Source organism: Rattus rattus, chromosome 10, assembly GCF_011064425.1.
Source record: "Rattus rattus isolate New Zealand chromosome 10, Rrattus_CSIRO_v1, whole genome shotgun sequence".
Classification (NCBI taxonomy): domain Eukaryota; kingdom Metazoa; phylum Chordata; class Mammalia; order Rodentia; family Muridae; genus Rattus; species Rattus rattus.
Genome location: NC_046163.1, coordinates 31,187,983 through 31,260,071, shown reverse-complemented (window position 1 = coordinate 31,260,071; position 72,089 = coordinate 31,187,983). Strand labels below are relative to the sequence as shown.

Here is a 72,089-nt window from a genome sequence, read left to right as displayed (position 1 = left end):
AGTCGCTGCCTTTAACTCCCGTCCGTCTTTGCTGTGTGCGGCTCTGGCCAATTTTGAGCTTTCTCTGGTTTTGGAGACTGTGCAATGAAACTCACTCATCGGGCTAGGGTTCAACACCCCGAACACAGGCCACCCTTTGGCGGGCGGGGCGTCTCCTCTAGATGGAGAATTCTGCTTTGCTCATCTGTACAATATGGAGAAGCAGCAACGTTAGGTACTGCCTTGGAGAGCTAACTAGTTAGCATCCTTGTTTGCCTAGCTCATCCTGGACTCTCAGGATGACAGCCTCAGCGAGGAAGGACGCCTGCTATCCTGAGGATTGGCCCGCCTCAGAATGTACCTTGTTTTATGCTGCGATTCAATTCCTTACTGCAGTCTCCCACTACTTCCTCAAAGTCTGGCTTCTGAAAGTTCCTCGTTGTTTCAAGGGATCGTCCTCTGTGCTTTTATGAGAGTTTACGATGCTGATGCTGGTTTCAACTGGGGGATTCTCTCCCCGCCTCTCTACTTGATCCTGTTAGAAGTCAAGAAATTTATCACTTTGCCTAAGGCCACTGGTGATGGCATTGGACACTTAGGACTTTATAGTTGAAGCTCTTCTGCAGGGAGGAGGTACAGAGGGTGGGCGGAGAAGGCTCCCTTGCACCCGGGGCTTTACTCTACTGGGTTCGCAGTGAGCTAACAGCTTGAAAACCGCCATGCTTTGAAAGAGGTCCATCTTCACAGGTGATGAAGCCGAGAGCCTCAGTTTAAGGTAAGTTAGTTAGAAGCTGGATGGGGATTCTTACTCAGAATTCTGGGGCCTGAGGTAGACTTCTGACTTCTAGTTTACATGTAATGAAGATGAAGAAAATCTCAAAGACCTCGCCCCACAGCAAGTCCCCTTGGTGCAACACTGGGACTCTCCAAGACACCTCTACCTCTCTCTAATACCCGCCAGAGGACTATGTCCACCAGCGAGCGAAACAGACCATATGACACTTGTCAGCTCTCAAATCACTGCTCTGAAGATAAGTTTAAGAACACGCAGCCAAATGCATTTGGTTTTTTAAAAGAGTTGTGCTTTAAAGGTTATTCTACACTTAATATTACTAAGACATGTTTTCTTTTACAGAGGGTCACATGGAGCTAGAGAGATTGCTCCCCTGGCAAAATGTTGGCCACTGCAAATACACAGACCTAAATTTGACCTCCAGCAACCATGCAAAAGCCAAGTGTGATGGTGCATGCAGTTGGGATCTCAGAGATGGGGAGGCAGAGGCAGGAGGATTTCTGGGGCTGGCTGGTGAGCCAGTCTTGTCAAATCAGCCAGCTTCCAGGTTCAGTGACCGATCCCATCTCTGACAGGCCCCGTGCCCAAGAGGAGCTGGCCAAAGCAAACTCACTGGTTTTCTCGTAGACTTTTTATTAGCTTTGTTTTGTGGGAGGGAGGTTTTTTGTTTTGTTTGGTTTGGTTTGCTTGCTTGTTGTTGTTTCTTGTGTGTGTGTGTGTGTGTGTGTGTGTGTGAGAGAGAGAGAGAGAGAGAGAGAGACAGAGAGAGAGAGAGACAGAGAGAGAGACAGAGAGACAGAGAGAGAGAGAGACAGAGAAAGAAAGACAGAGAGAGAGAGAGAGAGAGAGAGAGAGAGAGAGAGAGAGATCTGGAAGGAATTGGAGGAGGAAAAAGGTGATCAGGATATGCTGTAAGAGATTTTTTAAATAAAACATTGAGAGAGATGAAAAAACCTAAGGTGGGGTAGTTGGCATTAGAACCCCAGCTATTAGCACTCTACTTTTTCCATTGGTAAAATAGGAATAACAAAGGCATGTCTTATACATAGCCCATAGATGACTGCCATCATTATAAGACAATAGGGAGCTTCACAGAGATACACATCGGGAGCCTAGGATTGCAGGTCAGTGATAGAGTGAAGGAGCTGTAGTCACCTCCGGCACACACACGCACACACGCACACGCACACGCACGCACGCACACACACGCACACGCACGCACGCACGCACACACGCACGCACGCACACATACGCACGTATACACGCACGCGCGCACGCGCTTACTCACAGGGTAGAGGAATTATTATTCCTTCCTGCATCAGTTTTCTATGATATCCACAGTTTCAAATTTAGAAATGCCAGATTCAGTGTTTTGGGTCTAAAGAGAACCGGTTCTGCCATCACCAAAGCTTGGAAGCCCCTGAGCTTAAGACCCACCCAGCTAAGACTCTGAATCGCTCTTTCCACTGAACTCTGCCCACACATGAGCTAATTGGGATGAGAGACAGTACAAGAAAGCACAGAATGTATTTTTTCATGAATGGATTTATTCATCAGGGAAAGAAGAACAGCTACTTCCAGTTAGGAGAGCCAGTTTCTAGGGAATTAAAAGACATTTTTGTTCAAGTGTGCCGTAAGTTAAATAATGAGCAACTCGGCGTTGCAGCAGTGGAGCTCCGTCTGCACCAGCTTTGCAGGGGAGCTTTGAAGCTGGTAACGGTCTCACTAGCTGGATGATAACTTGCAGAGGAGGGATGAGTGAGCAGAGTCTGCCAAGTGAACCCAGGACCCCGAGGCGCATGCGCAGAGCCTTCTGGCTGCAGAAAGCTTAGAAGGTTCCACATGGGTGTGGTCCTGAGGATATCGCTTCCCACATCTGGCCTCTGTTGTCAGCCCATTGAAGAGAATGGACTATAGCATGTTCTCAAGAACCTTTTGGCTCTGAAATCTCAAGGCTCCCATGTGGGCTATGTTCTCTTCTGGGTCTACTTCAAAAAGATCACAAATGCTTCTTCAGCGTTATCTTGACGAAAAGCTGTTGCATCATTTCTTTGACATTTCCCAGGGCTTTCAAGCCCTTGCTGCTCCTTCAGAATAAGTGTGACCTGGGAAGAAGCTAGCCACTCCCACATTCCAGATTACGCACTCCGTTTAGTTCACCCAAGGCTAGTGACTGTCCTAGGTCCCCCACACTGACCCAGATGAAAGCCAGGTGGCCACTTTTCCTTTCACTCCAGGGGCTCCCAGTCTAGTGACAGGTCAGGGAAACTGACTGCCAGTGGGATTTATTTATAATTTATAGATGTCTCTCAGGTCTGGCGGTGTGGACTGCATTTGACAAACGAGCCGAAGATCAGTGAGACTGCGGTTTCCTTGGAAACGAGGAGAGCTAGCTCGCTTGTCTGCCATTTTGAAGGGGCTGATAAATATCCCCAGCCTCAGAAAGCAGAGGCCCAAGTCAGTAAACAGTCCATTTCCCCATTCCACCCTTCTGGCAAGGGTGAGGGCTTCATTTCCCAGACTCCCTCGGTAGCTGGCAAGTTGGCCACAAAGGCCATTTGTGTGCATCTCTGTAAACTACAGTCACAAAGCTACCACTCGGAGAATCACCCACTCAGTATGCGAGGGTGCCTGCTAAAGGTAGTACTTTTTACTCTCAGGGCTCTGAGGAGGCCATTATTCACCATGTTGGATTAGTGTTTGCCTGTTCCGCCCTCTCTGAGAACTTGCTAGGACTGGAAGGAACCACTTTTGGGTGGGAACAGAAAACTGTAAATGTATCCACCTGGGTCTGGAGCTTTCGTGAGGCTGCTGGAGACTGGGAGCCCCGGGAAGTGCAGAAGGAAGACGTGGGGTGAAACTAAGTCAGCAGCTTTTCAGGACTACCTGGTAAAGGCAAGATCTGAACCCAGTTTGGGAGAGACATTCCATTGCTTCAGGTCCGTTGCTTCTCTGGTTGACAGGAACCTGTGGGAAGATGACAGGCAGGGGCAATGTCCACTGACCTACCGGACTGCACGCAATCACCAACGGAGAGGGCGGGAACATCTCAACACTTGAAGGGAGCCTTTGGGGTATAAAGTTGATCATGAACTGAAGGAAGGTCGATGGTTAACGGTCCTCTAACCATGAAGAGGACTCTTCCTTCCATGCAAACATGGAGTGACACTCTGACAGGTTAAAGGCTGCAGTCTGGAAACCTTTTTTTTTTTTTTTTTTTTTTTTTCTGTCACACACATTGTGTGGCTTGAATACCATTACATTTTTGTTCTTAGTTTGGATCTAAATTGTCCCTGCCCTAAAGTGCTGTAGGCTTGGCCAATGGAAACAGTGCTCAGAGGCAGGCTTTGTGTCGAGGTCATTGGATTGCAAGGGCTTCATGAATGGGCTGGTGAATTTCTAACTTGATGGCATTATTGGGAGGTAATGAGAACATTAATCTAATTGGAGAAAAGCAGTCCCTGGGGCTTAGCACTGAGGAATGTCCTGTTCCCCCTCCCTTCCCCTCAATGCTCTGCTTTCCAATCACCTTGAGGTGGGCAGCAACATCGACCGAATGCCCTAGCTAGGATGATTCTCTGCCTCACCACAGCTATGGCAATGGAGTAAGACGACCAACGACTGAGCCCTTGAAAATTGTGAACCAAAATGCATCATCCCTCCCTCCTTTAATCTGTTTCTCTTGGATGATTTTCACTTTGAAAACATCTATCACATTAAATACCACCAGGGGCTTACATGCTACTGCGTAGGTGTCTAGCCTGTGACACTTTAGGGGGTGGGGCATAGTGGAACCTTTAGGAGCTGGGACTCAGTGGAAGGAAGTTATATCACTGGGAGTATGTCCTTGAAGGACTTATTGGGACCCTGCTCTCTTTCTTTCTCTTTCTGCTCTTTGTTTACCACGAAGACAGACGTTTTGGGACTTGCACCTTACTCAATGGTCTACTCAACCACAGAGCCAAGAACTACAGCACCAAATAACCAGCAACCAAAATCCCTCAACTATGGGGCAGACCAACCTCGACTTCTCTTAAGTTGGCTTCTGTCTTAGCAATAGAAAGCAATAGAAAAATCGTTTCAAAATGAGAAGATTCACCTGGGTGTCTGGCTTTTCTCAAAGGGTATCCACTGTATATACTCTGTATCTGTTAGCTGCCTGACAGTCACTTAGTATCTGTATCCACTGTTGGATGGATGGATACTGTGTAACAGTGCTTGTGTTTAAGCCTTAATAACACTGGGTCACAGTGCCTGCCTCATCGTCCACCTCACCCTCACTTCATGTCTCCTGTGGGCGTTACATCACCTCAGGTCTGAGAATGGTGTGTGCAGGACAGAAGTAGTAGAGACTACTACATTCAAAAAGGAAGAGCAGTTGCCTATTATCCAGAGGTAAGGTCAGATATTTTCTTGATATTTATTTCTTGTGATCTGTTATTTAAAATAGAATCCCAGCCCCTATTGATTCCCACCATGCTCTATGGACTTAACATACCTTTTCCCATAAACTGTTTGCTTTCTTTCTTTCTTTCTTTTTTTCTTTCTTTCTTTCTGTTTATTTATTTATTTACTTATTTATTTAATGTACCCTCTATAGCCTTTCCATTCACTGTTAGACTCCCTGGTTTTGAATGTCCTGACACATAGGAGGTACTCAGTGTTTGTTGATAATGAGACAAGGGCATGGCTATCCGTGTGTGTGTGTGTGTTGTATGTGTGTATGTGTGTGTTTAATTATCAGAACTACAGTCATATAATAGGTAATTCTAGATTTTCATGATTTAGTCTTACATTTCAGCAAGCCACTGACTTATTTAAAATCCTTCAGCGATTTCTCATTACCCTTAGAACAAAATTCAAAATCATTATATATCAAAAACCCTTTAGCTTTCCCTTTGGAAAGACCTACAGTCCTAACCTTTGGGGTGAAGACATCTCAGAAACCTTAGCACCCACTACAACACAGCTTCCCACGGGGCTGAATTCTGTGTCATAGATTCCCAGAGTAGATTGTCTGTTTTCTAAAGCACATCGCTTTCATATTTCTTATTCAGTGCCTTCTGGATTTGACAGTAAAGTCTTTATAAAATCAGATCTGGAATGGTCTTGAGCATCACGCTAGGATTCCTACAGCCTAGTTCAATGTCTGGAGAACAGCAAAGGCACCATTAATAGCTTCATTAATCAACACTGGAGAACACTTAGACACTCCACACTCCAAGTGTACATTATTCCCATTGCTCTGCCTTGACCTATCCGAGTGCTACCAACATTCACCTGCAGGCATTTACATGTGTCCAATTTCTCACCTCCCCCCTCCCATATTTGGAGAGAGATGTGTGAGTTTCTTGTTAGTTATCTTTTTAGGTCCTGGAGCAGATGAGGGAGTTAGAAAAGAAGCAACCAGACTTTGTTGTGTATTGCTACATCCAAAAAGTCTGTCTCCATTTCTGTCTCTCCCTCTCTTCTGGGTCCTGCTTGTGCTTTCACTAGCAGTAGGAATACAACAAAAATAAGACAAAGAGCCGCTCGATTTCATTGAATGAGTGAGGTGTCGTACTATGACTCAACAGCTAGCATTTCTGTTCCTGTGGCTCAGGGATGGAGGCCGTGTGAGGCTCCTGATGCCGACAGAAAGGGATTTCGGCAGTGGGCCAGAGTTCCTTCACTCAGGCTCAAATGCAGTCTAATGGTCTGATTTGTCTTCCCATTTCTCAGTACACCTGGTTCATTTGAGGTTCCAACTCCCTAGTGTGAGGGTAGAAGAGCCCTTGGATTCCTTGGGGAGATGTCTGTGTACACAAGTGCTCATAAGCTGCTGAATGTTGAATCCTCATTTGCGTCTGTTTTCTTTGATGATGAGTGTGGGAGATTTGGGAAGAAACGATGAAACCTATTCCAAGTTGCAAACATCTATCAGAGAACGGTGGCTAGAATCTGAGGCAGTGCTAAATCTCACCTGAGATGCTCGGCCATGATTTTAGGCGAGGCTGCTCAGCTGTGGGATTTGATTTCATCCAGTTCCCAAAGCTATTCATGCATACATGTTCAATCAGTGTGCAGCTGGACTTAATATTTAAAGCTTTGCCAATGTAGTTCAACAGAAGAAAGAATGTTTAAGTACTGGGTGAGATGGGAAGGTAGCCAACGGTTGATTCTGGGAAATTTGGTGGTCCTGGTGCTATTCAATCCCGTGAACAAAGGTTACAGACTGAGATCACATCACTTAAAGAAACAGATGGCTTTAGTTGTGCAGTAAAATGACACAATGAATGTGCGTCTTGATCAGGGAAAGCCAAAGTCACAGCCAAGACATACAAGAGTGGATTTCTGTTGCCTGAAGGCACGAGAACACAGACTGCAGTTCCCCCAACAGCAAGTCTCCCATGACAAAGGTCAGACAGGGAATTTACTCATCTGGAAAAAGCACTTCTGGGTGGGTATGCGGCTAGTTTAGGATGGACGCGCCTGGGCATGTTTAGTTAAGGGCATGCTCAAAAAGGAAAGATGTCAGACAGCAATGTCCTCTCCAAGATGGCTGGAAGATTGAGATGCTCACCTTCCCACAGATGTTAAGTGGGAAATCACAGGCAAATCTAGTTTGTGTCATCATGATCACTGGAATCACAGTGACTTGAGGTTGGAGGGTTAGGGTTAGGGTTTGGCCAGCTAGGCAATAGCCAAAGGCAGTCAAGAACCAGATTGGGGCACAGATCTCCCACACCCCGCCCAGAAACTCCCACAGTTGAAATCCTCCCTCTTTGTTGAAATCACTTCCTCCCTGAAAGCTGTCCTGCCCACCAAGAGTTGGGTGTGTGGGGTAGCCTGGACTTTTTGCCTCCTAGACCTGCTCCAGACTCAGAAAACCTTTCCCCAGATTTCCAGGCAAAGGGTCCTTTTGAGAGCAGGCTAAGAGGGATCTGGAAACTGTCTATCACCGTGGCTGCTAACAAGAAGACAGGCTAGAATTGATTCAGTTTAATAGTTCTAAGGTAGGGCAGATGAGAATTGATTCAGTTTAATAGTTCTAAGGTAGGGCAGATGAGTAAGGCTTACCATTTCTAGTTGTAGCAGCTGTCAGGACCCATTTGTGGCGGGAAGTTTTGACTAGTCTACAGACGAAGAGGCTGAAAGAGAGTGAGCAGACAAAGTGGGGGAAGGCTGCTGGAGATGTCAGAGTGACTCCTGTGGAAGCAGCTAGCCCTCCAGAATGACGGTTCTCTAACTTTGGTCTATTTCCTTTTTGGTTCTCTCATCAGCCATGTGAGGAAACTGACTCTGAGAAGTCACATGCTATTATAAATCCTAACATTACCTCAGCATCACCTGCTGCTGTAAGACAGAGCTGGTGGTCAAAGTCCCTGCCCTTCAGAGCACCGCAGGATTTCTAAAGGAACGTTCCCCCTTAACCTAGACTAGCCTTCTTTTACAGAGCGAGTCTTCAAGAGGTCCGTCAATGGCACTGCCTTTGACGAGAGCACATAGTAATTGATTAGCCCAACACAAGCTCAGGCTAACAAGTGAGGTCTAAGTGCCCAGGCTGTATTTATTAACAGGTAGGTAGTTACTCTTCTCCATTAGCCTTCAAAGGACTCACCTCTAAGTAGATGGACCTCTGAGGTTCTGTAGCCTCACAGTCTTGCTGTGGTACTTTCATTGTCCTGCAAGAGCTGGGCAGATAGTGAGGCTGGACCAATCGCCCAGACAACCGCAGACCAGATATCTCTTAACTTTCAGTCTCAGATGGGAGATGAGCTAAGTAGGAAGGGAGTGCGGCTGAGCAAAGGTCAGCAGAAATGAGGTGAATCAGGCCTGAGGAAGAGGGTGACCACTGGGACGAGCTCGGGTTCGCCTCTGGAGTTAAACCAGAGCCCCCCCTCCAGTGCACGGTCACTAAATTTGGTATTTGACTAAGATGCCTGGAACTGACAATGAACCACATGATCTCACTGTGTCTGCTCAGAGACCCTGGGCGAGCAAGCGTTCAGAGCCATCGGAGGGTGTGACTGAAATGTGGCGACTTCTTGGGGACGAACAGAAAAGGGCCAAGGCCAGTGTGCTGGTTTTAATGAGGCATGCCGTCACTACCCTCCTGCCGCCATAGGCTCTGGCGTGTAATGATCTGATCCCCAGTCTGTGAGGAGTTTGATCCCCAGTTTGAGGAGGTTTAGAGGCGTGGCCTTGCTTCTGCCACCACAATTTGCTGATTCCTGCTTATGGTGCTAGGTAGGAATTCTCAGGCGTTATGCTACCAAGTCTGCTGGCTGCCATTCCCTGCCATGATGACGATGGACTTTTGTACCCTTGGGAACCATAAACCCAAAGCTGCTTTTGGTCATGGTCTTCAATACCGGAATAAAAAGTAACTAATGAACCTACTTTTGATGATAATGTTAAAAGAGGGCAAGTAATTTTATTAAATATAAGTAAATTCAAGACACAAATGTTACCAACAGTGACACAAAATTACTACTGTTTTTAAACTCGTTTGTACTGGGTGCTATCTGAGTTTTAGAAGTGATGCTTGCATTGGTTTCTCTACCCCAAAACGCCTGCGGATTCACTGCCCTGGGGTAAAGAGAGACAAAGGAAAACAGAGATACCAAATTCTAGATATTTGTACAATGATTCTAAAAATCTGAAATTTAAAACTAGACCAGAATATTTACATGTTTTATTAAATTTACAATCAGTAATATAATCAAATACACAATTATATACAAGGATTATATACATTTTGCCCAGACTTTTACATCACAGTACATAGTTTCCATTAGAAATATTGTTTACATTTATCACCAAACAATAAAACCCAACAACAGTAGTGTTACAGCACCTGTTAGTACAGACAGCTTTTTCATAAATTACATCATAAGAAAATATACGGCTGTAAATTGGGCTTTTAAAAATGTCTTTTTATAAAATCTGAACATACAATGTTTCATTCACAGAATGTTTTTTTTTTTCTATGTTCTGACTGTAGCCTTGTGCATAAAACAACCAGCTGGAATATTTAGTAAATGCTACCCTCCCTCTAAAACTATAAGCACTGTTTGAATTACTTAGGCTGAGCTTTCTTTATGATGAGTCTGGCATGGAGTTTGGTGAGAAAACAAACGCTGGCTTTGCTATAAGAAAGGTTTATACGATGGTAATTTAAATCTAAAAGAATTCCCGAGAAAATAATTACATTAGTGAAATTGAAGTCAGAGAGTGCATAATTTTTCATTTAAAAATACCTAACACTGTAAAGAAAAGGGGAAAGGAAAACGACAAAGTAATTTGTTCTAAAACAGTTATACTCTTTTTGGAAGCTCATTACACAGGTTAGAAGGAAAAAGAAAACCTATTAACAAAATATCCCACCCCAAACATATCTAGTAAATTACTATTCTTTCACATTTAATTTTTTATGGGGAAAATATTGCAAATTAGGGCATATAATTTCAATGGAGTTTTTATGTGAGAAAAAACACCTAATTTTACTAGGTAAACAAGTTTTAAGACTTGAAAATACCTGAATTAAATACTTGCTCTAACCCTAATCTTTAGCTTTCAGGTAATCTGACTTGATTCCAGGCTTGTAAACATTATATAAATCTTTCTTAGTCAAACCATTTTATGGCTGTGGTGATCATTTCAGCTCTATTTCTAAGCAGTCAACATTTAACTGAGGTAGACCAGATGTTTCTAAACTCAGGGTCTCAGAATTCCCTGAATCTTCAGCAAGTAAATAAAATATCTATGAAAGGTTTTTAACAAACAACATCAACAACAATGAAAAGAAAACATTAAAAAAAAATCTATGCTGTTGGAATTTTCTAGTGAACTCAAAGACTACTGTGGCAGTATGTGAAATGCGAAAATGAATGGAGAGTCGGTTAGAATGTTGTGTTCTGAAGGGGAACATATTCCTCCTTTCTTAAGTAGGGGAAACGGAGTTTATTCCTTCTAGATAGTAAGTAAAATGTCTTAAAGAATTTGGTTTTTCTAAACAAATCAATAGGTACATCTAGACCTCAATGAAGGGCAACAGCACCTCCTAGTGGCCAGAGGAATGGTAAGTGGCAGTAAGCTGGCTTTCCTAGTGTCATGGGCTCCCCTTTATGCCCTAAGTTCTCAAGGGAAAAAAATACATAGCTTTGATAACTTAGCAGAGTTTGATTTGGACAACAATGGCTTTGAGCTACAAATACAAAACCAATCCACACAAGGCTTCTGTAATCAAAGTCTCAGAGGAACATCTGTTCCGTTTCTCCCGCTCCAGTCCTATCAATCAAGTCAAATAATTAAGCTTCAGCTGTTTGCCAGCTTTGCAGAGAAATGAAACAAAGCACATCTACCTCCCATGACTCCGGACTGCAGGTCTGTCTGCTCGCACCAAACCACATGCAGGGAGACTAAATACCCACTTTGCTGTCAGGTTTAAGTTAATAAAGGCTGTGCCATCCTACCCCACCCTCAGGAATTCCCTAAGACTTATTACTCACTGACCAGTTTGGTTTAGTTGGACCTTTTGAGAACAGGTATTTATGCCCATAGAAAAGGGCCGGTTTACCTGGGACCTAAGTCATACTGTGTATGTATACACACACACACACACACACACACACACACACACACACACACTGCACAGCACTGCTGCCTTTCATATCCATATGTAGGCTAAGTAATTCAGTACCTCAAAACCATGTTTTAGAGGGAAGTTATTGTGTGATGCCATGGTAAAAATTAAGTCCCTCAAATACTCCTTTAGAAGCAATTAAAACAAGCTTAAAAATAAATAAAATGAATAAAATCATGATTTCAATGTAGAACTATCAATAAGCAAAACCAAAAATAATTAAATGTGACAAGCTCCAGACTGCCACACCCAAAAAATAATCATCTTGTTCTTTTACTTATATGGCTATTTAGTTTTTACACAGGTCACCAGAGACTAAGTTTCAAGTCCACATCAGAAGGAGTATTTGTTAAAACAAAACTAAACCCATGATTTAACAGAAAATGTGACAGACTCCAGCTTCAAAGGAGAAAGACAGTAGTCACCCCGGGAATACAGACTACTACCATGGTTTCTCATGGCTCTGTAAGATAGGGAAATGGGACAGGGCTTGGAGATGAGCCTTCGGTCTCAAACTGCATACTAAACATGGGATGGAGTAAGGCTGATGGCTAGATAACCACCTTAGAGAAATGAACTAGAAAAGACTTCTAATCTACCCACAAGCAGCTAATGCTGACTTCCATTTAGAGTAGTCATTGCTTCCCCCATGGCGGCCCATTGGGAAGCTGATATTGCAACATTACAGTTTCTCCTTCTCTTTATCCCGAGCATTAAGCAACCAACTTCCACAATATCTCTAGGACCCTCTTCCTGGCCCCACAGTGGGTCTTTATGGAGACCTATGGAAAAAGTATACTTGCTTCACCTTTGGTTTAAATGCTAAGGTCGTTGTTGGGAGAGGAAAAGCAATCAAGTCGACTGTCTTGGCCATGGTCACTGACTGAAGCAGGTAAGAGCGATGAGCAGAGCTGTTGTTACCGTGAATGCATCTGCTTCATGACCGTGGGTCACTTAGTGCTCCTGTGAAGGCAGCAAGGCCAATGCCACACACTCACTCACATCTTCCCCAAGGGCCTCCGACCCCAACCCTAAGGCAGTGAAACTCCCTTCGGTTAGAAAGCTGCACTGACTCTTGTTCCCACTTCCCATGGCCGACTTCGTTTCTTGTTTCCCCAGGAATGGCCAGTCATCTTTCCCTGGCCAGGGAGCTGCAGGTTATGCGTACCACCATTTGAGGGGTTGTGAGTTTCCACTTTGGATGGGACCGTTTCAGTGAGGTCAGCTCTAACACAGCATGCTCCAGATTCCTATGGTAACTACTTACCCCAGTCAGAACGTGCTCGAGCAATGCTCAGAGCCTCCCAGGAGAGCCTGCTTGGTACAGGGTGTTGAAAACCAGTTTACCTCTTCTTTTTAAATATCTACCACCAGAGACTTTACAGAGAGTCATAGTTCGTCCTTCTCCATCATTTCGAATGCTTCTATGTCTTCATTCCAGTCTGCTAGTATGGAGTCCATAGGCTGGGCCTTCGTACCCCAGCTGACGTTAGGACTGGGATCTTCCTCGGTTTCGGGTTGATCTTGAAGCTGGTTATCTAAGTCTGTGCACTCACCATCAAGGCCTGCCGTCTCCTGGGTCTCTGTGGGGCTAGAGATCTGTTCAGAAGGCGCAAAGCCGGCAGCCTCTTCACTGTCTGCTGGCGATGGTGGCTCTGAGGGAGACTCCAGAGGGTTTCCAGGGCTCTCCTGATCAGCCAAGCCGACTGTCTGAGGAAGTGGCAGCATCTGCTCTGCACTTTGATTCTGAGAGTCGTTTTCAGAAGACGGCTGGTCTTCATTTTCCACCTCAGGATCTGCACAGGAAAGAAACAACACATAACTCTCAGGCACCACACTCACAAAGTCACCTGGTTTCTGCAATAAAATAAAGAAATGAAGCAGCTGTATCATTGCAGAGCAGGAAACAGTGGCACTGACATCAAGGTCTTACGATCACATTTTCTGTGTAGCTATGAGTAGAATGGCTGACAGTGAAAATAAATGTCACTCCAAATGGAAAGGAATAACAATAATTAATAGATAATCCTGATTTGGATGAGGATTAATAAGTAATAAAAGCACTAAACAAAAATGTTAAAATGCATATAAAATTTCAACATCATAACTAGAGATGGCTCAGTGGCTAAGTGTGCTTACTGGACAATGATTAGGACGGGACTGGATCTCAGCACCCATGGAACAAGCTGGCGTCTCACAGATACCTGTAACTTCAGTTCCAAAGGATCCTACAGCCCCACACACACACACACACACACACACACACACACACACACACACACACACACACCCCTACTCATACAATCAGGCACACACATACAATTCATTAACACCTAACTTCAAGAAAGCTTGCACACAAGAACATCCTAAATGTAATAAATTTAAATTTTTAATAGCATGTATCGTAGCTTGAAACTATTTGTTGGAAAAGTGAAATTTCCACTCAGTGATCCACTTAAATTCAAACAGAAAAACCTGATGGTTACAGGTGTGAATATGACTCATCAAAATATTTTCATAAAGACAAGAACTGAGATTGTTAATAAAACTATTACTGCGTATCTATGAACTTTAAAGTTATTCTAAAATTCACTAGGAGCCTGAGCAGGTAGTTTTTGTAATGAACATAAAATATAAAAGCCCTGGAAGTACTCTGAGTTCCTACAATACAGTATCTAATCGGCCTTGTCACCCATTGGCCACATCTTGCTGCGCCTCTTTCTGGAATGCAGCCAAGAGAACTCTCCCAGCTCCTGGTGCCAGAGAGAAAATGAGGAGTGAAAGCTAAGACTATGTCTGTCTTTAAGCACCTCACAGCCCAACAAGAAAACAATATTTACAAAAACTGGATGTGTACACATGAGTGAAAAACCCCACTTTTAATCCAGGAGATTGGCATGTGCTACAAGAAAAGCTGCGGTAACAGCATCTGAGGGCTCCTTCGGAACGTAAGCAGAGCTTGGGGTCAGAGAGGGAAGAAATGGACCTACTATGAAACCAAACCAACCCTGGAGGACATGTGGACAGGCAGGCACATACAGGTGAGGACGAAGTCTCCCCTCAGCTAGGATGGCCCTATTAGGGGAGTTTCTGCACACACATGCGCACACACGCTCACTCTCTCCAGTTCAGGTCCTGAGTCTTTGGATGACGTGATGGTTTAAATAAGAACGGTCTGTCACCCACAGACTTGAGTGCTGACACTTGGTCCCCAGTTGCCCTAGGTGGTGCTATTTGGGAAAGTTTAGGAGGTAGAGTCTTCTTGGAGGAAGTGTGTTTGTTCAGGATGAACTTTGGGGCTTTGATAGCCTAGACCTACTTCCATTCATTCTCTGTTCTCTGGTTGACATTAAGACATGATCTCTCTTCAGCAGGATTCTAACACTGTGGAAAGAAATGTCATCCACACATATATATCCACATATACCTGTAGACTGAAACTAAAACACGGTGGTCTGAATGAAAACGGCCCCAAGAGGCCCATAGAGAGCTGCACTGTCAGGAGGTGTGGCTCTGAAGTTTCAAATGCTCAAGTCAGGCCCAGTCACTTTCTCTTCCTGCTGCCTGTGGACATAGAACTCTTAGCTACCTCTCCAGCACCAGATCTGCCTATGCTGCTATGCTTCCTGCCATGAGGATAATGGACTCGACCTCTGAAACTGTAAGCCAGCCCCAATTACATGCCTGCCTTTATAAGAGTTGCCATGCTCATGTTGTCTCTTCACAGCAACAGACACGGACTAAGACATTAACCAAATCTGATTTTAAGAACACTACCAAAGTTAATAAAGAATTGTAAAGAAAACTGAGTGCAGGCATCATTAACTCCTCAATAGAAACGCCTGCAGCTAAAAGTGAAATTGTACATTCTTTCCTAATTAAAAGAAAAAAACCACAAAACAAATTTATGACAGGTTTACAGCTCTTAGTGCTTAAAATATACAATTATAATAACAGTAAAAATAAGAGCTGATTAAATTTATAGATATGTTCCAGAACAAGACACTGTCACATTTAACAGTTTTCTATTCTCTATAAAAATATGCAAATACATGATTTCAAAAATAAATCTCATTTCTACTTCTTTTAGTTTTTTAACTAAAACTGAAATTCTGAACAGATTCAGTAAGGGAAGAGCTACCATATGAATGTATTCAAATCAAAGCTTGAGTTCCTTGCATAAGAATAAACAAATGGGTTAGAAGAACAGAAGTGTGAGTGTTGCCTATTTGGTGTAGAAGACTGTGGATCCACAGAACAAGAACCAGCAGGAGCAGCAGCCATGCCAGCCTGGGCTCTGAGAGGCTGAGTCAGCCCTGTTACACCTAAGGTACCTGTCACCCGTCTAAAGGGTGTAATGTCAATGCAGAAATGGCATATCAGAAAGCCAAGAAACAAAGAACATTAGTGGGTCTTACTGATAAAAGGGGAAGATAATGGTGAAAACCTAAGAGTTTGAATGTTCTACAATCATTCTCTCACCAGCACATTCTATGAACTAAAAGCAAAGCTCACACAGTTAAGAAGAGCTATATATTAAACATCGTGCAGTACAATCTTTGAACGGCACACAGAAGGTGCCATTTGATCTGGGAATAGAGTGGCTGAACTTCTCACAGAGGAAAAGAGCCACAGGGATACGAAAAACCGACAGGTGACTCCACACAGACATGGCCTGTTAGAGAAGGGAGGGCAGGCAGGCGAGCTTGGCTTTCTGACCGTAACGCTGAGCTGCTCCTCTCCAGGCAGAGAGCCATCTGCTCATGTCTGAGGCTACCCTTGCGGGACTCAGACTTTACCACTGCTCTTGCACCGTCCAGCGCCCGGGCAGCCACACTGAAGCCTACTTTGGATGGGTTATTTGAGGACTGAGACTGCTTGGCTTAAATTTGGGACAGTTTGTACAACAGGACTCTTTTAATCGCTCTTCCATTTTCTGTCTGACTTTATCCGACACACACAAACACAATAGTTGCCTGGAAAGCATTTGTCTCTAGCCTCCGGGGCACAGAGGCCTGCCTGTTCTGTAGGCTGGAAGCATGAGAACATCTGGATCTGTAAATGCTGGTGTTTTCCTCCATAGTCGAAGGAGAGGGAAAACTGCTCTAAGTGTTAACTACATTAATTTAAAGGTAACCAACACATTTTTGTTTGTGAGACAGGGCTGGAATCATTAAATATCTTTTAAAATTCAAAATCTGAAGCAATGAGAAAGAACTAAGAGACACAGTGTTAAAACTGTGTGATGATAACTTAACTTTAGAAGTGTTAACAGTTTCCCTAAGGAAGCAAGGTTTCTACTTGATAAACGTGTAGTGTTTTTGCTCCTGAAGAATGTGTAATGTCTGGAAGCTGTTGCCAGCAGGTAGAAGGATGGCATCAGATACACCCATCCTAACAGTCAAACCTATCAGAAAAAGGTGGGCATAGGAGGGAGCGTCTGGGGCTTCTATTTCCTGTATTATAAGTGCAAAGGACTTCTCATCCACAAGGAATGCGACTTCATCTTGGAAGGATGATCTGAAGACATTTTGCTGCTTACATTAGGTACTTATTACTTGAGGGTCCTATATAATTCTAACTAGAACTCGTGATGCAGAACCAAGAGACAGAAAGGTCTTCTGGGTGTCGTTCCACGTCCTTCAAATTGCAGGTGAAGAACTACTGTACTACGGTTGTCTGCTGAGTATGTCCACATGGAGAATCAGAGTCTCACTCGGCACAGTGGAGAACGCAGGAGTTTCCACCTCCACCAAGCACATCAGCCGACACTGATGCTGGCAAAGCACAAGATGTGGTGAAGGTGTGAGACCACACAGAATCTAACGTCTTAGAATATTGTCCTAAGTGAATGGAGTGGTTGGCCCTATAGAATTAGTATCGCTGATTTATCTTACAACGATGAATATTAATAATTATAACTTGTTGGTTTGGCTAACAGTTATACATTTCTGAAAGACTATTATATACACAAATCTTAAAACCTTTATCAAACGAGCACTATAAGATTAACAGTTCAATAAAGTCATGGACTATCAAAGTGCTCTAAAGCATCACTTCCATAATGCCTTCTTAACTGTAGTTTTTAAGGGACTACTACGCCTTAGCAAGTTTTGTCTAGTAAGATGGCCATCTTCTTCCTTACACTCTCCCTGGTCTGTGGGACACCTGTTCACCATAATCACAGTCTTAACAGATCTGTGCCTCTCGCCTCCACAGGAGCTTGTAAACAAGCCAATACTGTAAATATTTTACTTTCTACGTAAATGAAAAATGATCCAAAGTAATCCTTTCTTATATAACAATGCTGCTCTTAGGGTGACTCGTGTGTGGGCGTGGATCAGTGGATTCAGCTAGAGTGTGGAATATATAATTAATAGAATTGATTATGGAAGGATCAATAAAGAATTATTATTAGTGGATAACTGACTAGAGATGGAAGTTACAAATTACATTAAGTCATATATTATGGTACTCAGTGAAACAAAATTATATATATAATAATTGGTTTATTAAAACAAAATTATATATGCATGTGTGTGTAGTACAGACACACGCATATATAATTGGTTTTTAAGTGCGAGATACTTACTACTGTTAATAATGTAGCTTGGAATCCTTTTACCTTTTAATATGGCTGCTGAAATTCCCACGGCAGCACAAGAGAGGGAAAGCAAAGGTTACAGAGTTACAGAGCAATACTAACCGCCTGCGTCCGATGCGCAGCAGAGTAGAAGGGAGGGGGTTTTGAAAAGGGCCCCGGAAAGAGAAAATCAAGTACACAGGAGGGTTTGAGAAGATCGGGATGTTTGTCTTCTGTCTCCATGTACACATCCTTACATAGCCCATTCATTCACTCCACTGCTCTGAAGTAACTGACAAGTCAAAGACTCTCAAAGAACCAAGCTGTACAAGAAGACAAAACACTGACCAGGACAGCACTGTCCTGTCAGCATTTAAAAAGGATGTCTCATCTGGAAGTCACAGTGAATTAGTTGGTTCCAAGTATCTCCCGGCTATTAACAGCCCCTTATGTACCACATAGCACCATTCACTTAAGGAAGATGGGGAGGACAGTTCCCTCTACAACGCGGCCTAGAATGACTGCTACCAGGAGCAGAGTCATAGCCTGCACCTGACATCCTGCTTCCCCTCAGCTCCCCTATCTCCTCAGGTGTGAAAACTGCGGACTTTACAGAGGTTTCGAAGAACTTTGAGATCCCTAACAGCATGTGTAACTCCATGTATTTATACCCGTGAGACAAATCAATGCAGATGGCAGCGGGAGGGGCTGCTGCGTTTAACGCTTTTATCAAGGCTGCACATGACAGTCCAGGTTGCTGGTCAGACCACTGCTATCATACACCCTGCATGTAAAACTGTAATTCTAATAGCATTCCAATTCAGCCAGCAAAACAAATGCTTTACTATTTATAATAACAATCAATTACTATTAGTAATCCTTAATACTAATAGTAAATTATTAAAAACAACTTATTATTTAGAATTTAATCTGTATTATATATAATTAAAAATAATAAATGCTAATGATATTAATAAAGTAAAAACAATAAATTACTAATGTTTCCAAAAGAAAAGTTATAAACCACCATCTAAACGCGTTACGTGTTTTAGCAGTGAACTAGAACTAACGAAGCAAGCCTACGTGACTTCCGTCAGCAGTTCTGCTGGGCTCAACAGGACCAGCACACTAGCCCTGGCTGTTACCTCGGTCCCTCGCTTTGTCAGAAAGGAGCACCTCCACCTGCTCGTGCTCGCGGATGGCGTCCAAGATGATGCTGCCTTCCTTGCTGAATAGGAACAGCATGGGGATCTTGATGTCGTCTGTGTCTTTCCCGTCGCCAGCCATCTGGAACAGGGGGGCTGTGTCACTGCTGCTCCCCTCATTGTCATCTGCCCAGAAAACAAAGAGGGAGTCACTGCTTGTGACCTGCTGATGAAGATGCTCTTGTGTACCAAAAAAATGAGTATAACCTTTACATGAACTCATTTTATTATGATTTATCCTAAGGAATAATTGAAATCAGCAAAAACTCTAACCTCAAAGAAATTTACTGGACTGCACAGTTCTAAACCACTCTCAATAAATTATGATCAATTTCCTGACACGGAAAACAGTGTGTGAACTGCACGGCACACATTTCCTGACTGTGCTATTTTCATATGTGTAAGGAAAAGCCTACACATGAACGATGTGAATGACCAGGATCACACAGATATAACTGTGAATGACCAGGATCACACAGATATAACTGTGAACGGCCAGGATCACACAGATATAACTGTGAACGGCCAGGATCACACAGATATAACTGTGAATGGCCAGGATCACACAGATATAACTGTGAACGGCCAGGATCACACAGATATAACTGTGAACGGCCAGGATCACACAGATATAACTGTGAACGGCCAGGATCACACAGATATAACTGTGAACGGCCAGGATCACACAGATATAACTGTGAACGGCCAGGATCACACAGATATAACTGTGAACGGCCAGGATCACACAGATATAACTGTGAATGGCCAGGATCACACAGATATAACTGTGAATGGCCAGGATCACACAGATATAACTGTGAATGAACTTTTAGATTTCCTCTAATGGTTTTATTACAGTTTGAACATTTCTAATTCAAAATTTTAAAATGCTCCCAAGCCATGAATTTGGACCAGGGATTGAACTGGTAATAAGCTGAATTGAACAGTATTATTAAAGTTACTGCACACTGGTTAAGTGACAGTGAAATCCTCTGACAATGTCAATGTCAATCACACCCACTTGCCGTGTCATACATCAGCGTCCCTGAGTAAAGGACAGCCCCATCGCTCATGTTTGCTTCACAGGCCCAATCTTCCTCTGAGTAACGGCTGATCCGACAAAGGACGGCTGTCTGACCCCTGACCTGCTCTGATCCTAACTGCCACACAGACATACTGTTTTTGCAGTAACCATCCATTAAGTGACTCACACTGCGTGTCTGGCTGCCTTTTGGGAACTGTGAACAGAGAGGGAGAGGGACCAGGTGTGGGAGGAGACGCAGCTGTAAGACCCAAAGCTGAGACAGCGCGGATGGAAGGAAAGGTGGAACCTGTCAGCACAGCAACGCCAGCTCAGTTCCTCAGGTTTGCCAGCTGTATGTCCTACTTTTGGGCTGAATGAAAATCATTCCTTTCCATATAATAAACGACCTCTCTTCTTAAAATAACAAGTAAATTATTACTTCCTGCAGTCAAATGATTTCTAAGGTAATTTGTATTTTCAGTCCTCATAATAAAAAAAAATTTACCAAAAGAAAAAAAATGCTTTATAGGAAAAAAAATTTAGGGGAAAGAAGTCACACATTAAATTTATTGTTTTTAATTAAAATTTCTGAGAACAATACCCAAAAAAATCTCATTTCTTGTTCCATAGAACCCAGTGTAGGATTTTGCACCAATAGCTACTAAAAAAAATGTCTGACCTGACAGTCTTTATACATCAGAGAACATCATGAAGACTGTGCCCAGAAACTAGGAGACTCTTATACACGGAAAGATATTTTTTAAAAGATTGACATACACATCCTACGCTATGTCTTACACTTTAAATTTCTGTTAAGTCTTGGTAAGTAAGACATGCTCACAATCATAGTGACAATAAGATCCTAAGTTCCTCAGTAAGAGTGAGTATCCTTAATGGGAAGTAGCCAAGGACAAACAGGGTGACTGAGGGTCTGGGAAGGGGCTCGTTGGTACAGTACCCACCACACAAGCACGGAGACACAAATGTGGATCCAAGTACCCACATAAAAGCTGGCTAGTGTGACACACATCTGAACCCTCGCACTGGGAGTTAGGGCGACAGGCAGACAGTTCACTGGCCAGTCAATGTAGCGAATTCATGAGCTCTGGGCTCTGTGAAAGACTACAGCTGGGAAGACACTGACCCTACCTCTGGCCTCCATGCACATGTGCATGCACACACAAACCTGTACATACGCACGCTCAAGAGATTTATGTGAGGAGTCAGAAAAACTTCCTGTAACTGGCCACACAGTGAACGCTGCTGGCACTGCCCCTGTACAATTCAAAGCACTGAGACAGTACGCACACGCATCGCTTTGCCTGGGTCTCAGTAACAAACTGAGACACAAGCTAGAGGAGGCCCACAGGCAATGTGGGTTTAATTATTAAACACACTTTCTCCTAAAACTTTAATAAAATTTATTCACTTAAACCATCATTTTAGTACCCATATAGAATAAACAAAGGGAATAGTAAAAAATTTTTGCTAAACATTATTAAATGTTCACAGTTTGTTTATGAGTCAAAAGCAGGGTCACCCCTGCTACACACATCCAATCTGCCCTTTAAATGTCTTACGTACTCTCAATGAAAAAATGGATGCTAATTAAGGAAAATAAAAAATGCAAAATGAACTTTCTCAGTCAATTCACAGCTGATGTAGGATTCCAGTCTTCCACTTCTTTGTAAATGCAAATGCCTTTTTACCTTGAACATCCAAAATTTCATACTGCTGCTGATAATCATGGCTTGTTGGGGAAGTGGGAGGGAAAGAAGAGCAAACCCGCAGGTTGAAACACGTGGGTGAGGCAAGCTAAGACTGTCCATGTCTAAGTTCAGCGGAGACGTCCACAGGGAGACAACGTCCTAGCACTAGTGCTTATGTGCTTCTCGGAATTGTGTAGCTCAAAGGAAGACTTTTCAGAAAGAAAGGACAATAACTGAAGCTGGGCCAACATGGCATTGCCAGTTCCAAAGCCTGCCACCCTGTGGAGGGAGGGACAGAAGTCTCTAAAGGCTGCCCACTGCAGGTGGCTGGGTGCAGCTCTTACCTGGCGTCTTTCTGAGGACAGTTTCTTTTCCAGAGCGTGGGTATTTTCACAGCACTCTGACTCCACCCTCGCACCTCACCCTAAATATTTTTGCTGACAAACTCGTTTCTGGATTGTCAAGAAATGATCATGTCCCTGAATCATCTATCCTTTATGTTGATAAAATATAAATAAGCTAACATCCTTTTGACAAGATTTAAAAACAAACAAAAGGAAAAGGCCCCAGTCACCTCACTCACCAATCACAATGCCACCGATGGCGCCAGCATTCTGGATGTTGCGAGCCTTTTCTGCAAACATGCACTGTCCTCTTTGTATCAAGGCAATTTTTCCCATCACTGCCTCAGGGTTCGTGAGCTCCGAACAGCCATTATATGGTTTACTGCTTGCAACAAATCCTCTTGTCTGTCAGAAATAAAGGCAACCTAAATCATCTTCTTCAATTTTAACCTAGTTTCATTTTAGTATCGTAAGCTTTAAGGGAAGGGCCCTCTTTCCCTCCCTCCCTCCCTCTCCCGAGTGTGTGTACACAAACAAAAGCCACAGATCAATCATCAGTCTCATCCACCATCAAGAGCCATTCACCTCAACTTTTGAGACTGGGTTTCTCACAGACCTTGGGGCTCACAGGCTGGCCAAAGGATCCTCAGAAATTCTCTTGTCTGTGCCCGGGCTGTGACTAAACGAGGGCGCTAATGTGCCTGGCTTTAATGCGGGTGCTTGGGGATGAGTGTGTGCACAGCAAGCACTCTAATGACCACAGCCACTCAGCCAGAGAGCCACTTAAGAACCCTAAAGAACCCAAATGCAGGAGGCTGGATGCTCAGGTGTGCTGTGCTGTGCTATGCTGGGGACTGAAGCTAGGGCCTCGCCCAGCTGAGCATGTGTCTCCACCACTGAGTCCCCCAGCTTCTACACGGAAAGCTACAACATAAGAGACAAAGAAGTCAAATACTTACTAGTTAAACTCCAATACGCTTACTGGAGTGCACATACCTCTTTGTGTTTAGACAGATCCAGCCCAAACTGAGCTGGTCCAGCAGTTAAGACTACCCTGCCAAAAAATGGGTGGGAGATAATCTGTACAGCTCGAGGAGGCAGCTGCTGCTCCTTCTGTTGCTGACTGGACAGCTCTATCATCTCCTGCATGAACCGCAACCCGTCCTCAGCATCGACTGAACTCGCAGCCTGCGAAGGAGACAGATTCAGGGAGCTTAGCTGTCCTCCTGCAAACTTTCCCATCTTCTGACTTTCTAAATTACAGACTTGTGCGTGGAATTTCTCTCCTCTTAGTTCAGGTTCCTACTAAATATCTGCGATCTGACCTGACCCGATACACTACTTTCATCAATGGAATGTTCTGAAAGCAACAGTCTGTAATTTTTCTCCGTGTCTCTTTCCTACTGTACACGCCAGCTCTGGGGTAGACCCGAAACTGTCCTGTATCAAATGCCCCAGCACCCTCCTTTACCTCTACTGGTTTTCCCTTTGAAGGAAAAGAAAGCTTCTGCTTTCAGAGAAAAGAGATTTCAGAGAAAGAAGATACAATTCAAGTTAGGGCGGATACAGGCTGAGAGGTAGAAAGCATCTGTAGGGAGCAGAGGTATAAACCGTGGGTTTGGGGTAAAGTTCAGAATGAGTGCTATATGCACATGTCCAAGACATCAACCATTCAAAGCTAACAGCGGAAACAGGGTACTGTTGAAGAAGAGAGAAAAGAATGCCACCTAGAGTCTGAGCTGGGTCTCCACTGAGCGGGCGATGTACCAGGAAGCAGCTACAAGGGAATGTACACGGCAAAGAGTGAGAACTGGAAAGGAACTGTGCTGCTGGGACACCCTGGGAGCCGAAAGGAAGACAGTCTTAGGAGAAGGAGAATCATCCGTTAAGCAAAGGGAAACTGTACTAATGACTAAGAGGCCACGGGTGGCCACTACTTCAATGGTGGCCTAAGTAAAAGCATTAGAAATGCCACACTCACAATAAGGACCACAAGGACAGAGGAAGAGTCTTAAACGAAGAACGGAGGTGACAAGAACACAGATGAGCATGTGAGGGAAGGCGAGGTCGTGGGAAAGCTGGTCTGAGTAAAGGCTGTCTGTGTGAGTGTGCTTCCAGCTTAGAACCACTCAGAAGACTATGCTGTTCAGAATCAACTGCTAATAACCCAAGTAACTTAAAGGGTTAAGAGGCTTAAAAACTTTAAAGTAACAACCAATAAAAATTTATCTAAAAAGTATGTTATGTTGTTCAGGAACAAATGTATGCAAAGCTTGGTTTCTATGATGACTGAACTACCAAGATTCAATACTTTTGGGAAACTAAAACAGTGTGAAATATTATTGCATAAGTATTAAAATTAACCTCTAACTCAAAATAAAACAATGGAGAGACAATGAACTGAGAAAGACAATTTAGATTTACACCCTACTTTTGACTGTAGTGACATAAACAAATTATCCCAATTGATCCCACAGACTTTGGATCTTTCCAAAAGACTCCATGTGCTTCCTCCTCATGCTTCCACCAGTCCAATGCCTTCACCTTATTCAAGCTAACGACCAAAGAGACAGTACCGAGCCCACACAGCAATGTCTTACTTGGATTGCATGTTGGACCAGCTGGACTCGCCCATCTTTGAGGTGAATCAAACTCACCCCCATCTTCTTCAGGATTTCTAAATGTTCAGGGTTAGTGGCCATAAAATCTCTGGCTCTCAGAGGAGGCTTAGCTCCACTTCTGAAACTCTCCTCTCTGCTGAAAGGAATCAGAAGCAAGGCTTACAACTACACATTACAAGTAGTGAAATATCAAAGTAAAATAAGAATAATCTCAGTAGATATTTGCAAAACACCTAATTTTAGATCTGGCAGAGCTGTAGCAATTCATTTTCCCATGCATAATTCTGATTATTAACAAACTGTGCCACTTTTACCTGTGTGTATGCATTTGTGTGTGTGTTTCAGTAAAGTAGACCATGTATGCTGCCTTTCTCTAAAAACTTATATTTCTCACAATTTTTTCCAGTTTTAATTTTTAAAAACTGTCTGCATGTATGTCTGTGCACCATGTGCATGCAGTGCCCTTCAAAGCCAGAGGCGGATGTCACATCCCTGGGACTACAGTTACAGTTGTGAACTGCCCTGTGGGCACAAAGAATGGAATCTGGGTCCTTGGAAAGGCGGCCTCAGCAGCCCTTACAATATTTTAAAAGCAAAACAATACTTTCAATAATGCCTACTTCACCCTTTTAGTTCCCTGTGGTCAACAGCCTTTATAAGAACTATCTAGACAGAAGAAAGTGAGTTTGTTTATATGCCTCCCAAGTAAGTTTAGCTACAATCCAGAAGGAATTCTTAAAAAATAAATAAATAAATAAAACACAAAGCAATATAAAACCTGTCTTCCCACTATGCAGAAACTACAGGGAAAACATCAAGACACTGAATTAACTAATGAATCGCGTGTCAAAAACAAGCCAGATAAATTTAAAAACTGTTGTATACTATCTATTATTAAACAAAAATGCAAAAAAGTTCACATAATTTTTCTTCAATAAAAACTACATATCTCAGTGTCTTTGGTCTCATGGAAAGTCTTTTTAACTACGGTTATAGCTCCTTAAGCACAGTTATTTATTATGAATTAATTGGCATTAACTCTATTATTAAATATGATGGTATTTATTATAAAATAACTATGGTATTAAATATAAAACAATACATACACTCTGATGATGCCTCTTGGACAGCTCTTATCCACCACGTTTTTCAAGGGTTCACGGATGCTCTGAGCATACAATGGATCATTAGGGAAAAGAATCTGTGTGTTTGGACAGGTCCAATCAAAGTTACTATCATCCAGTTCTGTGTATTCTGAGGTCTAGAACATAAAAAAAATGTAACAAATAATAGTGATAACTTAATATTATGGATAAAAAGGAAATATTTTTATTAAACAAGATGCCCTAAAAGAAAATGAGACAATATTGTAAGTAGGTCCCTCCTACTATACATATATTATCTGAGTTCTAATTATAGGTTACTTCTAACTTAGAGAAAGGAAACAAATATATAAAAGTGAAAGGTGATGAAGACATTTAACTTAAAACTCACTGTGTTCTTCTTCGAGATGCTTCGGTTTGTGGTAGAAAGCCAAAGAGGTAACAGATGAGCCTCTGTTGTAAAGATATAGTCTTCTATGTCAAAAATAATGTCTTCTTTATCAGCAAATAACAGGTACAGATATTTAAACATTTCAGCCAAGAAGAACGAATCCATTCTAAATTGAAGTTACAAATAAATATTTAAAAATCCAAATAGCAGTGTTAGAGTCGATATAATTCTAAGTGTTTCAACCCTCCATTGTCAAAATAACCTGAACCCGAGTATAATGCAGTACACAAAAGACCAGAGGAGCTGCCTACCACTACCATCAATCTTAGCAAAAATACACAAAAAGAAACCTGCAAAAATTCCCACACAAACACACAAAATCCACACCACTCTATTTTTTGTTTGTTTTTTTGAGACAGGGAGCTTTGGCTATCCTGGAACTGGAACTCTCTGTAGACCAGGCTATCCTTGAACTCACAGAGAATGGCTTTCCTCTGCCTTCTGAGTGCTGGGATTAAGGCCTAAGACATAACTGCTTGTTCTGTTTTGTTTTAATTAATTAATTTATGCTTTGACTTGTTTAAATGTAGGTGTGCTTATTCTGCATTCACCCCCATATATCAGAAGAGGGCATCTGACCCCTTTATAGGTCATGTGGTTGCTAGGACTTGAACTCAGGACCTCTGAGCCATCTCACCAGCCCCCACACTACTCATCTGACAGGTTCTCTAATGTCCCATAAAGGAATCTTCAAGTCATGTTAACAGATGGATAAGACACGTCACTTTGATGACATTTGTTATGGGGGTATTTACGTAATGAGAAGTTTTAAAGGTATCATTATAAAAAGTTCCACAGAAGTAAACACAAAGCCCCAGGACTGTAGGCACAGCTTTGTACGACACTTATGTCCCGGGGCTGTGAGGTTTATCTATTTGGTTACGATACAGTTGAGGAGGGAAGTGTGGACATGCCTTCACAAATAGTTTGATGTTACAACATTTTAAAGAGAATGGTTTAATGTTATTTCATTTTAAAGTGAAATAAAATAACACATCAGGAAAAGAGTATCTAGGGAGTAGATGGAATGTCAGCATCAAAGTTAAGGATTCTTACTCCCTCCCACAGCAAGGCCTTGAAAGTGACAGATGCCTATGGTTTGTTTAATAGGTTGCATCTGACCACACTTCTAGCCAAGCTGAGCTCTTGACCCACTGTAGGCCCTCAGTGACGCTTACTAAACTGAGTGCAAATTGAAAGGGCATGACTAAGAATGATGGGACTGGTGAAGAACTGGGCTTTAAAAATGAAGCTCTTCTGCTAAGGAGCTCGCTGACCACTGGGACATTACCTAAAGACTGTGACTTCTGTTTCCTGCTCCGCAAAGGGAACAAAACAGCAGGTTTATGTTTGAGAGTGAAACCACAACTCTACTCTTTCCTGTGTTTGAACGTGTGTGTGGTGAGTATGAGGAAGTCAGAGGCTGACATGTATGTGAACGGCTGTGTAGTGAGTATGGGCAGGTCAGAGGCTGGCATGTATGTGAACGGCTGTGTAGTGAGTATGGGCAGGTCAGAGGCTGGCATGTATGTGAACGGCTGTGTAGTGAGTATGGGCAGGTCAGAGGCTGACATGGGTGTGTTCTATCACTCTCCACCTTACGATTTGAGACAGAGTTTTCCACCAGGCCTGGAACTAGTCAGCTGGTTAGACCAGGTAGCCAGTGGGCTCTGAGCATCCTGTTTCTGCCCCTGCAACTCTGGGGCTTACGGACACATGTGGCCAGACCTGGCTCTTTACGTGGGTGCTGGGGTCACACTCCCCATGCCATGCAGCAGACATTTTACTCACTGAGCCATGTCCTGGTTATAATATCTTACAACCTTGTGATCGTAGCTCCGCCTTTCTCAATGCTACTTTGAGAACTACAGACTGAGGGGTAGATTAATGAGGAAGAACAGTGAGATTGAACAAATCTGTGAACTGATTGTAAAACATGTTTTGTAAACATTTAGAAAAGAGTGTGACATAGGCGGATCCCTCATCTCTAAGTTCCAGATGATCTGGTTTGTCTAAAGGCAGAAACACATGCAAACAAACACAAATGCAGGGCAGTCCCATGTCTGACGGGACCACCACACTGCAGCACCCATGTCTGACGGGACCACCACACAGGAGCACCCATGTCTGACGGACGGGACCACCACACTGCAGCACCCATGTCTGACGGGACCACCACACAGCAGCACCCATGTCTGACGGACGGGACCACCACACTGCAGCACCCATGTCTGACTGACGGGACCACCACACTGCACATTACTGCAAGGTCTTCAAAGATTTCATTTTCATTTTCCTTGTCAGTTAGATTACTTTTAGTAATCACATATTACTAGAAAAATGCAAATATTTTCTTCTTGAAAAGTGTGTGTGTGTGTGTGTGTGTGTGTGTGTGTGTGTGTGTGTGTGTGTGTGTGTGTGTGTTTTGCATGGGGATGCCTGTGACTTACTCCTATCAGTAGATCTGTAGGGGAATATGTACCCAAAACCAACAGCCTGTCACTAAAAGTTCTTGTAGGGGGACTGGTCATAATCCCAATCCAAAGTCTTCCTCCTCAATTAGAGAAATTATATTTCTCTAAGCTGCAGGACACTGAGTAAATTTATGCTTTAAAAAATCAGCTTCTCAAGACCAAGGCAAAAAATATGTTTATTAGCAGCCGAGAACTCAGTATCTGAGGCTAGCTGGGTCTGTCACAAATTCAGTATGTGTTCAACCAAATATAGCTACTGAAACAAAAACAAAACAAAAACAAATGTGAAGGCAGTTAATACAAATAATAAGACTACATGAGTCCACATCACTATGGTGCTATTTCCTGTGCTGGGCATATCCTGAGTATAATTGTGTGTGCACACACGCATGCATGTGTGGGTGCGCATGGGTGTGCAGCTTTTGTTTCAAAGCTGAGGATGAAATCCAGGACTTAACTCAGGCTAGGTAGGTTCTCCCACCAATCTACATGCCCAGCCCATATAATGCAAGAGATACTCTCTATACGGAACCACAACCAGGAAGGAGCAAGTCTAGCAACACCACCATAAAAGGTGAGATGAGTAGCAAGGTAAAGAAAGGTTGGTAAATTCTGAAAAAGGAAACATCCTAACAGAATAACCTACCTCTCCTCTAGTCCCCACCATGTTCTGTTTGCAGCATTTATCATGGGCTTCTAACCTCTCCACACAGCCACCCTGCTCACCAACCAGAAGCACTGGAGGGCCAGGACTGCGTCTCATCTGTCAACTCTAACACGTAAGTGCAGAGCCTGGCAGAAAGGAGGTGCTTAACTATTGTCCTCTGAACAGACTGCTGCTATCACATGGCTGTCTGTGCCGATATTGATTACAATTCTCACCTAGCCTTATCAAATGCCTTGGAAGCAAATCTCTTATTTTCCCCCTAGGCTTGTTCCTCTTTAAAATGAGGATTATGAAGGGTTTATACTTCCAAGGGCTGCTGGATCAAATGAATCAAACGTATAACATGCTCAGAACAGCTCCTGGACCACAGGAAGTGTTTGTTTTCCTTTTCTGCTGTTGTTTGTATATCCACTTCCCAAAAACAGTTAACTATTTTGCAAACACTCTGAGAGAGGGACCAAGGGCCAGTGTTGTAGAGTGTGAGCGCTGTGTTCCTCATGTCTTCACTGCTGTGGGAGGGAGTGTGAGCGCTGTGTTCCTCATGTCTTCAGTGCTGTGGGAGGGAGTGTGAGCGCTGTGTTCCTCATGTCTTCAGTGCTGTGGGAGGGAGTGTGAGCGCTGTGTTCCTCATGTCTTCAGTGCTGTGGGAGGGAGTGTGAGCACTGTGTTCCTCATGTCTTCAGTGCTGTGGGAGGGAGTGTGAGCACTGTGTTCCTCATGTCTTCAGTGCTGTGGGAGGGAGTGTGAGCACTGTGTTCCTCATGTCTTCAGTGCTGTGGGAGGGAGTGTGAGCACTGTGTTCCTCATGTCTTCAGTGCTGTGGGAGGGAGTGTGAGCACTGTGCTCATCTTCAGGGCTGTGAGAGTGTGAACATCGTGTTCCTCGTGTCGTCAGAGTTGTAAGAGTGTAAGTGCTGTGTTCCACATATCTTCAGTCTCTTTGCCTAGAACATTTTTCATTCTGTCTCCTACTCTTCCTCTTGCTCATCTGTCAGGACTCAGCATCCTCCAGAAGCATTTCAGTGAACACCACATCCCACCCTGCATCTCGTGTCCCTTCCAAATGGTTCTCAGCATGTCTGAAAAGTCTGTTTACATATCTTGTCTTCGCTGACCAGAGGCTAAAAGATGTGCCTTTATATGTCTAATCTTTTTTTTAAAGAATCATTTATTTATATGAGTACATTGCAGTTCTCTTCAGACACACCAGAAAAAAGCATCAGATCCCATTACAGATGGATCTGAGCTACCATGTGGTTGCTGGGATTTGAACTCAGGACCTCTGGAAGAGCAGTCAGTACTCTTACCCACTGAGCCAGCTCTCCAGCCCTATATGTCTAATCTTTAAAACTAGTATAATGAATGCTGGCACAAAATGGGTTTTAGGAGTAGTTATGAAATGGACGTTTGCTAACCAAATGAATGAACAAACTTTAGTGCTCATTCAGGGTAGGAAGTGATCTAGGAACAGCAGAAGTGTAAGCGATGGCCACACCGTTCAATGAGTGTGCCCTTATGTGAATACTTCATGGCACCACATCTATCTAGTAGTGAAACAGACCCTAGCACTGGTCTCCCCACCAGGGACAGAACCAAAGCCCACACACTGACCATGACAATGTTGATGAAGAATTCTTGATTAAATACAAAACAAGTCAGGTCTTTCACTATTTTGATAATTTCTCTTACATAATATTTAAAAAACATTCCAGCAAAGAACACAATGTAGTTAACGTCCCTGAAAACAGGCTCTGATGTGTACTATCCTTCTTAAAAATCATCTGAGTACCTCTACACATGATGCACTATGATCAAAACAAAACAAAACAAACCATGGCTTGTCAAACTACTTTAAATGAGCAGATCAAAGAGTGTTTTAAAAACAAAACCAAGCACAACGAACTAAGGTTTGCATCCTCAGATGCTCTAGCACTCAGGGTCTCTGTATGTCGTGCTGTGCCCCCTGCTAAGGAAGGGATGGTGCTTGTTTACCTGTCCTCATGACTCCCAGTGCGAACATCCTTCATGGCAGCAAATCCGCAAGGCACTCGAGCATATTTATTCAAATTTTCAATAAGTGTTTTCCCTACTTCAAGGTAGTAAGGGTCTCCTGTAGCCTATCAAAAAGGATAACACATGTATGTACAGACAGATCATATATGCTGCCACACACCCATTCATCCACCCAGTAATTACTGAGTGCCTACTCCTACTAGATGCCAGGCCTTGTGTTGGGCCCCAGCACACATTACACAGGAAATAGGTTTGGAGATAGAACTCCAGTCAACTGAAACCATCACCTTAGCCTTTAAGTTACATTTCTAAATGCTCAAAAGAGCTCCGGTTGAAGGGAAGAGACTGGCTTCAGGATGCAGATGCTCAATATAAAGTTGCTGGGTTTTGTTTGTTTGTTTTCCTTTTTCCTGTGACCCCTCTTCTTTACAGCAGAGATGTTTACAGTGTTCAGCAGGGGTAATTTATAGCATAGTTAGGACCTCAATTTCCTGTGTCTTCTGTTTGGAACTACAGCCTCTACCTCGGGTCTTCAGAATTATATTTGAAAAGGCATTAAGTTCACATCAAATCTAACATCTTTCTATAATTTTATGGGCTAAGCAAACGCAAATCATGATATGTCTAACATTATAACCATAAATATTATTTTTTATTATAAAAGAGCAAGAGAGACAACTAGATGTAGGGAAGGCCAAGAGTGGTAAGTTATCTTACCTTATACAAGAAGTAGGTACTTTCTGCAAACTCTGGCCTTAGAGGATGCTGAGCCCAGTGAACCCTGAAATCTGTAGTGAATGCCTGTAAAGAACAGCATGGAAGCATTAAAATGTGACTGAAAAATAAACAATCAGTCCTAGAATACAAAGAAAATATATAAAAGATAAAAGTAATTAGTATTCAAGTCACGGTAAATTTATATCCATCAAATATTATTGTTACTAAAATATTAATTCATTTTTAGAAAGACTGCTTAGCCGAGCTTAATGAGTTTTTTTCTGTGTGTGCATGTTCATGTATGTGTGTGATCACAGAAACACGCAGGGAGGGCAACCCTTGTGCTCCTCAGTGCCTTCCTTCCATCTGGCCAAGTAGGGTAGGGTGGCTGACCAGTGAGTCCCAGAGTCACCAGGTATGCGCCGCCCTGGGTTCTAGGGACTGAACGCAGGTCTTCACGCTTGCATGGAGCACTTCACCAACTGACCCATCTCCACAGCCCTACGTTACCTTGCAAATAACCAAGTGGACCAAAGATAAAATCAGAAAAACTCAATGACACTGAGTCGTGGCGCTAAATACATGCTATGTTGTTAATAACTGTGTTCCCTTTGTGTCTTTCCGTTTCCCTCTGGATTACTTATCTGCTGTTCTCATTTCCTTTTAATCTTTTTAGTAGACAAACCTGTGTCTGCGGTGCACAGGACACTGTTTTCATGTGCCCATACACGGTGAAGCGCTAAGTCAGGTCAAGTCACATACGCTTTATCTAACAACATATTTTGAGGACAATTAAACTTTACTCTTCTATATATTTTCTGTTCTTTTTTATCTTAGGTACTTTCAAAAATATATTTTTATTGTAGCCTATTTTCTTTTATAATAATGCCAAATCCTCTGTGAAATGAATCAAGGACTTACTTAAAATTAGGCTATTTGAAATTTAATCAATAACAGCCAACAGTGTTCTTTAACTTTTTATTTTATGTGCATGTCTGTGCTGACCGCCCTAGAAGTGGAGCTGCAGACGGTTGTGAATGCCATGTGAGACTGGGAATGGAGCCTGGGTCCTCTGGAAGAGCAGCCACTGAGCCGTCTGTGAGTCCCGGTGGCCAATAGGGGCTTTTGGTTGTTTTTTGTTTTTGATTTTTTGGTGTTTTGATTTTTTGATTTTTTGTTTGTTTTAATAATAAAAGATAGAGAAAAACTTCATCTGTGATCAGTGCATTTAATTGAAACCTCAAGGAACTCAGCATGAAGACAAGCTTTGTGCAATTCAAAGCCTTGCACCTGATGGTTAATAAAACTATACTTTCCATAGCTAATGTCTTAGGAACCTAAGTGAATGGAAACCTTAGGTATTTTGGAGAACAAAAGGGTAAAGCTACACACAGGGCACAAGGTTTATAAAGGTATATCTCTAGAAAGACAAAAAGAGCAAGCATTCAGTCATTCAGTTACCTTTTCAAATCAATGTATCAAAGACATCTATTATGAATGTAATGTTTTTTTAAAAAGTCATTTTCAGTCAGTGGGAAGACATCATCAGTATCTTCAGGATGAGTGCTTGATGACTGAGATTACATCTAAAGTACATAGCTTTAAAACATGAATGATAAGATGCCCCTGGCTGGTGTGCAGCATAAGTCAGAATGAAGGCCAGCAAGAGGGCTCAGCTAGTCAGAAGGTTTGTCGTGTAAGCCTGACACCCTAAGTTCAATCCCTGGAACCCACAGAAAAGCCAAAGGAGAAAGGTGACTTCACAATACTTCAATGAGATGAGTTAAAACAGGCTGAGAAACAGTAAGCCTGGACCTTTAGAGTAGTGTTACCACGATTCTAAGTTAGGCCTCTCAATACATAAAGAAAAGCAAAATATAGATGTAAATAAGAATAAATGTAAAGGAGTAAACATGTCTTAAAGATGAAGACTGTTAAAATGTAATCAATAACAACCAACAGTACTCTTACATTTTTTATTTTATGTGTATAGTGTTTCGCCTGTGTGTATCTGTGCTGAATCCCCTGGATTTGGAGTTAAAGATGGTTGTGAATAGCCATGTGGAGCTTTAAATTAGAAATATATACTAAATTAATATACTTTATCTATTATTTAGATATATTTTATATATTTAATGTATAATTAATTTAATACACACACAGTGTGTGTAAGAGGTCAACTATAGCTTACCTCTGGTAGGAAGTTGTGTTTTTTAATCACCTGGTATAACATTTCATGAGTTTCAATAGCAGGTCTAATATCACCCTTTAAAACCTAGACGTAAACAAGAAAATCATTTAGTAAAGCATGAATTAAGTTCATCTATAATCATAACATTACAAGGTTAGTACAACCTTGAAATGATCCTATTTTTATCATTTAGATTTTAGAGATCACAAATGCACTCAATTAAAATAAATTTATTTTAATATGAAGAAAATGGGTTTCTTTACCTGCAAACCTGGAAAGAAGGCAAGCAGTGCGTCCATCCAGGTCCGGGCATTGAGCATTGGTTTGTGGATATGCACATCGAGTAGGAGAGGGGGCTGGCTAATATACCTCATTATGGCATCGTAATGCTGGAAGAGCATAACAAAATGCTCATGATAGGAGATGTAAAAAATATAATACAGTAAAATAATGACGCCTGAATATATATAAATATACACATAGATTCCTTATATGTCAATTGATCATGTAAATATTTAGGTGAGAGAAACTATATAAACTGCTCTATATTTTCTCAGTCATAGAAGTATGGGTATAGCTCAATGGAAGGACAGTTGTCTAGCATGTGCAAGGTGTCAAACCTAAGGCATGGGTGCACATGCATACACACAGAGAGAGAGAGAAACACACACACGGGGGTGGGGAGGAGAACAACTCATACAAACAGCTACTAAGTGTTGAACGAGAGAGACAGAGGGAAGGGGAGAGAGAGAGACAACAGCTCTACTAAGGTATTGAACAAGACTGATGCAGTGAGTGGTAAGTGCCCACAATGCCAACCCTGGGAGGCTGAGGTAGAGGAACAAGAGTCCAAAGGTACATTCAAGATCCTCTATCTTTCCAAGGCAGAATGTTAAAGCCTACAATTAGCATAAGACTTCCGGGGGTTTGCTGCACAAACGTAAGACCTGAGTTCAGACACCCAGCATCCACGTAAAAAAGCCAGGCACAGCACCATTCTCTAACCCAGTGGCTTAGGAGGTAGAGACAGGAAGACCCCTTGCTGGCCCAGCCAGCCTAGACAAATCGAGGACCTTTGGGCCTGGCAAAGAGATCCTGATTCACTAGGGTGAGGCTTGCAGCAGTTGACACAACATTCAACATCAGCTTCTGGCCTCCACACGCACGCACAGACACTTGAGCATATATGAACACATACATAAAGCCAAAGTGGGGTAGGGTCTTCTGGGAAACAGATCTAAGCATCTTTACCTACTGTGTGATCAGCACATGGTTAGTATGCCTGTGTGGCCCACTGACATTCTCTGGTCCCCTTGGAACAAAATCACAGTTTTCATCTTACCTAGAACTGTGGTCCCTCCTCAGCTAACCCAACATTCTGATACTACAACCACAACTAATGCACATCCCTGTCACCACTCCCACGGTCTGCTACCTCTGCCTTTTCTGTTATTGAGATTCCTTTTCCCCTTCTTCTAACAGCTTCTCTTATAAATGCCTCACTTTTGAAAACAGGACAAGTTGTATTAATAAACCAATGAAAATAAGTTACTGACTTAATTCATATCTAAGAAGAAAACAAAATCTTACTTTGACAGTTTTTTAAGTACTCAAAAATGTACTGGGATTTTGTATTTTTTATTTATTTTTATTTTATGTGTGTTTTATGTGAGTGCCTGAATGCATATCTGTGCACCACATGCATGCTTGGTGCCTAGAAAGGTCCCACGAAGACGCGGGATCACCGGGAGCTAGAGTTAAGGGGGTTATGAGCAGCCATGTGGGGGTTGGGAACTGAACCCAGGTTCTCAGTCAAATAGCAAGTGCTCTAACCACTGAGACGTCTCTTCAGCCCCAGTCTAAGCTGGGTGGCCAGCTCACCTGCTATTTAATCACTGTTACTGACAGTGTTTAGTTAGCCATGTTCTAATCACTGTATATAAAAACTCTTGTAATCTCCCAAAAGGCAACCAGAGATGCTCACAAAATCAGTATGCTGCCCAAACAGGATATAAACCAAGATCTTTCTACTGCTTTTAACTACAAATCAAAACATAACACATATAAAATGCACATGAACTGATGGGTGGGCAAAAATAAAAGGAAATTGTGTCTAAATGAATAGACCGGCACAGACATGGTTGATGAGTTTGCTACATTAACTTAACTTGCTTCAATTACAAAACCTACTATGTATCCAACCGTCTCCTTCCCAAAGCCTCTATGTGTGGTTCTTACGGTCCAGTCGGAAGACACCATCTTTTGAAATGTATATGCACTACCCAAACCCCGATTGGCTGGTATGATCAAAGACTAGGCCAAACTTCCAACATTCCAAATAGAACTGGAACCAAAAAGAGACAGCTAGCTCTGTCGAATTCCAGTGACTGCCTTCTTCGTTCAAAACAAGATTAGGGAAAGCCCAATCTGTCTATTTTGACATATATTGCCAGATCTAGAAATTTCCTGATAGAAGTTGAGAAGACTGTTTTGTGGATGTGTCCCACCCACTTGCACACTGCCTTGCCCAACGTCATCAGTTAGAGCTGACAAAACACTAAACACATTTTTAGACAAACTATTTTAAGAACATCATTTAGCTTGCTAAATTTTCATCATCTTGAACTTGTGAAATTAGCTACAAAATTATTAGGAAAATAAATCAACTTACTGTATTAAATCTTTCCAGAAAACTGTCATCTCCAAGCAAGACATAGGCTTTCAACAGATACTCATAATATGAGTCGATCCCTGCTCCAACTCCACTGTCTATAGGAAACACACATAAAGGTGGTCCTTTATTAAACATGTCTGAAAACTCGAGAGTTCAAACAAGGACACTAGAGCAGCGGAATGAAAATTACGCGCCAACATGAAACTCATTCCTGTACCAACTGCACCTCTCTAGAATTGCAGCCCTCTGCTGTGTGAGTGACAGCTCCCGTGGCCATTGCTTGAAGTTGCTCTATGACACTGGTTACAATCTTTCTGATTTAGAAAAAGAGCTATCATCATGTCTACACTATGTGGGAGGACAAGTTAACAGTGATTTATCCAACACAAATTGAAAAATTAAAAAAAAATAGAAACCAAATTTTAGCAATTAAAAACATTTTAAATTTAAAAGATCCAAAAAATGCTGAAGAAAAGAAGAAAATTTAGACCTAAAATTGTAACATTTTTGTAAGTTTTTCATTGTTTTTGTTATTTACAACTTTTAAAAATAAAGGATAGACCACATATTAAGGGCAAATTTTTAACAGGAAAATAAAAAGAGTTATATTTTAAAAACTTGATGGAAAGTAACTTAAGCCAAGAATTATACACAGCCAAGCCATCACTCTAGTATTAAAATAATTAACAACTATAGAAATACAGCTTTGGTGCCCAGGAAAGACTACTGCGCATAGTTTATGTACTGTAAAATCACCTCTGTTATCTGAACACGGGTTTCAAGACTCATGGGGACGCCAGAATCCCAAGACGCTCAAGTGCCATTTTAATGTATAGCCTGGCGCGGCCTCACATGCTTTGAGCAACCTCCAAATACATTTTAACACAAAGTACAATGTACAAGCAACATAAATGCTTACTCTACTGCATTGTTTACAGACGATAAATCTAGATATGTTTGGAATAGATTCAACTCCCCCCACCTCCGAATATTCTCCACATGCAGGTGATTGAATACTGGAGCAGAACCCATATATACAGAGACTAGTTAATTAAGAGACAATTCATGTATTGTAAGGGATACTCAAAGTAAAAGTAAATACTTCGATGAAGCTTGCTGTTATTCAAACAGTGAAGAAGTGAGCATAAGAGGGGAGAAACAGAGAAAGAAAGCAACAAACCCAAAAGAAAACAGAGACACCATATAGCTACTCATTCAGAACTATCGCCATAACAGAAAAGGGTTGGAGGAGGAGACGAAGGGACCAGAGAGCACATTCAGTTTGTCTCTAGAGACAAAGATATCAAAACCAAGAGGATAAAAACTCGAAGAGAGTAACATATTGAAATAACATAACAGTAGCATACGCCTGTATGTATTAAAATATCAACAAATTAACATATGAGAGAAGGTAAAATCCGTCGATTGTGTGCAATATAAACGACTCATTTACAGCACAGGCCCCTGTAGAGAGGGAAAGCAGGATGGGAAGGTGTGTCTGGTAAACACTGCAAGACAAAGTGGAGACAGCTGCTCAGAGAGGGAATTAGAAGTCAAGGGGATCACTGCATCGTGACAAAGGGTTCAGCTAAGAAGAGACAGCAATTTAAAATGAATGCACCCATCGTACCCAATGGAACTTATATAAAAATCATTGCTGATATTATAGGTTAACCAAATAGGTAATTAGTGTGGTCTATACATTATTGATAATTTGGTAGAAATGTAAATTAGTCCAGCCACTATGAAACTCAGTATGGATTTTAAAATTTTAAAGATTTCACTCTTCTGACCAGAAGAAAATATCTTTCCCTTAACTGGCATCCAATACCACTATAGTATTCCCCTCTCTGAAGACATAGCCCTAAAATCATGTAATAGACTGGTGGTATTGGAGAGTAGATAAAGCCCATCTTCACCATGAAAACCCAGAGATCACTCACTCGAAGCTGTTCACCAGACGGGACGAGTGTCTGAGCTGGAGTTCTAGTCCCACCCTGTGTCTACGAGACAGGAGTGCTCCCTTGGGGAAATAAGAAGTCGGAGCTCTCTTCAGATACTTGCTGGCAGAAAACCAAGGGTGTATCTGGAACGGCTGCACTTGGGTTTCCTGTCCTGCACTGCCTGTGTGCAAACTGCTCCCTAAGAATTAAACCAGTTGGGTTGGTCATTCAACTGAAGATGTCACCCCTTACAGTGGCTGATTGGCCGTAAGCCATGCTAAAGAGATGGAGGAAGGATTGTCCCTTTAGTAAGATAACGTGCTCTACCCTTCTGCAGAGTCACAGCGGGAGCTTTGGGCTTTGTGAAGAGTAGGCACAGCCTTCAGGTGTCACTGGAGGGGACCGTAAGGTTTCAAAGGCCCTGCGGTCCTCGGTCCCCATGCAGAATTGTCAGCTGTTCTGCACTATGCTGTGCACCTCCACCATGGTGATAATGGGCTAAGCCTCTGAAGCTCTACACAAGCCCGAGTTAAACGCTTTCTTTTGTAAGAGCCTTGGTCAAGGTGTCTCTTCCTAGCAATTAAGCACTAAGATGTGGTATTTAGAAAACAAGAAGCAATGGCTTCTATCACATTTGGAAACCAGGTGTGCAGGAAGAGGACCCAGACAGTAAAGGGGGCCTCTCAGGGATGGAGGAAGAGGAAAGAGGGAGAGGGTAAGAGAAAGTGACAGAGGAGTGAACACATGGATGTGTGTGTGAAAACATCACAGTGAACAAAGCCCATTACTTTGTGCAATTAAAATGCACCAATAAGATAAAAAAAATTAACTGAGAAAACTGACATGTACAGAACTCTACAAATAAGAATTAGGAAAAATATTCTTTCCTAAATCCATAAGAAACATTTATAAAAAAACTGTTCATGTTTTAGGCCAAAAAAGAACACTTGATAAATTTTAGAGCAGGTATCAGCATAGAGGAACTGTACAGACACCAAGTCACAGGTGGAATTGAAAACCATATTTATAAGGTGAAGACCTGCTGACACTTCCTAAGCAGAGAAGTGTGTCTCATGTTACAGATATCAATCAACCTCAGAGAGTCACAAATGACAATCTTAGTGTGTCTCATGTTACAGATCTTGATCAACTCCAGAAAGTCACAAATGACAATCTTAGTATTACTATCATATTAAGGAAATGTTCTTAAAACAAAATAGGGTCAATCAGAGAGAAACTGGTGAGAATGGCATTATAAACGAAAAGACCCTAATGGGACAGCAGGCACCATGAACCGGAAGAGGGCACATGGAGGCACACATGGAGGCATACAACACACAAACAACGGCAGTGATGTCCGCACAATTCTGCAACTCTTAAAATCACACTATAACCAAATGCAAATGGTAAAAACCACAAAAGCAAATAATTTTAACACAATCGAACAGGGCTGGGGATGCAACTCAGTGGTAGAGCCCTTGCCTAGGTAGAGTGAGGACCTGGATTTGATTCCCTAATACCAACCAAAACAAAAAACCAAAACAAACTAAAACAAAAAACCCCCAAACCTAAACTAAACCACATGGGATGGCATTTTGACACTCACTCGGTTGGACTCCAACAATGTCAAACATATCTTCATATTAACTGGCTTGCTTATTCATCTGGGTGGTTTTGTTTGTTTGTTTGTTTGTTTTTTGGTATTCCTAAAGTACTCTCACACTTTAAAAGGCTGGCAATATAGTGTCAGAGAAGACACCGGCACACGGGTCTCTTACATGCTGCTAGTAAAGTACATAGCAGTGAATAGATTGGAACTAGAACTCATATCCTGAAGTAGAGAACATTAACTCACACTGTTATCTAAGACTTTTAGTCCTAGCTATATAGACAAGACAAATCTACGCATGGAGAACGATTAACTTCACAACATTACTAATGTCATCGTCACATCAGCAAAACCTTTAAAAGACATCAAGTGTCCATTAACTGGTTTATTACTGTAGCATTCGAAAGCTGTGAGTCACGTCATCGAACTAAGGATGAGTTCCAGTAATGTATTGCTAAGTGAAAAAAGCCGCACAGGGGCGGACAATGTGCTATACTTTAATGGAGCTTAAGCAAAACAAAACAAAATAAAGCAAAAATATATTTTTGGGAATAGCTAGACGTGAAGATTCTCATTAAGAGACACATTGTAAATGTGTATGTAGCACAGGAATAAGATGGCAAAGTAACAACAAACTAAGAAGTCTGGCTTCCTCACTCGGGAGGGGGAGGCAGCATTGTAAAGGTGGGAGCACAAGGAGCTGGTACAACAGGACCGTGTCCAGATGTGACTGCTGCAAACGCTGCTTAGAAGGCACTCGAGTCAGAGGACTAATTAAAATGGGCTGTGCCTGAACCAATGATCATGCCATAAATCAGGAATTACAAGGAATTCAAGAAGATAAAAACCTAAAACAAAAAAAGTTAAGGGAAATTGCAGAATTATAAAGTAAGTTCTCAGGGACCATTTAAACAAACTTAGAATCATTTCTATAATACTAAATATAAGTATTACACTTATTTTAATTGTCCAATTAATAATTACAGGTTCTACTTATTTTAATGTGGGTATTTTTTTAGACAAACACAAATGAATAAAACTGAAAAATATAGTTATAATGGGTTCTAGAAGATATTAATGCAGTTCCTGCCAGCTCTTGCTACAGCACTTCTGTGCCAGCAATCATCGGTAGCTCCCAGGAAGGAGTTTATGAGGCACCCCACTTTCACAGCCCCAGGAGCTCTCCAGGCATGAGACCCTGGGGCTACCCGAGCCACTGCTCTAGAAAAATCACTGTCTGCCATCCTTCCCCCTCCTCCTAGAGCAAGCTCACGTGGAGAGGAAACATTTCCTCTGCCCTTTTCAGAGTCAGTTGCTCCTACCTCGACAAGACCTGTAACTGAGTCTAATGGAGCCCTAGCAGGTCTCTTCTTTCTGCTTCCATGGACCGAGCCTTCCTCACAGGTAGAATTTTAACACTAACTTCTGGGCTGGAGGCTCATCTTGCAAATTTGTGCAAAGAATCTGAAACCACTGTTACAAAGCCAAAACTAAGGATACGTTCAAACAAAAACAGAAACCAGAACACTGAATATAAATAAAATTACTGGCACATTGCCTGAGACAGAACAAAGACTAGCAATAAAGCTAACAGCTATTCACATTTTAAATTTTTCTCTTTAAAGTATTACAGTGTGTATATTTTATATATTTTTATTGTTAATTATTCTTTACAATAAAAAGAAAAGAAAAAAAATCATCTGAATGAGATACCTAGATTCAAATAAAGCAAATACATCAAATACAAATATGGTCTGTGTTCATTTATATGAGGATTTTAGCTGCTATGTTTTCTATTAGCAAGTTACATCCATATACCCTCAGTGGTTAGGAATAGAATAAAGGACTGGGTAGAGAACTGGGTCACCCTAGAAAGGGGAAATAGACAGTTATGGGTGGGCAGGGTGAGGGGTGGGGAGCTGATATGAAAAGATCAAATGGGCAGGGAGACAGAAGTGGGAGATTAGGGTAGGAATATGGGGAAGAACAAAAAATTGTATAATAGTAAATATAAGCATTACATTTTAATTGTCAGATTAATATTTATTAATAAACAATAAAAACAAATTGATTTTTATTTATACACAAGTACTTAATTTTTATTTATAGACAAACAAGGCAAGCCTTTTGGAAAACAAAGAAACATAAAAGATAACCTCCTTAGAAACATTCCAGTGTATTTTCATCCTTCAGTGCTTGTCTAACAGGGAGGTTTTAAAACATAAAATATTCTTTATCTGAGTTCAGATACTATTTGCTCATAACATTGTTATGTTTCTTTCCCTGAGTCTAATTAATTTTAAAAACTAATACTGCAGCAATTAGAATGTACATTTCTAAGCTATTATGTTATCACTGAATTCTGTTTTCCAGTATTATAAATAAAGGTGAAGGATATCTTTGGAAACAAGTCTCCTGTGTGTTTGTACTATTTCTCAGGCTAGACTCCAGAAGTAAAGTTATTAGTCAGAGGGACTATCGGTGACTTCTCATAGTAAATGCATACGGCACTTATCCTGTCCTCAGAATTCCGGGTCATTTAGCCTTCACAGTAACTCAGAAGCAGTACTAATGCCACCTTACAGTGGTGGAGACAGACAGACAAGCATAGGTCACATGATTTGCCCAAGATAACACAGCTTAAATTCCAACAACAAGACTCCAGAGCCTGTGTTCCAGTCTACTGCTAGAAGTAGAAAACACATACGCACACATACACGCATGCACGATGGGAGAGGGGAGACTGAGATAACATTATTAAATAAATCCACTAAACTGTGACATGAAATGAAGTATTCTGATTCCTCAGTCCTCAAGGAAATCAACCCCGGTGTCTCGTTTCTCCTTGTACCTGTTAATGCTACACTCACTAAGTTTATGAGACAATGCTATCTTGACTATTTTCACAAATACTGCATTTACCAACCATCCTGAGGCTATGAAGGTCAGACCTAAGTGTCCAGCTTGCATACCTTTGCGCACCCAGTCTCCAGTATGAATATTGATAGTCACGCCTACTAAATTGCTACTTCGCTGTCTTTTCTCCCAGAGAAAATCAAGAGCTTTTCTTGCATATTCCTATAATTAAAAAACAAAAGCATATTTAAAGAACTTTGTCTTTGGCAAAGACTGGGAAATCCATAAATCAAAGAGCCACAGAATCTTATAAGAATTAAGCAAAATTCCTAAGACAACCACTTATAAATTTCCTTAAAATCTTGCCTTGCTCATTTTCAACTACTTCAGATTAAATGATCTCACTTGGAGAACACCCATGGCCATTTACCCTTGTAGCATGGGTCACGTACATACATATTAACTGCTGACACAATGAAATGCACTTGTTAAAATAATTCTTACCACCTAAGCGCAAAGTGGAAACCTCCTCATTTAGCAAACTTGGAAAAGATTCAGAGTTGCTAGGCTATCCTTCAAAGTCATTTCAGATACTGTTTTCTAAGTGACACATAATTTTATTACTGAAAAGTTAGCAAATCAACTAGGCTACTACTAAGGACTTATCTGTATGCTAACATATATATACACGGATATAATGTATAATCTTATGACAACTTTCACTTATTTTTATTCACTGGACATTAAATTGAAATTATTTCTTATAAAGCTCTTAGCTTTCGATAAAAGATGTTACAAGTGAAATAGTAAAGGGTAGCTACCAGTAAAATTCTAAATTACTTTCAAGGTATGAACTTCTTTAGCAATGCAAGAAAAAAAAATCATTAAACCTAATTTGTTACTTTGAAGATCTGGCAATAGATTCTAAAATCATTTACATTCTCTATGCCAATTTTGCATAGTAATTATATTTCAACGAAGCAGATCACAACTATAATTACATGGTGAATTTTCAAATCAGGAAAACTTGATACTGGCTATACTTCCTTATTCCTATTTTCAGCTGTAAAAAACACAGGCGGAGTAAAACTATAGGTTTAACCAACGTTTAAAATTTAATTACAGGACACTAATACAAGGTCTCTGACTTCTCTGTACATTGGTCTCCATACATTAGGGTCAGCAAAGTTTTTCTGACATGAGTCAGAGGGAAAACAGTTGGGCATTGTGGGTCACACTGTCACTGGTCACAGTTTCTCAACTTGTGACTATAACACACAGAGAGAGAGGGAGAGAAATAAGTCATTGAGCATAGATGTGGTTCCACATCAACTTAAAAACACAGACTACCGCTCAAATCCTGGTAACAGTAAGGCTCTGTCAAAGGTGCAGTACAAGATTTTAAAAGTCATGATTTTTCAACTTTTACTCGGAAAAACAAAATAGGCCAATAGAAACAGTACAGACCTGTGTCCTAAATCCAACTACATCTGTTCACCCACAGACTGCATGCTTCTCTCAGTGAAACTCAGTTTTGCCTACCTTAGAAAGTTTTTAGCTTATATTAAAACATATTACAATTGCCTATATGTTTAATGAAGGGAAGAAACTACTAGACAAAAAGGAGTACTTTAAGATTTAAGTTTAAAATGTTTACCAATAACACCTGATAAATCTGCCCTCGAGGCATTTGAATGCACAGACATCCATTTGCACCCAGACAAAAGCGGACATGAGCTTCACGTTGGCTTTGCTCCCATCCTGATCCAGAATCTACAATGGTGTGGGCGGTATGCTCCCTACTCCGGCCCTGGCCAGGTTAAAGTGGGCATGTAACTAACTAATCTAATGATAATTACATTACAATAAATAATTACACTATAACTTTTCAATGTAAGCAAGATAAACCCCAATAAAATATGTGGGGTAATAAAAGTCTTTTGAACAGTGGATAACATTTCCTTTGAAATAAACAAATTTACATATTAGACTCTTGATCAAGGCTTATATGCAAACTTTACTATTAAATGATTTATGAAGATTTCAGAAATACAACCAGCCATATGGAAGTCTAATAAATAAAACACAGGTACCAGGACATCTGTGCTAACGAGGAGTCATTCATTTACACGATGTAGCTAAACAATCTTCTAAGAAGAAAACTGAAATTTTGCTTTATGGTCTGTGAGCAAAAAGTGAACTTCTATCTACTACAGCTGCCTCACGTAACTAACATTTGATTCAATGTACACTGAAGTAACAGTAATACTACAGTTAGAATCCCACTCACTGGCCAAAGGACACACACAGAGGGAAGGTTAGCTCCTCCCAAACCCCAGGAGATCAAAAGGTCATGCAAAGCCAACCTCGAATACTGTCGCTCCTGTGAACCGACTCAATGCAGCAAACTCAAGGATCAAGGTGCCTGCACAGGCCGTGCAGGTGTCCGTCTCAGTTCCCGTCCGGGCTTCCGGTTTTCTGATGCCAAACTTTAAATTAATCTAAGTACAATGAGAATGTTACCATGAGCAATGTTACCAAGAGACAGATGAATTTATGACCTCTCACTGTCAATCAAGACTTTCTCAGATTGTGAAAATGATTCAGGAAGTGAATGAACAGTGAAGTCAGTCTGAGGACATCTGCAGCTCTCCAGTGAACAGGAACATTTATGCTGAGCATACAGAACTCATGGGGTAAATAAGTTCCATTTATTTTCTTACTTGATGATGTAATAACACAATATTATAACAATATAATCATTAAAGAATATAGGTTAGATCCACTGTAAAAGAAACTACATTTAATTGAGAATTTGTAAAACCAGTACAATGTTAAGTCCTTCACAATGTTAAATGTTAAGAAAAATTTGATTGTAATGGTATATTTAGAAGAGATTAAAATTTGTATAGGTTTTTATAAATTAATTTATCTTTGACCATTTCTATATGTATACAATACATCCTGCTCACACTCCTCTCCACCCCATCTTCCTTTTCCCCCAGAAAGCCCTCTTCCCACAAACACTCTATCTCTTATTATAGTCATTATTTATTGTGTGTGGAGAAGGTAGCATGCATGCAGACCTGAGGAGGCTCAACGGCAGGAGCCTTTATGGTTCACCTCACCAGTCCCTAGCATGTAGTTATAGTTTTGTTCTGTGCCTCGCTGAGTTTATCCAGGGCTGCCCACATGGGTATGGAGCTCTCCTCTGGAGCACAGGGAACTCACCAGTGGCTACATCACTGAGGACAGATTGCCCCCACCTCCAGTGCTGATCAATACTTACTATCCGTCATATCAGTGCTTCACAACCTTCCTGATGATCACCCTTTAACACAGCTCCTCATGGTGACACCAACCCTAACATTACCTTCATTGCTACTTCACGACTGTATTTTCTGCTACTGTTATGAGCTGTAGTATGTAAATATCTGGTGTTCGACCTCTGTGAAAGGATCGTTCAGTGCCCCAGGGGTAGCGACCCAAAAACTGAGAACCACTGTATTATACGTGGTAAGATATAAAGCAATAGATCTTTGCCTTCGAGGAGCCTAAAATCCAGACAGAATAGGATATATATATAAAAACAGAGAATTAATAATAACGGAAAAATTGTGAATACATGCAAAAAGAGGGATGGACAAAAATAATGCTAAAATGAAAGAAATAAAGTATCACTGGGTTGGGAGAAGCTGCAAAATTTAAAAAGTGGCTAAGCAGGTCATGGACCCTAAGGAGAACTGATTACTGCCATTCTCTTAAACCAGTATAACTCCCCAAGCTTTCCCAATGCTCACCCTTACTCTCACTGATAAGCATAACTCCCACTCTCACCAAAGAAGCTTCTTTTACCACAGATGGCGGCCATTACAGGAAGCCACAACTGGTCAAAATGCAGAACAACTGACCGTGGGGTGCCCAGCTCCAATCAATACTTCTACAACAAACACAAACCCTACACCAAAGGTCCAGGGACCAACTCGGAAGGGTAGACAGATTGTAGGAGCCAGAGGACAAGTAAGTCCTCTGTGAGTCTGTGTCTTCTATGTATGACAGGGAGCTATACCCACGGAATCTCAAACAAGACCCACACATCTGCTGACATTCCAACATAGTGGGAAAATCTCACAGGACCCCATCCCTAGAGCAAGACCTACAGAAAGTTAATGGCTGCTGAGAGAGGTTATTCAATGCCAAGTGGTGAGCCCTAATCAAATACACGTATCAACACTAAATGGACTCAACAGGGTCTCTTTATGTGTGTGTGTGTGTGTGTGTGTGTGTGTGTGTGTGTGTGTGTGAGTGTGTGTGTAACAATAATTTAAGAGGTCGTGAGTTTGAGAGGGAGAAGAGGGGCATGAGAGGGGCTGCAGAGGGAAAGGGGGAAATGATGTAAGCAGAGTACTCATGTATCAAATTCTCAAAGAATAATGATGATGATGAATCCAAATCATAGTCAAACAAGGAGATTTACCTGAGAATTAGCTTTGAGTATTTAATTAATTTTAAACAAAGGTTATTACAATGTATGGCTAAGGTTTATATGTGAGTTCTTAACATGACCATGACAGCCATGGCAAGTACTCACAGCCGCTGTAGTTACCTGTACAAGTTACCTGTCAAAATGTCAACATGAGGAGGGGAGGGGCACTGTTAGGTTGTCTCCATGTTCCAATAAATAATGTCCCACCCATGCTCATGTGGCTACCCTAGTAAAACCCAGTGGGATGTACGCACACACACACACACACACACATGCATGCACACAGGCTCACAAACACAGTGGGACAGACAGACAGAGAGCCCCTCCACATACACACACAAAATCACAAAAGTGGGAGGGGAACTTTCACTTGTTGAGAAACAGGAGAGAAGGTAATGGGGATGAAAATGCCAAAAAAAAAAAAATCATTATATTCATGTATAAAATTTACAAAACAAATTTAACGCCATTAAAGGCTGAGATGGAACCAGTCAGAGTTTGGCACTAGCACAACATGCAGGATGCCCCACAAATAGAAAAGGCGTTACAAACCAGTAACTCATACAAAAGTATTTCTATCTAGTAAATTCTTCTGCCTTCCAGCCACTCTATCTATGGCACATTCTATCAAGTACTATGATAACCAAGAGAAACTGATTATATCATTTTCATGAGCAAAAGTAATTAATTAATAAGTGTGTATTAAGAAGGAAAGGTTGCTTTCTAAAATAATCATTTCAAACTCTTTTAGACACTTCAAGGAATAGGAAAATAACAAGTTTCTTTGTTTATTCTAATATTGGTAATACCTTCTGTTCCAATTTACTGCCTGCCTCTCGGGTTATGGAAAACATAAACATTAGAGAGGGGCTAGGGAGAGAGCTCTGTTGGTAAACTGCTTACACAACAAGCCTGAGGGCTTGAGTTCAACCCAGGTTTGGCCGGTGTACCCATAATCCCAGTGCTGGCGAGGCAAAAACAGGAGCTGACCGGTCAGATGGTCAGGCTGAATCAGGAAGTTTCAGGTTCGACAAGAAACTGTCTCAAAAAGATAATGTGGATCACTGAGGAAGACGCTCAGAGATGGCCTCTTTCGTACACATATACACATACACAACACACACAGACATATACCAACATGCACATACATATATATCTACACACACACACACACACACACACACACACACAGACATATACCAACATGCACATACATATATACCTACACACACACACAGACATATACCAACATATACATACATATATACCTACACACACACACACACACACACACACACACACACACACTCCAGCATGTGCACATGTGCACACACATACATACAAACACACTTAAAAAAATAGGGCAGCAGAGATGAACACTAGCTGCGTTTCCAGAAGACCTAGGTTCATTTCCCAGCACCTACATGGTGGCTCTCAGCTGACTGAAATTGCAATTCCAAGAGATCCAATGCCTCTGGGCTCTGTGAATACCAGGCAGGCATACAGTACACATACATACATACAGGCAAAATAACCACACACATAATTTTTAAGTTAAAAAAATGAAAATAAAACAAAATTTAAAATACTGAAAGTAAATTCAATGTGTACATACTGTTTTAAATAGTTTGCATCTAACTTTAGTAAACTAAGAGATAATGACCAGTTAATAATGCAAATATACTAGCAAACAAAGAAATTCTCATTTAAAATGACTGCAATGTCCCCCTCACCATATTGAGAAAAGAATGATTTTATACAGTGTTGGTATCACACACTATGGTATTAAGGGAGTTTAAAAGTATTTTTTGTAGCAATTTGGTAATAAGTACTCAGAGTCTTAAAATGCATTCCATATTTCTTTCTTCTAGTAATGCATCCAAAAGAAAAATAATCAAAAATTTGTAAAAAGATGTAAGATTGTCTATTGACAGGAAAACTATTTAAAATACTAAAACTGGGGCCCGGAGACAGCTCAGTGAGTAAGGTGCTGTCACATGAGCACAAGGACATTATCTGGGAGTGGCTGCATGCTCCTGTAACCCCTTCACTAGTGGGACCCAAACAGGAGAACCCCAGAAGCTTATTAGCAGCCAGCATAAATAAACGAACAAATTCCAGAATCAGGGAGACCCTGTCTGGAAAGAAAAAAAAAAAGACTGAAATGTCTACCTCAGGTCTCACACCCAAACATGAACACACAAACTCATGTGCGTATGTGCACATGCTCACACTAACAAGTACATATAATGTGCGTACACAGAAGAAAGAGAAAACGATACACAACTGAAAACTTAAATAATATGGGGTTTAATACTACTCTTTCATTAAAGAAAAAGTTCCAGTCATGATATACTAAACTGGTGGAGAAAGCAATAGCTATGACCTGTGGTCTGAAAATACAGATATGACCTATTTGTATCACACTGCTGAACACCTACTCAGGCAACAATGACTTTATAAATACAGAGAATGAACCTTGCTTGACTTAAATTTTCAGAGAAGTTATACTAGACAGTAGGGATGGTAGGCCTAAAGCATGCAAAAGAGAAAAAAAATCCCTAGGAGTTCGTGAGAGAACGACATACTGTTTTGGATGGAAAGGTAGTTTCCCTGGGTACAGGAATACGAAGGTTTGAATATGAATGGCCCCTTAGGCTCATGTTTGACTGCTTGGCCCGAAGTTGGGGAACTACTAGTGAAGGATTAAAGGTGTGGCCTTGTTGGAGGAGGCATGCCACAGCCTCCCCCTTCCTTTATCTCCCTGGCCACCTCCTTGCAGTTTGGGATGTGAGCTCTCAGCCATGATGGACTCTAACCTTTGAAGCCACAAGCCCTAGCCCCTTCCCTTCAGGTTACCTTGGCCACGGTGTTCTGTTGCAGCAATAGAAAAGTCACCAAGGACCATGAGAGAACATCAGGAAGTCTACTGCCAAGCTATAAAGATTTCTGGATGTTAAGGGACATTCAGTGGAGCCAGAAGAATGGTAAAGTTTGAAAGCAATTCAATAAAAAAATATGTTTCAGTCATACTATTTTCCCAAGTGTTCTGAATAGTAAGCCTGAGAAAAGAATAACCACATTAAGATACAGTAGTTTATGAATGAAGTTCAGTTGGCTTTATTTTTGGCTGTGAGTCCAGCATTTCAGGGCTGAGCCATCTCTCTAGCCCTAAAACTGGCTTTAATTGCACAGCAGCAGGAGGAAAGGAGAAAGTGACAGACCTCATGTCCAACTCGGACAAATGGGAGAAAATGTTAATAAAGACTGACAGAGTTCACTCCATCCTCAGTGGTTTCCTTCCCCACTGCTTTCAATATAGACTATTCTTGGAGGGCAAACCAATAGCAAAGCTCCCTCAACGACTCTACTGACAGGTCTCAGGGCTCTAACACCAGCAAAGAAGGAACCCCAGAGTGAATGAGCCACACTGCAGTCTGCCCCAGAACACCCTGCAAGGATGGATAGATCACACCAAGACACTCCCTTCCTTCTGCAACCTCTTTCCTATGGTTTGTTACACTGCCCGCTGTAGGATGCTTAAATGCTGAATCTCTAAACGTTTTCCTCTTCACAAGCTCCACTTCCTGATCATCTTCTGCTTGGAGAGTAACACCTTCCTACTCTCATAGCTCCCACTACTGTCTAGGCACCAACAACTCTGGCCCACACTGCATCCTGGCATCTGTCTCCTCCTCCTGCAGCCTAATCTAGTCTGACACACCGAGGCTGAGGAAAGCTTACACTCATTACCACATCGCTCAAATGTCAGCTGAAATGTCAATATAAATTTGCTGTCAGCTCTGTCGCATCTTCTTCAAGGTTTATGCCAGTGAGGAATACCTCTGATCACCAGAACTCACTCTGTAAACAGCAGAGGAAGCATCAATAAGGTTGTACTTGCTTACGGTGACTTACCCTGGGATACGGAAGGCCACTGGTAGTGTTGAAAGCTGGAAGGAGCTTGTAACCCAGCTGCTTTGCCATTTGGAGAAGCTCGTCGTTATACCACTGCATGTATTCCCCTTTTTCCTTCAGCATGATTGCCAGCGAGTGTCCACCCAAAAGACCCCTAGGATCACAAAGACAAAACTCTACCTGTAGTTTAATTGAAGATATTTACAAGCTACTGCCTAAGAAGGTGTGGGCATTTGTTCACAACAATTTGCAAACATAAGGGAAGGCTACAGAATGATTGAGTTCTTTTTTACTTATTACTCATTTTGTGACAAACTATTACAATCACATAGCTAATATATCAAAACAAACAAACAAACATTATTAGGGGCTGGCAAGAAGACCCCGTGGGTAAAGGTGTTTGCTTCCAAGGCTGCAGATTAGAGTTTCAACTACAAACCCCACTTACTACAAGTAGAAAACTGATGGCCTGCAGGCCCCTCCTCCATACAATCAATCAATCAATCAATCAATAAATAAATAAATAAGTAAATAAATGCAAAAATATAGAAACTATTATAAAGTACTTGACATTCTCAAGTACCAGAGTGCACCTATATACCACATGTGTTTTTTTTAAGAATAAAAAACCACTAACCATGTGGTTTGCTGGGAATTGAACTCAAGACCTCTGGAAGAGCAGACAGTGCTCTTAACCACTGAGCCACCTCTCCAGCCATAAAATGCACCATATGCACTTTAACAAATGAGCTAAATGTCTTCAAAATGAATATAAAGTTTTAATTTTATCACCATGAATCTTTGACTCTTGGTATTACATCTAAAAATTTGAAACACCTTAAGCCTTATTAAAAGGTTTAATAGTCTCTAAGAAGTTATCTTAGACTTCTTACATTTAATTGAAGAGGTGGGACAGAGAATTACAAAAGCTACATGAACTTACCTAATGTTAGGACAAATTAATTTTGTAATCTCACATTTGTAGCCCTCAAAGGTATTTCTTACTGTCTGTGGAGCAAGCCTGTAAACTGAGTCTCATGTGGCTTCTCTACAGAGACTCCTAGCTAATGCTGGCCAACTGTAGAGACTCTGAGAAAGCTATGACAGAATTAACCGAAAATGCGGCCAACCTACAATTTCTTTTCATGTGCAGATCACCTGTAGTGTGGGTCTCTTTTCAAAGACTGTTTATTGTATCTGTTACAACATAATATAACATTATCCCCATGGCCAGTTTCACGACATCCCACATTTTATCTTTTGGAGGGGGAGCTCACTCTAGCCCAGGCTGGCATGGGACTTACTGTGTGACTAGACTGGATTTAACCTTCTGAAATTTTTTGTAATAGACTTCTTAGTGTCAGGATCACGAGTCTGAGCCATCATGCCTAGCTTTCAAATTTTCTTTTCCTTTCTCTTCTCCCTTCCCTTCTCTTTCTCCTCTCTTCCCCTCCCTTCCCCTCTCCCTTCTCTGTTTATCTTTATTTTATTATGTAAAGGGTATTTTGGTGGCTGATGAATATCTGTCTAATACATGCATGCAAAGCCTTTGGAGACCAACAAAAGGTATCAGACCCCCTGGGACTCGACCTCTGGCAGTTATGAATGGCCATGTGAGCACTGGAAATTGCACCTACGTCTTCTGCAAAGTAGCGAGCACTCGACTGTTGAGCCATCCCTTCAGCCCCTGAATTCTGTATTTTAAGTATAAAAACTTCTTTACTCCCTTCAAGAAATGGTCAGCTGGAAGCTTTTTCCTACAGTTAGCATTATGACTCTAGCATTGTGTACTTACCCAAGAACTCTGATGTTTGTTTCAAAGACTGAAACAACTACATCATTATCTAGATTAACATCCCTTAAAACTTTTCTCACTGCATCTTCAAATTCCTTAGTTTTGTTTAATACCTGGGGGAAGAAAAACCAAGATAAAATTCTTTTCTACCAAGCCAAGAAAATATTATACTCAGAGTAAGACACTAAAATCATTATTAGCATACTTTCAGTTAGAAAAATGAGACATTCAAAATAATATATCCCTTAAGGATATTATAAAAGTGTGATGATGTCTAAAACTGAAGAGTTAAGTACAAACAATGGAGCACCTTTACACTGATGTACTTTGAGGACTTGAAAAGATTCATCAAAGAAATTCAGACTGCTTCATAATACAGGTTGAACATCTCTAAGCCCCAAATCTGAAATATTGAAGTATTTCAACTTCAAAGCCTACAAATTTTAGGTTTTCAATATGTTGTTGGCACCAGTGAAAATGTTACAGATTTCAAGTATTTTAGACTGTTGGATTAGGGATGCTCAGTCTGTAAAGCTTCTGACATGTTCCAAAACACACACTTCTAGAACTAGTGATTCAGATAAAAAGATTCTTTTTCATACATAGACATGAGACATATGAGATAGGCATATATAGAGAACTTTTTCTTTTCCTACTTCTAGTTCTACTTCAAATACTGTGCATATCTGTATACATACATACATTGTCCATGGCCAACAGTTAGAGCTACATGAGGTGTGCTCTACTGGGATTTGATTCCAGATTTTAAGTCAGAACAAAGCGAACAGCCATCGTGTTCATCAAGCATCATTAAGAAACTAAGCCCATTGGGCTTGCTCAATGGGTAAAGGCATCCTGCTGCCAACCCCAATGGCCTGAATTCAATCCCTGAGACCCATATGATAGGGAAAAACCAACTCCTCCAGGTTGCACGACACAGTATAAACATGCACCTACATACATACACACAGAATAAATAAATACATAAACATGTAAAATAAGAAAGCACAGTCTTCACTGACTGGGCCTGAGCCTTTGTCCTATGCCACCCTTACCCCAGGGACGTCCCACTGGCAAAGAAAACCATGTAATATTATGGTCAAAACCAGGCCCTGATTGGACCTCTAGTTCATTCACGTAAATCTCCTGTGATTCAAGCCAAGCTACTGCATATCTGAGTGTTCCCTCATCTCTAAAGGAAGCAGGAACTACTCTACAGAGCTGTTTTACTAAATGAGACAGCCAGACTGTCTGACTTACGTGCTGAACAGCAATTTAATGCCATTACTACCACAGCAAGCAAGTGTAGACTTGTGACCCAGCGGAAACCTCAGTGAGTTCTTGGAGTGAGCTCATGAAAGGGGCCACTGTCATTGCAAAGGCTGCTCTCATTTTCCCATCTAATTAGGGAGGTGATTAGGTGTCATGGAGAGACCAGATGCAGTAGATAAAGTTGCCTTTGACTGTTTATAATCTTTTTGTTTGATAATACTTTGCAGTTCTTTTTCAAGTCTGATCAGATCCTAACTTAAGTGTGACAAATTCCCTAAGAGTCTGTGTCTAAAATCCAAGTAACATGTAGGGCAAGCCTGAAATCAAGGACCGTGGGGACCCTGACTCTGAGTTGATTAGTTTCTCCTGCCAGCCCCGCATGCATGGAAGCCCCATGGCAGCAAACGCAGACGTATGTGCCCTCCCTTCACAGAGAGACACACCTGCTCTGTCCCCACTGGCCATCCCGCTATCTTACGACCTTGTCACTCTTCTCTGTGGCCTACCTCCTGAGAACTCTTCGCACTCAAGCCTCGCTTCCCTCCTGCCCATCCCAGGAGCCGCTTCCCTCCAACATACATCACAGGAGCACCAATGCCAAACTTCCGAGCAGAACTCACCCTTGGCCTGCGATTAGCTACAAAGTCAATTCTAACAGGCTCTCCATTATCATGCCTACCTCAGAACAACTTGCCTAAGTCAGTTCTCTCCTTCCACCATATGGGTTCCTGCTTGTCAGGTTGTTGGCCTTGGTGGTAAACACACCTTCTGAGCCAACTCACCAGTTAGAAATCATCTGTATTTCTAACTAAATCCTTAAGAATGCTGTTATTACTAGTCTAGGCTTCTTACCTTGAGAACTAGCACTGAACTCCTTTAAAAGGTATACCCTGAAGAAACCATCTCCATAACAATGTGCGGCCACCCAATAAGAGAAGTCGACATATTTCTAAACGTAAAAAGTTATGCATCGTGCAAACACCTTGTCTCCTTTACGTCTGAAGATATTTTATAAAGCAATAATGACAACTAAAGTCCACAGTCATGAAAACACACTAAGAACTTAGAAATTCGAGGAACTCTGAAGGATGAAGAAGGATGTAACCCTTCTCCAGAGCTCACTCGCAGCTCCCGTCCCTCCCAGCGCCTCGCTCAGCTGCACTTACACACGCACCACACCGTCTGGTCTCCTGGGTGACGCCTGTGCCTCCCAGGGGCTGTACAGCTCCAGGACACACCTCTATGTCGACGGGGGTAGTCTGTGTGTCTCCTCTCTCTTACCCTGTGACTACTAAATCAGAAATGCAGTATCTTAACAGATCTTCTTCACAATTCTGATAGTGTAGCTTGTACTTTTTTATCCATCTGTGCTAGCGAAGCTCTGACTGTCAAATCTGCAGCCCAGTGGGAAGATCTAAAGTCAGTTTTCACCACAGCGACATCACGGTCAGAGAGAAGCAGGACTGAGGCCTCACCAGAGCAATCCCAGAGCAGTGACCTGAGTGGGCATGTCTCTCTGGATGCTCTCTCTAAGCTGCTATCACAGTGAGATTTCTGTCCCAAAATTAAGACTGTGCTGCTAAGAAAAATACAGGAACACTACCAGGAAGTAAATATTTTCTGTTACTTGAACAATGTTTTTATCCTGTTCTTAGATTAACCAGCACTCAGAATAATAATTAAAAGTACAAAAATTTAAAGTAAAGAAAACACTTACACAAGCCCACATTCCACAATGGTTAAAAACCGTAAACAGCATTTCAGAACCAGGGCACCTAGAACACGCTCATGTCCCTCTACGCCACACACAACTCTAAAACTAAGACTAATCAACACGTTCTCCCGCATATAAGATGAAAAGGCAAAACAAAAGCCCTGCTGGGAAAAACAACCTTTCTTGTGCGGATTTCAGCATCTGTGGCATACCACCAAGAAACAAGGACAGCAAAGCATTTTCCAAATTACCTTCCTTCAAAAGCTTCATCCTCCTTTTCCAAAGGGAGGGGGTACCTGACCCTGCATCTCCAAAAACTATTTGAGTGTTTCTGTTATGCTATGTGACTGTATGGGACAATAATGTACATAAGGCAGTAATGCTCAAGCTTTACTAAGAAGCAAAGATTTGGACATCTTAAGTTCTTGAGGGCTCTATTCCATACATAGCATGCTGGTTATACTTGTGGCCTCTATTCCATACATAGCATGCTGGTTATACTTGTGGGCTCTATTCCACACATAGCATGCTGGTTATACTTGCGATACTTGAGTATGCATATCATGAAACCTATAAAGTAAATAATTCCAAGAAAAATGGAACTTACCACAAGAGTGTCCAAAGAATCGATCAGTGTTAGGGAGAACCTAAGAAACAAGTGTAACAAGATAAGTAACACTACAACTTGAAATGCTCCATCCATTGTGTGAGCACAATTATCTACATCCTACTGACTGGTAGTTCTAGTAAGCAGCTCCTCCATGTCCCTGCATTGCGACATGATCATACAACAACCAAGCAATCTGAAACATCCTATGTATCGTTGAAGATGCATAGAAACAAACACCATTGGCTCTACTTAAAACAAAGCATTAAAGCTCAATGCTAGGGCTCCAATCCTAGCAGCACAAATCAAATTAGTAGTCATAAATCAAAACATACCACATACATACATACATACATACACACATACATACACACATACACACACACACACACACACACACACACACACACACACACACACACACACATGCAGTGGCACATGTGTAAACATGCACATATAATAACAAACAAATGAAAAGGGACTCTACAGTTGGCAAAGCCCAGACTGTGGCTGTGACTTCTTTCCACATGGAACTGGCTACTCTGAGACGCCATGCTATCTATCTATGCGTCTCAGGCTCGTACTCACTTTCCCAAGGCATCATCCACGTCACCCCGGCTTGGCTCCTGGCCTCTGACACGACCTCGACAGGTTAAAGGCATGAGTTCATCAGCTGGGTAGGCATGTTCCTACAGAAAAATCGTTAATAAGTCACTAAAGAAAGTGAGAGAATCATTTAGAGAATAGGACTGATACTTAAAGGTGGACTGTCTATACAATTTGTAGATAATTTAAATCTTAATTTGAAATGTAATCCATGCTTGGAAAAAAAGCATATTAAAATTTCTCTTAAAAAACCTCTGGCTGGACAGTGGTGGCGCACTCCTTTGATCCCAGTGCTCAGGAGGCAGAGGCAAGCGGTCTCTGTGAGTTCACGGCTGGCCTGTCTAGAGAGCAATTCCAGGACAACCAGGGCTACTTTATCTTGAGAAACAAACAAACAAACAACAAAAAACAATAACAACAATGAAACCCGATAATCTGCTTTCCTTCCTTGAATCTCCCTCTAGAAGTTGCCACTGTGAAGACCAGCCTTCTGCCTTTTAGGTTTACTCATATATTAATACACTCAAATGCATGCACATGTATCATTTATAACATTTCTTTTTGAAACAGGGTCTCAGTATGTAGCCCAGGTTGGCCTGTTACCAGCAATTCTCCTGCCTCAGCCTTCTGAAAACTGGGATGACAAGCCCATACTGCCATGCCCACATAAAAACTGGGACTGGAACAAAACCCAGATCAGTTTACTGGATCTTACTGAATGCAGTCCTTCCTCCTGGTGATGGGCAATACCAGGGACATTCCGGGTTCTCATACAGCTATGTACATGCATTATTTTGTGTGCAAACTCAGGGTCTCGGGCATATCAGGCAAGTACTCTAGGAGTGACTGACCTACATCCAGAAATTGTATTTACACAAGTAGGTACTTAGGCCAAGTATACTAACTGGTCCCATTTATTTTATATTTTACTCAAAACACAAGGTACCCCTGTGGTGTTTGAATGAGAATGGCCCCCACAAACACATAGATTTGAACATTTGATCTCCAACTAGTAAAACTGTTTGGGAAAGATTAGGAGGTGTGGCCTTGTTGGAGGAAGTGTGTCACTGGGAGTGGGCTTTGTGATTCAAAAGCCCACATTAGACTTTGTCTGTCTGTCTCTCTTGGATTGCTGTCTGTCTGTCTCTCTCAGACTGCTACTCTGCTACCTTCAGATCAGGTGTGGGCTCTCAGCCACTGCTCAAGTGCCATGCCCCGCTGCCTGCCACTACGCTTCCTGCCACGACAATGGACTCACCCGCTGATACTGTAAGCAAGCCCCCAGTTAAATGCTTCCTTTCATAGGTTGCCTTGGCTCTGGTGTTACTAAGACAACCTCTCCCACTGTACTGGAATGTTTCAGAAATACTTTAATAATTAAGTATAATTATAACTGGTATTTATTGAGTCTGTGTTTTCTACCTCTATTCTACATATACAAATAGTTCAATTATTTCAACAAATCTCTGAAGGAGATTTAATTGTCTTTGTTTCACATGGGGAAAACTAGGACCCAGGGCCATCACATAAGCCTAGGCTGAGCAGCTGCCATGATGAATCCAGAATTCAAAACCTGCTGACCTGACTGAGGAGCCACACCCTTATCAGGACAAGCCTGCACGGCATGCATGCTTTATTTATTCCTGTATGGATAAACATGGAGGATGGGCTAACAAACGGCTGAGGACATTTTCACCTTTCATATACATATTATTTATGTAGATCACTTAAAAATAAATAAGAGTCAAGGGAATATTGAATTATTACTCCCAAGCAGGGTATCAATTTACTATTTATTTCACTCCATATGAAATGATTGATGCTTTGCATTTTGCCAATCTCCTGGGTTAAAAAAAAAAACATTCCAGTACTAAAAAGTATACACATCTTCTTATATTAGCCACTCTTTAAATAATTTATTTTTTAAAGGCTACTTCTACTGTCAAAAAGAGTCAACAAACATGATTTGTTATAAACAATAAAATACCTTTTATCTTTCCTTTGTTTAGTTTTTAATTTCTGTTTATAGTGTTTTCGCTATAAGCTTTAAGTAGATAAAATCTGTTCATTCCTTCCTTCGTGGTTTCTGGGTTTCAGGAATGCCACACCAGGCTACTCTGGGCCCTAGAAACATTACTCATACACATATACATACACACATAGTGTACACACATATATACACACTCTAAAATCGTTTTCTCTATGTGGAATTAATTTTGTTTCTAATATTTAATGCTATTTGTTCCCCCAAATGGCAATTTTATAAAGTATACTTTTTAAAGAATTCATTCTTTCTCAATTATATGGAATATATTGGCCAAATTATCAACGTAATTTAGGAAACTTGTTATGACAAAGAGTGCAAGATGTCACAGAGAACGTAATCCTACAAAGGACATAGTTCATGGCACTGAGAGCAAAGCATTGATGCCTGACACCCATCCAGAATTAGAAAGGACTGAGACAGCGCCCCACGCCAAGGAAGGCGCTTGCCCTGTGTCTGAGGAGAGCAGGCACTGCCTGAGCACCGCCAGGAAGCTGTCCCTGCAAACAGTGAGGGGCTTACTTTCCGTTTTTAATACTTTACCTCCAGTTCTAGGATCTGACACCCTCTTCTGGCCTTCAAGGACATTGCATGTACATGCTGCACTTTCGTACATGTGTGTGGAGGACACTTTATTTCTTAGCCTACTTTTTAGAAAACTTAAATGCTCCATGATGATTGATTCATATGAACAAATATTGACACATTTGAACTCCATCTACAGTCACTGCATTCTGGACCCCATACTATATTTTTAGTATAATTTTAAAGAAGAAATTAAATTTTAATAATACATATTTTCAGCATAAATTCTTAATTATTTTTATGTGTCAATCTTAACATGGAATGCTTATAATTGTATTGCTTTGTTTTATATTTAACACAAGTAAGTTATAAAAGTTAAAAAGTTTAAAATTGCTTTAATATTTTGAAAGTTATTTTGTAAAAAATTAAAATATTAATTTGATGGCAGAAAGTTCCTTACTATTTTAAACTGTTTAGAAACCTCACACTACTATTTTTAGAGTTCTAAAAAACAAAAACACAAATGCTTTTATCTGAAATTAAAACTGAACTACAAACTAAATATGAAAATTCAAATCCAGAATAATAAAATAATAAAAATATCCATAGCAAGTACAAAGCAAAATAATCAAAGTAACTCTGAGCTAAGGTGTAAGAATACTTCATGCTCTTTGTCTCAAGATTAAAGGTAAAAATAAAACCATAGCCTTTCTTCAGGTTAACCACAAAGCACACTCCAGAGAGTGTGCATATGGCCAGAACAAGGTATACGTGTCAGCAGACAGTGGCCGCGGGCTTCAGTCAGCTGTGTGAAGAACAGTAGTCTCCTCTTCACGGGCTGACGTGAAACCAAGAGTCAGGATAACTAATTATAACTCAGAAACGAAACTTAGGTGATACAGAAACTAAGTAGAAAATGCACCTGACTAAAAGCACAGGAGAAAAAAGAAGTTACAAATATAAGCTACTAGATTCTCCACATCAGACTCTCGATTTATTATGGCTTTGAGGTAATAGACTCATCTACAGAGTCAAGTCAAACACTCGCCCAAAGACAGTCTAGTAACACTTCTTATATGTTAGGTAAAGGGAAGGCATTTTATCCTACTAAAACAACTAAAATCACTAATCATATTGTTAAGCCTAAGTAGATAGAAATATATTTATAGATTAAAGACTTAATATTAAGTAATCAGTGCTCAGCCAGGTAGCAATGGGGTACAACTTTAACCCCAGGGCTCAGGAAGCAGAGAGGCAGGAGGCTCTCTGTGAGTTCAAGGCCAGCCTGGTCTCCAGGGTGAGTTCCAGGACAGTCAGGCCTGTTATACAGAGAAACCCTGTCTCAAAAAACAAAACAAAACAAGAAAAAAAAATCAGTTCTCTACAAAGCTAGGTATGGGGTACTGGGGCCCGTACCTACAATCTCAGCACTTGGAAGACAGAGGGGGAGGATCAGAGGTCGGAGGTGATCTCTGACTACACAGTAAGTTCAAGACTCTGTCTCAGAAAAAAAGGGAGAAAAGAAATTCTCTCCAAATTGTTCTATTGACAAAACACAACCCCAAACAAAAGCTGGTGACTGTTTCAATAGAAATTGGCAATATGGTCTTGAATTTTACATAGATATGCAAAAATATCTAAAATAGTCAAAAACAGTCCTGGAAAAGAAAAACAAAGTTAGCAGATCTACACTGCTCAGCTGAGAACACATCACAAGCTTACAAAGGTGGGCCAGTGTGACACTGCTCTAAAGGAGCAGCACACAAGCAGAGCCGAGACCCGCTCACCTGCCGGCGGGCGGGCGGGCGGGGGTGCTCGCCCACGCATTCACACGCATGCGCACTCACACACGCACGCACAGAGTCAAATCATTTCTTTTCATACAGGTGTCAGAGTAACTGAGCAGAAGCAGGCCGCCATAATAATACATAATAGCAATGCTGCTGTATTAACTAGACACATGGAAAGCCTGCACGTCAACATTTATCTCATCATACGCAAAAATTAACTCGAAATGAGTCATCAGTCTAAGTAATAAACTAAAGCTATAAAAACATTAGAAGCCAAAAATGGGAAGTTTTGTGACCTTGGACTAGGAAAGTTTTTTTGTTTGTTTTTAGGAAATTATAAAAGCATGACTTTTTAAATAAAAAATTAAATCAGACTTCATCACATTTTAAATTACTTCTACTTCAAACATCACTGTTAGAAAAATTAAAATTCAAAGTACAAACTAAAAATTACCCATAAAACATGATAAAGGTTTTACATCTAGGTTATAAAATAATTTTTACAACTCAGCAATAACAGGACAGAGGACTTAGTTTTAAAATGAAAAAGGAACTGTAACAGATGCTTTTTCAAAAGATACATGAACATAAAATAAATGCATGGGAAGACTTTCAGCCACATTAGTCACCAGGAAAAGTGAAACACTACCACACACCCACTAGAACAGATAACATTAAAGCCTTGACAATGCAGCCCTGGACAGGATGTGTAGTGACTGAGTGCACACTGTGGTGGGAAATCAAAATGCAAACTCTGGCGATCTGTTCTAACTCAAACTCACACTTACTGATGACCTGGTACCTTCCTAAAACAGTCTGTTCCTGGATTACTCTTTGATGAACAAATGATTAAAAAGAAAAACCTAGTGTAGAATTCAGATGGGAAAGACAATGTCCTAGACCAGTGGTTCTCAACCTTCCTAACACTGTGACCATTTAATATAGTTCCTGATAACGTGGTGACCTCCAACCATAAAAGTGTTTGCTGCTACTTCGTAACTATAATTTTGCTACTGTTATGAATCGTAATGTAAATATTTGATATTTCTGAAGGTCTAAAGCAACACCCGTGAAAGGGTCATTGAACCCCCAAAGAGATCTCAACCGTCAGGTTGAGACCCTCTGTTCTAAAGACAAATGCCTCGGAACTGTATTTCTAAAAATGACTAAAATGTGTGTTGTGCATATTTTGTAAAATAAAATTTTAAAGGGGGAACAGATGGACATAAATCTGGAACTCCAATGTAATTGCATTGAAAATGGCATAAAATATTAAAATAGGTCTTATGGCTTAATAATGAAAACTGATCAGTTGGGTGCACAGCCCTAACCTTAGCACTTGAGAGGTCAATGCCCAGGTTTGAGATCAGCCAGTGCTACACAGTGAGTCAAGGCAGCATACAGAAACTATCTCAAAACAAACAAAGACTATTTCAGGAAGTCCTACTTAAAGTGACTGTAGAATTAGGAGGGTGCTACTAGATAAAGGAAAGTCTGCTTCCCAACCCTTCCAAACTTAGCTGTAGTATTTAGAGGTCCATGAAAGATCATGTTTTGCTTACAACAGTTTGATTGCCCAGAGTAGCCAGGATAAACCCTGAGAATCAAATATCATAAGCAGGCATGGCCCTGATACATGTCATTTTATCATCTGTACTACTGTGCAAACTTAACTCAGTACAGACATACAAAACCTGTTCCTAGAAGCCTTAGAACAACTGTGGTCTAGGGCTAAGTAAAGTTATGCAAGAATTGCCAAAATAAACACCAAATTTCATGTGATTTGGAGAAAAGAGAAAGCCATCTGTGCAATTGTTCACCGAAAATAAACCACGGTCTGATGGGACTACAGATTTGTCAAACACTCATTACAATGTTAATAGTCAGGCCAATAGCACAAAATCGGAATATGTCTCATGATAACTCTGAGGATCAGAGAGGGAGTAATGTACCGGGAGCAGGCAAGACATTCTATCAAGAAACAGAGGATACACGGAGAAGCCTGTATCTCATGAGCAGACAGAAAATGAGGTCCAAGAGTATATGCCCAGACAGTGACAGACGTGTGAGCTGTCAGCAGGGTCTCTGCTCACCTGGAAACCAAATGGATTCAAATCTAGATGAATTTTAGGAGAGAATTTTCTCCCTGTCTGGTTTTTGGTTTGGTTTGGTTTTGGTTTTTTGAGACAGGGTCTTAATCCTGTATAGACCACGCTGTGCTGGAACTTGCAGTGATCCTCCTGCCTCTGCCTTTTAAATGTTGGGATTAGAGATGTGTGACACCACATTCAGCCTACAGAAGAAATTTCCATCTCTGCCAAATAATACAGAAGTTATAATTTCCGGCCACACTTCCATATGGTACTTCCCAGTACTTGCCAGACACTCGCTCTAACGAGGCAATCTGCGTAGGATGAAGACGGCCTTGCCTGCCCAGGACTGTGAGGCTGGTAAAGGACTGCCTTCATTTTATACAGATGAGAAAACAGGCTCCCAGATCTGTGACCTCACCTCCTTCCCTTCTTAGCCAGGCTGGTAGGTGGCAGGGCCTCCACAGGGATCCTCTTCCCGGGCCCAAGTCCATGGTCAGAACTATCTAATACTGCCCATCTTTAGAAAACGCCATTTTCTTCCCCTGGGAGCCAAGAAGAGTCTGCAGAGCAAACTGCAGGCCCACACTGCACACAGCTGCTGAGAAATGAGGGCAAGCTCTCTGTGCTATTAAAGCTATCGTAGCAGGCACTGCACATTTAACATAGGCAGCCAAGACAAGGAAGTTTATGGATCCTGACATCCTCCACAACTTTCCATTTTAAAAGAAGTTTACTAGGTTTTTTTCTTTACTCTAAAAGGCAAGATGTATTAAAATGATCAAATGCAAAAATGTTTGATTTCATTTTTACAAGAATTCAATTTAGTTCTTTAAAAAATGTTTAATAAATACTTTAGGTGTTCAAGTACCATCCTAAGCACAAGACATATAAAGATGACTTTATTAAAAATTAAATATAAAGAAGGGTTTCTTTGTTTTAAAAAGTCTTATGGTCTACAACAATCCTCTGCAATTATCCCCATTCTACAAGACCTGACTCAACGGAGTTAATTCATCAGGTCAGGATCTAAGTGAATAAACGCCAACCCTAAAGCCTCCACAGTGGAAACGCCTCTCACGTCAGTCAATCTTACCTGTACTTACTTACAGCAAAGCTGCCCAGCCAGGTCACGTTAGGAACTGAGTCATTAAGTCTGGGGAGGGCTGCCCTTGGTGCCCTCTGTCACAGACCCACTGAATACATAGTGATAGACTTTCAGCTGTATACTTAGAAGGGGTAAAATATTAAAGATGCCATACTTTATAAAGAGAGGTTCCTAAGGACTGGGGAGACAGCTCAGTCAGTGAAGTGCTTGTCCCACAAACATGAAGGCCTAAGTTCAGATTCCCCAGAACCCACACAAAAGCCAGACATGTAAACTCATGCCAATCATCAGCACTGAGGAGGCAGAGAAAGGAGGATCCCTGGCTGGGCTTGCCAGTCTAGCCAAAGTGCAAGTCAGCTTCGGGACAGTGAGACCTTGTCTCAAAATGCAAGGTGCACAGTAACTCAGGAAACCATGCAGTGCCGATCTCTGTCCTCCATGCACACGCATGAACACATACACAAATATATGCACACAGTAAATATAAGCTTTAAGGTGAGGGCCCTACTTAGAGCAACATGTGGTAAATCCATCTAGCTCTCTCTTATTTTACTCAACTTTGGAATCAGAAGTTTATTTGTAAGAGCTGGCTACAACTTGAGGGTCTTGTTAGGGGTCCATTTGGCTATTTCTACCGTAACTAGCCTAGACTTGTTAAATTACACTTCCCCTAAACAAAATTAATGAGGAATAAATGATTCTGAAAGAAATACTACAGGAGTAGCTACTGTTACACTGAGTAGAAAGTTTAAAATCGTGTTTTCAATGTTTATACCCAAAGCTTCCTAACAATCAGATCCTAAAAACGTACTAAAAGTCAAACCTCACTCTAGCCAAGCAATGATAAAAGAGAACAAGGGCTATCAAATATGAAATGTGTTTAAAATATAAAAACAGGGCCGGGGAGGTAACAGGGTTGCTAAGAGTATTTACTGCTCTCCAGAAGACCTGATTTTGATTCCTAGCATGCACTCTGTCTGGGTGGCTCCCAATCTCTTGTCTGTCACTCCTAGCCATTGGATATTTTCTCCTGGCCTTTGGGAGCACTCACACACATGGCATACACTCACAGACATATAAAATACAAGAACATATAAAAGGACTAATGATACTGATATATAACCGTGGTCTCTGTCCTATATAAATGCATAATTCAGAGTCCACATCATAACATCTGGACAGAAGCGAGGTGATATTATCTCTAATGCAATGGTTGGCTTCCTAAGTCTATAAAGTAATGTTTCAGCTCTCCTAAAGGACATCACTCAAAGCCAGAAACACCTTTTCCTGTTTACCTATGCACATGGTCAACTGCTGCCAGAACCTAAGCAAACTGCTTACATACAAAGTTTCATGATCTGCTGACAATTTCTTACCTAGTCCCTAAGAATCACCAACAGGAATGCTGCTAGCTTACATCTGTCCTGCTGTTTTTAAAAAGCTTTCTTTAAAAATATACATTAGTAACTGAGGTTTCAAAAATTCCCAGCTAAGTGTGTATAGTTAGCTCCTGCAAACGGTATGCACAGCCCAGTGTCACACTTACCATATAGTTGCCGTAAGCGTGATCAAACATTTCCAGGACTTGATTTCTAATTGTGAAAAAACAGAGAGGGAGAAAAGTTACGCATATTCCATCTGCTATACTTCAAGAACATAATTCTCCTTCATAAAAGCACACTAATAAAAATGTAAAACAAGCTAGGATACCACAGAGCGAGGAGAGAAGCTTTTCTTACCTCACCACAAGGAGCTGGGTCAAGATTTTACTATTCCTATTCCTAGTCCTGGCAATTAAAATAAAACTTCTGGATTTTTTTTTTCCTAAGAAAACTACTGAATGATCCATGTCAGAATGGCAGAGAAGGAAAGCAGGTCTTGAAAAAAAACACTACTGCTATTAACGTAATTATGTAACTTACTCTTGGAGTGGGATGTTTCTAGACAGCTCCTCAAAGCAACAGTTATTAGCACCATTTATTGCTTATTCTATATATTCTACTAAGGGCAGTGTGGGGGGATGTGTATGCTACTATGAAATAAAAACATTTTCTCAAGCCTTTGCCTTGCCCATTAAACTGAGTAAAACCACTAATGCCTACTTAAGTACATACTATGTTTGTCTCCTTTCCAAAAGATACACTTTCTAATGTACTCTGCTCTCTTAAAAACACTCTCAAAAAATAGAATTAACTTCAAAAGTAAAAACTCTAAGGCTCAGAAGAGAGTTAGAAGAGAGACTTCTAGCTTTCAGGAGGCTAGGGCTGGAAGATCACAAGTTTAAGATCAGCCAAGGCAGATCCTTAAAGAGGAAGCAGAGGAGGGAGGGAGAAAAGAGGAGAGAGAGACTTGTAGCAACTTCCAATACAGCTGTTTGAAATGGAGGTTTCAGGTACCCAAACCAGATTTACAAATCAAACCCCGCAAGTCTCAGAAATGAAATAAGTCTTACAATGAAGCAGTCTCATGACCAGGGCTTGAGTGTTATTACAAAAGCTAATGTGAGCGCCAGGCAGGGCCAAATCAATAACTAGCAAAGGAAAACAGCGGGGGGGAAAAAAGGTCTTTTACTAACTCTTCTCTTCCCGAAATTCCAGATACTAAAATCAGGAATAGAAAAAGTAGTAAAGAAAAATAACTGGCTATATTTTCCCTTCCTATTATGCTGTACTGTCGTTTTCAGAACAATGGAAGATGAAATGCTGATAATAATAGGGCTTTCTGGCAGAAAGAGCTAATATACAGAGCCTGGGTTGTAAGGACCAGCACGGTCAAGTACACTCATTTTGGTGACCTAAATAAGTCCTGACAACTTTTATGACTATTTTAAAACACTTAGCCATTAAAACAAGCCCTTGGCTGGCAAGATGGTTCGCTAGGTAGACACCTGCCACAGAGCCTGCCAATCTGAGTTTGATCCCAAAACCCACGTGGTGAAGGAGATGAGCAATTCCTGCATGTTGTTCTGACACCACATGCCATGGCACGCTTGTACACCAGCAAATGCAATTTTAAAAAAATCTTCCTACTACTGTGATAAAATATTGTACATTTACACAGATCTAGAGAATTTCAGAAAATTAAGCATTATCTTAGAGGACTCCTCATCTTGCTAATGATAAAAATCTCTCAAACAGCTGTGAAGTCAAGGCCCCACAAAACGTGCAAGCAATAACATAAAAATAGGATATGCTAGCTTTTCCTTCTCTGAAGTAGAATACATGATTACTACCAAGAAGGGAACTCTCTGGTCTCTGGGAACGCTACAGCCTAGAGGTGGATCGCAGGTTAAAAAACAAACAAACAAAAAAAGCAAAAACAAAAACCTTGCTAAATCAACTTTGAGAGCTGTCAATTTTCCAAAGTATGAGTAAATTATGACTGTAGATGAGAGCATACTTGAATGTCTGCAACAACTGGCAAGTCCCACGACACCATCTTCAAAGTGGACCTAGCTACAGAACGGCACAGTGACAATACTGAACTGTTAAAAAGTCTCTATGGGCTTATATCAATTTACCAACTGTATAGGGGATATTGGAAATCTGATCCCATTTAAAAATGCTTTTCATTCCTAAATAATTTCTATAAATGGTTAGAATCTAAAGTCACACTGCCTCCCAACATCAATAGTGAATGCATTGATTTATAGTCTCTGTTAACTAAAAATATTAGCAAGATTGCTTGTCCTGAAAAACATTTTTCCATGAAAGATAACATATGATCAGATATTTGAGTGCAAGCAGCTGAGCGACTGCTCACAGTTCCAACGTGTGTGTGTGGGGTGGGGTGGGGGGGGTACAGCTTGTCTTTTTTGAGACTGAACCAATGACTCATAAAAATTTTAATAAGAATGTCAAGAAAAATATTTGCAGCCATAATAGAAATAATACTTCCCCTCCCCCCAAATCTTAAGGAAGTACAGCACTGCACTGACTGTGAGCTATGAGATCAGACATGGGTTAAAAATAAAAATGTAACAAAAACAAAAAAACCCCAGCGAGCCTGACTCCACCAATTACCAGCTTTGAGACGCTGAGCCAGTTTAACCTTGAACCTCAATTCCTTCATTTGCACAATGGAGATGGCACCCACCACGTGATGAAATAACAGTTTTAGAGACGGCGTGAGTTAAATGCCAGCAGAGTGGGAACATCGTTAAAATGTCACAAAATAATACATTAAACTTATAAAGGAAAAAAGCAAGATACTGGAGTTCACTGGAAAGTTTGTTTGAGTAGCTGACACTTCATCTTCTTTCTCTCACCTTTTTATTTGCTCCTTTATTAAAAAAAATTAGTTCTTTTGCAATGACTAAGTAAAGAAGCATCGACATTTAAAATCTAATGGCTCCCCTCCCCTTTGTGGGATAAGTTACCTTTTATTTTTCCTGAGTTCAGGCAACTTTTTTTCTTATAAAATGGTGTGTTTTCTACTTATATATTACCCTACAACTTACTTTAGTACAGAACTCTAAATGTATGAGCTTCCCCGAGTCCGTTCTGTTCCTTCAAAGTGCACCCCTCTATACACTTATCTCTAACAGTGTCTTTATTTCTGTAGGATAGATTCCGCAGAGAAATAAATGAATCAAAGCACAAGCACAATTTAAAATTCCGGAGTGGTGTCAATAAGTCGATCACGTGGTTTACACTCCCACCCAGTTTTCTCACATCCTCACTAGCCAGTGCTGCATTCTAGTATTCTGTGCTTACTAACCAGACAAGCAAAGCCCACCCACCTCACTGTTTTAATAAGCATCTCTCACAATCAACTCGTCGTGCTACTGACAGGCAAGCATTTCCTCTTCTCTCACTTAACTTCACGGTTTTGGCAATTTCCAGAGAGTCCCCACTTCGTACTTAGTCATTTGTGCCACACTTCGGAAGTATTAGAATTACTGGATTAAATGCTATAATAGTGTTTTGGAACACTTTTAAGACTCATAAAACTGGGGTTGGGGATTTAGCTCAGTGGTAGAGCGCTTGCCTAGCAAGCGCAAGGCCCTGGGTTCGGTCCCCAGCTCCGAATAAAAGAAAAAAAAAAAAGACTCATAAAACTACTATAAGGGGGTACACTTAATCGAATAACATCAAATCGCCTGCTCCATTTCACAAATGCCCCGTGGCAAAGAACACACAGCAGGGGTGGGTAGTAAAGTCGGAAAAGTTTAAGTTCCAGTGAACGCCCCTTTTCCTTGAACAGGTGTAAACATCGCAGCATTTTCCCGCTGGGAGCTCACTTGGGAGAGACCTCTAACCCTGCCTCTGTCAACTCCGCTACCCAGGCGGCAGCCCCTCCACCAGCCCCTGACATGGCAGAGGCGCTGACACAATACCACATATGTCACAGGCTGCCCAGGAGACACTCGACAGCCCCCGAGGTCACGTCCCGGGAATCGGCTCCCATCCTCCTGGACCCTGTCCACCGCACCGAGGTCCTCCAGCCTCACCAGCTGTTACAGTCACCACAGAAAAGTCCACTGTGCGCCGGGGACGCAATGACAGGCACCTCCACTGCTGGTAGCCTCGCTAGGAAACCCACCCGGACAGCCACGCACCCTTACCCAAGCTTCTGCTTCTCTTCCCTACTCATGGGCGCGGCCCCTGCCGTGCACACGGACGTGGCCAACATCAGATAGAGCGCGGCCGTCGCTGCCACCAGGCTCCAAGACGCTCGCTGGGGGACCCGGCACCCACAGCCCCGGCCGCCGCCGGCTTTGCTCATGGCCCCGCGGTTCCGCGCACGCGCAGCTGCTACACCCGCACGGTGGGCCACATCGCGGGCTGGCGGCGCCGAGGAGGCTGCGAGCCGTGTCGAGGGCCGGCTGTGGGGTGAGGCTGGCGGCCGCCGGCGCCAAACTGTTTGCCGAAGCCACCGAGCCGGTCCCCAGCGCCAGCGCTGCCACCACCCTCCGCCCTCCACGGCTCGGAGCACCGCCCCCAGCTTTCCGGTGTCGTAGTCTAGGAAACCGCCTTCCCACGGCTACTTCCGGGTAGAGCTGCAGTGGGATAGCCTCGGGACCAATGGAGACAGCCTTGGAGGGGGGCTGGCCGCAGTTACAGGACCTGGCATTGGCCAAGAGAAGCGGGACGTGGACAAAAGGAGGGACTGGGCAAGGAGCTGTCCCTTCGACCCACCTCCGACCCCAGGAGTTGCCACCTGGGGACTACTAGTCCCAAAGTGCACCGCTTCCTCCGGCTTGCCTACAGCCCTACGCGCAGGCGCCTTGCTAAATTTCTGCCTAGTAGCGCCCTGCATTCTGGGACTTGTAGTCCCATTCTGTAAAGGCCACGCAGGTTCCAGGCGTTCTGCGTTCCGCAGGACCTTTGGCCAACCCTACCTCATCGGTGGGCTGCCCAATCCTTGGAACTCGTAAGTTCTTTGCCATTCTCTGCCTGAAGATGTTTTTCCTGAGAGCTGACAGAATGAGACTTGTCCCCAGGTTGGTACCGAATGTCTTTGGGAACACTGGGAATATTCATCTGCCCTCAAGGAAATGACAAAAAAAAAAAAAAAAAAAAAAAAAAGCAAGCAAATGAACAACAGTAA

At 41.6% G+C, this 72,089-nt stretch overlaps 1 protein-coding gene across 3 annotated transcripts; it reads right to left on the bottom strand.

Annotated features, from left to right (window-relative positions):
• Nucleotides 1–12,505: 12,505 nt before the first annotated feature.
• Nucleotides 12,506–71,815, bottom strand: Edem3 (ER degradation enhancing alpha-mannosidase like protein 3). Of its 3 annotated transcripts, XM_032915768.1 has the most exons (21): nucleotides 71,104–71,815; nucleotides 67,084–67,129; nucleotides 57,963–58,063; nucleotides 57,375–57,414; nucleotides 53,782–53,894; nucleotides 51,987–52,140; nucleotides 45,949–46,083; nucleotides 43,699–43,804; nucleotides 37,172–37,269; nucleotides 34,764–34,889; nucleotides 34,501–34,584; nucleotides 32,310–32,393; nucleotides 31,572–31,696; nucleotides 26,380–26,545; nucleotides 25,992–26,146; nucleotides 24,865–25,018; nucleotides 23,261–23,452; nucleotides 22,504–22,669; nucleotides 19,128–19,313; nucleotides 17,992–18,039; nucleotides 12,506–13,195 (listed from the first exon to the last, which is right to left on the bottom strand). In XM_032915768.1, the coding sequence occupies exons 1-21, from the start codon at nucleotides 71,262–71,264 to the stop codon at nucleotides 12,789–12,791; spliced, it is 2,847 nt and encodes a 948-aa protein (XP_032771659.1). In that variant the 5' UTR covers nucleotides 71,265–71,815; the 3' UTR covers nucleotides 12,506–12,788. The 3 variants fall into 3 exon arrangements, with proteins under 3 accessions (XP_032771659.1, XP_032771662.1, XP_032771661.1); XM_032915771.1 differs by lacking the exon at nucleotides 17,992–18,039 and having other exon boundaries at nucleotides 24,922–25,021; XM_032915770.1 differs by lacking the exon at nucleotides 17,992–18,039.
• Nucleotides 71,816–72,089: the final 274 nt, after the last annotated feature.

Coding starts and splice junctions, on each gene's coding strand:
- Edem3 (XM_032915768.1), bottom strand. CDS start 71,264: ATGAGCAAAGCCGGCGGCGGCCGGGGCTGTGGGTGCCGGGTCCCCCAG. Junction 43,805..45,948: donor CAGGAGCGACAGTATTCGAG/GTTGGCTTTGCA, acceptor TTTTAATTATAG/GAATATGCAAGAAAAGCTCT. Junction 23,453..24,864: donor TGGTCCAACATGCAATCCAA/GTAAGACATTGC, acceptor TCTCCTTCGCAG/GCTGCGAGTTCAGTCGATGC.